We start from the raw sequence: 71324 nt of genomic DNA, 5'->3' as shown, positions 1-71324 counted from the left end.
GCTTTACCTTGATGTTCGTCTTGCTAGTAGTTGCTCCTTTTATTTATTTATCTATTCCTGCAAGAGATGCACCACTGACAACTCCTAGAAGCTGAGAGGCAGCTCAGTGTGAGGTTTTATTTCCCACAGCTCTCTGGTATTAGTCCGAGGGGTGCTTCAAAGCTGCCGAGGCTCAGTTGCTCACTTCGCTGAGCCAGTCGCTCTCAAAATTGGAGGAAATGTAAATTACTTACATAATCAGCCCCCTCCTTTCACTCACACACACGCCATATAGGTGAAGTCAGCATTTAATAACGCTGTTGATAACTGTGTAAAAATGTCAGAATAAAATCACTCGTGTTCACCGAGTCCATTTACAGAGCAGGACAAAGCTGACATTTTATGTCACTTCTTCGTGCAGCAGTGTTAAGGATCCCTGACCCAGAGTCATAATCGTGATGAGGGTGAAGTAGAATCTGTTGGTCACCATAAATAAGTGTTTATCTTCTTTGTGAATACTGTGGACTTCCATCCATCCATCTTCTATACCCGCCTAATCATAGTTAGGCTATGGGGGGGGGCACTGAAGCCTATCCCTGCCGTCATTGGTCGAGAGGCATATTGTGGACTTTATAAGCTAATATTATTTTGCATGTCTTAAAATATCTTCATGGCTTGACTAAGTAAAGACTTGGCCTGTACAGGTATATAAGCACAGTTTGCTTAGTAAAGTGAATTTTTTTTTGTTTTTTTTCTCTGTGCCAGAAATTTCCAATTAATTTGAATTTAAGTTGGCAGCCATTGACAGGCATGACAAAAGACTTTTTTTTCCATTTTATTGAGACAGATTGGCCAAGAGTGTTGCTGCCATCTACAGACTCAAGATTACAATTTGTTACCCAAACACACACACACACACACACACACACACACTTGACATAAACAACCAAAGCCTTGAATGAAAATGAAATGACCAGAGATGCCTGCAGCAGATGTTCGGGATACAGAGCATGCATGCAGCCAAACGAGAGCAGATTACCGGCATGTTCAGAGCTGCTTCACTCTCCTGCACGAACAGCTAGGAATTAGCAAGCTGAAAGTCACAATCACAGCCTTGTTGTGCCAGCTCTGCTTCCATGACATCATGCTCTTTTTATGTTATGGTCATACACAGAGTAGTTCCTCACTTTTTAACATGTGACCTCTTCAAACAATGCAGCGTCTATTTGCAGCCATGTTAAGGGTTGCATTGCAACTGTTTTTTTTTTTTTTTAACTGATTTATTTATTTGAATTCCAACGGTAAGTTATTAACAGTAAATTATCAGACCTGTAGGAAAAAATGAATAGTATCTATTACAGACAGCATTGTTATCTTTCTCCTGTTCCGTAGGATGTGTTATCCCTAACATAAGAGTTCACATTCATTTCCTTGTAAGTAACCTTAAACGTAAGCTATAACTCAACCCGGGTGTCGACAGGAACCGTTTTAGCTCATGACAAATCTACCTGCTGTGAAGCCAAATGAGAAACAAATAATTAACCTCGGCTACGTTTAAATCATGCAAATTACACCCAAAATTAGACAAGTTTCTGTACTCTTGGGGTTCCCAGCTCAAGGGTGACCCTGGGAGCAAATGCCTGCATGTTCCTCCTTCTGTCACCAGCTGCAGACAAACTGCAGCACAGCTCCCTGCGGTCGCTTTGCCCGCGTAGGCTCGGAAATCACATCACCTCCCAGGAAAAAGGTGGAAGGTGAAGGGTGTGCAAGCCTCCCCTCTGGACTGAAAATAGCATACGTCTCTGCTGAGATGCAGCAGGTGACATGCGCACCGTGTGGACAACTGTTTAGAGAGTGAATTGGAAGAGATATTTTGGAAATGTCACGCATTGGCATTATTAGCATACCCCTTTGTGTTAGCCTGCATGTGGGTATGCAAGCTTAACAGGCAGGGATGCCTGCATGGCTGGCGAAGAGAAGGATTTATGATAGTTTTCATCAGCAGGGAGCATTCACTCGGGACTCAGTGGCTGTTTGAGGGGTCATCGTTATTTCTGTCTATTTTAAGTCAAACTCAGGCAACAAGCAAAGGCGGCGACTGCGTCAAGAGCAAGGCAGACGACTTGCAATCCAGTTGTTTGCTCCTTGGAAAACTGCCCTGGAAAAATGGCCACGTGTTCAACTACTTTCACTCAAAAGGAACCAGTAAATGCTGAATGAATCCCCTCCTATGAAAGAAAAGAAACGCCAGCCGCATATTTTGCCAGGAATGACTCAGCTTTTACAAGGTGTACTGTGAGAGCACCTTCAGGGGTGGTATGAGCACCGATTTCTGCCGTTTCGCTCCACCACCTGTGCCTGCTACACAAGAGGGGAAATGCTGTAACACTGCCAGTGTCACTAACAGGGAAATGGCTGGATTTGCATTGTTAGCAGTCTCAGTGGAAATCATTTAGAAGTCTGGAGCAGTGAGCTGGCTGGTTGCTATTGGATTTCCACTTCTGCACATTAAATAGAGCATTAAGAAACATATTTCTGAATGAATAAATGGTTTGTTTCATGAAGCCGTTATAGCTCACTGCCAAAATGACTTCTGCAACTGTGTGCGCCCCCCCCCCCCCATTTTTACTTAGAATAAGGAGAAAGTAAATGAGTTGGGGAGGGGTTAATTCTCAACAACCTCTGGGTGTTTTTCAGACATAAGCAGCTGTTTTCATCACCATGATGTTGTGGTAGTGAAAGCCTGGAGAGTGCTGCCCCCCTGTGTTTGCACACAGTAACTGCTACTGTTCACGGCAACGACCCCAACGCACCGTCACCCTTAGCAATACCGCGGCTTAAACGACCCGGCCATGTACCCGACAACAGAGTAACTGTCATTACAGGCCATAATACACTTCCACAGCAGCTGTCAGAAATATGGCTCACATCCCACCTCCACGTCACCACAACACAATGCTGTAAACATTATGGAATTGCCTTTTGGTTAATACACTAATGCACCTGTAAGCTGGTGCCAATTGTGTAAGGGTCACTTGTTACAGTCACATGCTTTTGTCTTTATTCATCAATTAGGTTTTTTTGGCAGTTTTTGGGATGACATGGCCTGATAACTACGATGTGAAGGAGTCTGTACTGTACTAAACTTTAAAGTTAATCAATATTTGGCCATCCTTTGGTATTCTAACTGCCACCTGGCTTTTGCTGAGAGAACAAACACAGCAGAAGCGATGAGTGATGTGGATCTATGTTTATTCAACTAAAATATCATCACAAAGACAGAAATACAGCAGATTTAGTGCTTTCCTTTAGGCACACAGGAAAAGATGATTAGTAAAAGTGTGGAAATATAATTTCCCACTACAGTAGGTGTGTGTTTAATACATTATTATATTCAAGGTCAAGAAAACCGAACAAAATCATAACTCAAGAAAACATTCTTAAAAGAGAACGTCGGTACAGTAGATGGTGAATAAGGCTGGAGGAGATACAGTAGGTACAATCTTACAATCTATGACTTTGGCATAAATGTATAAAAAAAAAAAAAACATGAGGCACTTTCTTATGAGCGATATTATTGGCGTTGCTTGTATGCGTCATGAGCATAACCATAAAATCCCTTCATTAGAGTCAGCCTCGTCAGAGCAGTAAAACAGTGTCCAGATGCTGGCAGTATATGGCTACGATCAGGTGATTAAACTGGCAGAGTTGATTAAAAACATGATGTCACTATGCAGACACACTGGGCAATTAAGGCAAAAATACTACCCCTTAAGAAAGCACCTCGGGTGTCCCAGAAAATGATCGTTTACAAAATATAAAATGTTAAAAAAAGGCCACTATTAAATAAAAACTTAAAATGTATGACTGACTGCTTATACGTGGATACAAAATGCTGTTGAAGAGTGCTCCAGAGATGAGCTTATTAAAGCTCGTGCTGCTGATAAGAGAAGCTGCTGTGATCAGGATTACCACTCCACAAAGTGCCAGCTTTACTCTACTGATCTTCACGCCACTCATCGGTGTAAATTCCGGTCGACGTATATCGAAACTACATCGTGGGAATCAGAGTGATAAGGAAACTCCAGTGTTTTAGTCTTGAGGTCTCGCAAATTTTACACAATTAGTAAAATTCCCATCAGTCCCCCTTTAAGAGGCTTTTTCTCGCCACTCTGTGATCTTAAAGATGGCGCGGAGGCTGCCAAATTCTTGCGTTTTTCCACACTTTTCTTCCCTAAATGAGATCATCAAATGTGCAATTAGATATCTTGCCAAATTATTCTTATTAAATGTGCAGGGAAAAGGAACGTATGGGCTTTTTGAGTATGGCACATGGTGATGAAGTTACCTCCTAACCCACACACTTTTCTTCTTTCGCTTCACTTAATACGGCTCTATCTTTAATTTTTGATACAGGCAGCATGTAAACACCATTCCAATGATCTGGGGTTTGGACGGAGAGGAGGAAAACACAAGTTATTACGTTTTATTTAATTTCTTTACGTACAGCACATCGCAGAAGAGTTCTGTGCTCACCTGTACGCAAGCGATCCCGACACCCACCGCTCCAATAATCTTCAAATGGTCCAGGATGTATTTTTCCAGCTTAGAGATGCAGCCACCCTACAGGAAAAACAGAGATTGTCTTCATGTTGCATCAGCTGACGTGGGAGCGCTGCCGGAGTCTCGCTGCAGACTGATATGTATACAGTTGTGCAGCACTCGCATACATACGGAGACGTAGCAAATGCTCCCATCAGGCTCTCACCTCCACCTTGTAGATGTTGGAGGGGTGGTCCCTTAAACCGCACAAATCAGTGAGCGTCTTACAGCAGCTGTCAGGTACCGTCCTGTGATCTGAATCGGTGGAGCGAATCCAGATGCTCTCCGCCCAGTCCGATGAACTGTTGCTCCCACAGCACTTGAACTGATGGACGAGTTGCAGGAAAACATGTGTTGGTATCAAATATCAAAGAAAAGTATAAAAAGAAATGAAACATTCTGTTTTACATGGACGGATGAAATAAATAAGTACGGCGCCTCACAAAAGCAAATCACAGTGCAACTTAGGGAAAGAATAGGTGAACGTTTCAGGAAATAGGCCGTTTTGCCTTTTTACAGCTGATTCAGATCAACACGACTCTGGCATCTGTTCGGCGAACATGAAGGCAGCCAGCTCGTTTAGCTCGGCCAAGTACCATTTCTTGGGTTGTGCAAATTATCCTGGAGTTTAATATGAACAGGCAAAGCTTTGGTGTAGGGCTCAGTATGATACAACTATCACATACATAAGTTCAAGACAACGGGTTTATGTAAAATGATCACAGAAGCTGAATATACAAATGGCAAAAAAAACAACAAGAAAAAACTAATGTCTTCCTTCAGAGTAGTGTGCGTCTCCAGATCTCTCGTTAATTCACCGACAGTTAGCTTTTCATTGTAATATGCAGTTCCACGGTTGTTGGCTGCTCCATCAGCCCTCCCACCAGAGATGCGAGCGGAGGAGTCGAGGACCGATATGAGGCGCGGTGAAAGGCATTTAAGAGAATTCTTGCTTCAGTCATTTTAAACATCATCCAACGGTTGTTTAGCTGTAGCTTAATACATTAATTATTTCTCCCATATGAGTATTAAATCTGTTCATGAATTCAAGGTGAACGGTTAACAATGGACGTCCTCTTTAGATGTTGCAGGTACCCAAAAATCTTCAGCTAAGGACGCAGTGCTGTCTCCTTGCTATTTGCTCCCGCAACAATTCTCCTCGGTCCCATCTACTCTGGGTGTATTTTAGGACTTTAGAATATTTGGCTGTGAAGGTATTTACAAGTTTACAAGTCAAGTATTTACGAATTTACAAGTCACAAGCAGAAGGACAGAGGAGTGAGGAGACGAGGAAGCTGAAATTAGAAAAATTAAATGAGCCTTCAGTGATGAGCACAAAATCAGAACCAAACTTGACAATTTCCTCTGTCACAGCAACCAAACCTGATAGTAAAAAGGAGGATTTTATGCTCAGTCTAAAATCTCGTTGGCTCATCTCAGTTTTGGATGTCGTGATTCATTCAGATGCATAATGTTGACAACTTCCTGTTAGCTTCTATCAGGACTTATAACAGATGCCTCCAGGAGTGCCTGTCCAACCTATTCCCAGAGAAGATGACAACAACTGTCATCAGCAGGAGAAAACAAACCTACATCAGCTGATGAAATGTATCTTGATGCGTAGATGTGTGTGGATGCAGCACAGTGCTCATTTGAATGAACTTATAAGTGATGTAGTTTGACCTAATGGAGCAGGACAGTGTTTAAAAATCAATATCGACCCACAGAATTGTGGGTTCTGTAGCAGTTTGTTGCTTTAGTGTTGCCACTGTGAAAGACACAAGCGCATAAATGTTTATACGTCTGCATCCTCAAGATGCCACCGTGAATGATGCCGCACATGGACGGGGTTATGCAGCCCAAAAGAAAAAAATGTTGGAATACCTGCACTTCATCTCAAAACTGAACAGAAACCAAACAATAGAGTGACTGTAAAAGCTGTGGCATCTTGAATAATATTAGAAACTAATCAAGGCTGGCGTTGGCATCCTTGCTGCAGGCTTTTGTGTTGTGTTATATGGAAGAGGTAGACCCAATGGATCATTTGTAACATTATTTCAATGTTTTGAGCTTTATGGTGGGTTGCAGCACATACTTTTCCTCTCAGGGGAGAGTGAACAATATTTAGCAGAGACATATGCTATTGATATATGCCGACCCAAAATTCCCTTAAGGCTGCTAAGAATCTAGGAGTAATATCTGGTTCTAACCCCAGTTTTGATGCTCAGATCAAACATATTGTTCAGTCTTGTTTTTTTCCCCAGCTTAAATAAATAAAAAATAAATGAATTAATAAAATCAGGTAATTTATTTTTTATTCTCGCCTTGACTACTGTAATTCACTGTATTCAGGTATCCATCGGGGATATCATCTCCAGTTAATTAGTGGGAGAAAAAAGGCATTAACACATCACCCCTGTGCTTGCCTCACTACTCAATCTCCCTGTTAGACTTCATACTGATTTCAAAATCTTACCTTCTGAACCTTAAATGACCCTTGTGCTACCAAAACTCCTCAGAGCATGGACACAAGACCTCTTATAGTCTCCAGCGACCTGCACTGCCCATAGCATCCATGCCGTGGATGCTAGGTCGCTGAGTGGCGCCGAGATGGATAAAAAGCTACACATAAAAGCTCAATCAGATTAGGATCATTGGTTTTTGGAGGCTGCTTCAACGCCGTGGCTTTTTGACATGCTTCTCAATCTGATCTTGCTGGTTGGAGTGTGACTGGTCTACAGCAATGTTGAGATGAGAGTGACCTCACAGATTAGCATCCACACAAACCCAAACTTTTCCAGCAGATCCCTGCATTGTAACAAGATGATCAATGTACTCCCTTGGTAGTTTTAAAGTTGTGGTCGGTGGGTGTATTTTCTTATGAGTGGCACCATTCCCATTGTATTTAAAAAAAATAATTAATCATTTCTATAACGGGGCAAAAGCACCATGTGCCAAAAAATGTTGGAAAATGGTACAAAGTAAAATTTATGGAAGAAAATAAAATAAAATAATCCATGCGGACATCAAAGGCCTGAAAAACCAACAGCAGTCTCATCTGCTTCTCAGATTTATCCATTCCTGCTGTCAACTGGTTTAAGAATAGACGGGTGTGGACAAGTTCATCATGCTAAGCTGAAGTCAGAGGGACTAGAATCGGATTTGTTTCGACTCGCTCCCATCATCAAAATCTCTAATCTGATTGGAAAAAAAAAAAAAAAAAGCTGTCCAATCAACAAACCACCTGCAGATCCATGTGACTTGTGTTTAAAAGCTCAGGTTGATTTTTAACATGACGGTGTGGAGGCCAACAGCTCCCTAAATACATACATCTTTTTCTGATTTTAAGAAATACCATGACAGGACGAACTATAATGAGGCCAACTTTGATCATGTGAAATATGTAGTTGTGCTACATATCTTTCCAGCTCATCCATCTATATATCGATTCAATCATCCATCCACTTACCTCCTGCTGCAGTTTGTCCACAGCCTCGGTGATATGCTCATGCCCGGCTTGTCCATACTTCTTAATCAGAGTCTCCCTCAGGTTCTGCTTCAGCTCCTCATTCAACTGTTCACACACACACAAACACACATAAATGCAGCAGCAGCCCACTACAATCACCACTAAACTATCAGGCAATCACTGGGCATGGCCATAAGTGACGAATAAGCTGCAGTTGTTGACTTAGCTAAAGATAGCACATTTATAGCACAGAGGACAAAAGCTCTCTCTTGATGATACATGTCATGGACGGCAGTTCAAACAGTGAAGCAGATGACGCCAGGGCAAACGCAGAGGAAGTCTGTGTTTTTTTGTTTTTTTTTTGTTCTCTCGACCGGTGGCAGCTTAACGGAGGAGCAGGAGGTCTGGGGGGCTCAGTTTCTATGGCAACAAGCCAGCTGGGGAACCGCTGTAAATCAAAGCGTGAAGGAGATATCAAGGGAATGAATGATGAAGAGAGGAATGGGGGACAGAGAGAGATGAGGGACGAGAGGCGAAGACAAAGGAAGGAGATAAGGGAGGGTGGAGGTGCTCGGCTTAACATTTTACCTGTTGACAGTCTGGGAAACACTGCGGCAGTGACGGGGGAAACGCTAGAAACAGCGGGTGTGATGGTGAACGGGATCATGGCAGTGCAGTCGCCACATACAAGTAGAGGAATTAAAGTCTGTGTGCAGGTGAGGATCAGACATCAGTCTTACTCATCTGCAAAGTCGCACACATGAAACATGTGCTTCCAGGTACATTTTAGTGTCCTTTGTTTACATTTGAGTTTAATAAACATGAGAATGTTTTCTGTGGAATATTGATAGGAAAACTGAGCTTGCTGCGTTTTTATATGAGTGCATAAAATTAAAAAAAAAAAATGTAGGGATAGGAAACAAAGACCAGCATGAGCAATATATCATGAATAGTAGCAAAGTATCTGCACTAAAATTGGGAGTCTAATTAAAATGATTCAAATTCCTCACGTTAAATAGCAGAAGTCCTTCGGTTTGGACAGATGCCCATCAGATATATTAAATTAGCCATTAAATCTAAGCAGAGACGTTTACCCTGGACAGGTCGCCAAATCATCACAGGGCCAAAAAGGGACAAACAAGGCTAACGACCATACACGCTTAAGTACCAAGAGAAGAGCCATTAAATCTGTAGCATTGAACTATCAAGAGCCACTTGTCAAGTAATCTCACATATGAAACAAACTTATTGTCTCAGGTCACAGAAATATAGATAATACAGCAAATAAAGACCATATTTACAAGATCTGTAATGCAGATTTGAAATTTGAAAGTACTTGTTTAAATCAAAAGTAATTATTTTATTTCAGAATGTGTATATTTACATCTTGTGTGCGTGACTGTATGTGCTGATAACAAAGGAGCATGATCATGTATAAAGCATCAACTTAGGATCAATATAAATTATCATAGGTACAAAATCTGAGGTTTTATTTTGGTGGCAATGCCAAAAATAAATAAAATAAATAATCAGTGCAATACTGAAAAAAAACAAAAACAAAACTAAGAACCAACTAAATGAAGAAGAAAAGTTAATCATCAACAGAGTATGAGCAGCATGTGAGAAATCCATTGAAAGTATATTTCAGGCAACAGAATGAGAAGAATTCTCATGAGAAATATGAAACAGATTGCTTCATTTCTGTAGCTAAATACAGGCATGTTTACAAGGCAGTCTGACAATGCAGAGTACATTTTGTGTTGGTGGATAAAGCTGTTTGAATCAGCCCTGTGCTTTGCTTTCCCTGTGATGAGTATTCATGTGGATCTATGCATTTATGCAAAAGCATGCTAGTCTAGTAAAACCTTGATGTGATTTCTGTAAGTGAGTTGGCAGCAGATTCTTGCATCTTGAACTAAAACGCAAATGTAGCTGTCATGACTTGTTACCAGAGAGCGGCGTGAATAATAATAATACTAATAAACGAAGAGGAAGCGTGAATATTTTGAGGGGAGTAAAGGGGGCAGAGCTTAAGGAAGTGAGACAGAGCTGTGGACCTCTGTGGCTGCTCATGAGTTGTGTAATATCAATGAATGAGGCAGTTATACTGACAGCAGTACACCTCACGACTGAAAAATGCTCCAATCCCCTAAGCTTTAGCCATGAGGGAATGATGCTGATGCAGAGTAATGTCATGTTAATGTCACATAAATAGAAAACTCCTCAATTGCTCCCGTTACCAGTGTACTCCGTTTTGTGTGGATTCAGAGTAAATGTAGCAGTGCCAAACATTGTTTTTACTATCTTTAGACATAAGCTTGCCACTGATATACAAAAAAAAAGCTCAGTTTGAGTGCATTTTAGTTCAAAATCACAACAAATGCTTTTAAATGACAATGACAAAGCACTCAGCCTTGTTGCATGGACCACTTGAGGCATTTTTCATTCCATTTGAACTAAATGTACCACAAGTAATGCGGGTAGTCAGATATTTGGATTTTTAATGGGCTGTCTTGTGTTTCCTCGCAGCGGTCTCATTCATCACGCTGGTTTTGTCGTGGTTTCAAATTATAGCCATGTGGGAACTAAAACAAATGTGTACGTTCTGTTACAACACTTTTGACTACGTGTTCGGACTAAAAATCACAAAACACTTGTCCAACATGCTCAATCGATCATGCCGTAGGATACAATAAAGCTGCTACACACCTTAACATCATGTTTTAATAGTAGAAGAGGACTTTCAGTAATATAGTAGACTTAGGTCCACCCACTGCTATAAGTTAGATTTCCTGACTTTTGTAATCAGTTAAGACTACCTAAAAGTCCTAACCTCTGTGTCTGTTTCTAAATTCATTTTTCTGTCATCTGGAATCAATTCCTGGTCTTTCGATATACGTCACCCACTCCTTGACCACTTCATAAGTACAACTGAACATACGAATCCCAGAATAGATGGAAGGATTACCTGCTGGTAGTAGATATAAGCCAGGACGCCGGCCAAGATCTCCAACAAGAAGATACATAGCAGCAGGACAAAGTACTGAGGAGAAGAAGATACAGTTAGTGCACTGTAATGTGAGGGGGATTCAGAATCAGATGTGGCACCTCATCGGCTGTGTCTGACACTGCCTGAAAAGTGCTTTTCTTTCTCTTGTAGAAAACTATGTGCTATGCTTGAACTGCAGCACTGCTACTGCTAACAGTTTGGATCCAAACGGAAACAATTACAGTGTATAAGGCACGTAGCATTCAAGTCAGCTGTTAATTAGAAATACAAATATTGGAAATTCTGGTCCACTCATTGAAAACTAGTAGCTTTCTGGTGGGAGGACAAAGTCTTTCATCTACATTCCTACTTATAAAAATTCCTTCTGGGCTGAAGTACTCCAATCAACAAGCATACAAGTAGCTGCTTTAAGGATGTAGATTTTTTTGTTTACCTGCAACAAAGACAGTATATTATGAAGTATGCTCAAGACTATGCAGTTTGTATCGATGGTAAATATGCAAATGTAAAGGTTAGCATGTGACAGGACAGTTAAACATTACAAGAATTCAAATATGATACATATGAGAGCGTGAAAACTATGAAAAAAAAAACATTCTTTTTAAGTACATCACATTGTACGTGTCCTGAACAACCCTGTAATAGTAGCGTATAATAACTTCCCTGACACAAAAAAAAGCTTCGCAGCAGATGATGAAACCAAAAGTTAAGTAAATAAGGGTCATACTGTACGAATTACAGCCTGTTACTACAAAAAAGTGAGTCACTGCACCATGTCACTCTGCTTTTAGAGAAATTCGCTGTTCAGTTTATCGTCTGCATCTGATTCATGACGAGGCTGATGGGAGTGGGAGGGACGGTCTGTTTTTCATGCCAAGCTGAGAGCAGACCGTCCCTCTCCAGAATTAAAGACAAGAGGAGATGTTATCAGAGTCAGACCATCCTCTCGCCTGCGGCTATCACAGGGAGAAATTCAGCCTGTTGAAGCAGTCTTTGATTTGATGACTTGAACTGATTAGATCTCTGAGGAGCTCTGAGCCAGAATGCTGAGCAGACTCCAACTTGAATTTTAGAGCTGTGTGTGGGTCCAAAATGGAAAAGAAGAGAGTTTTAGTTAATACAGCTGCTGACATGGATGCTGTGTGGAAATACTTTTAAATGGAGAGCAGTCCAACAGCCACTTGTAAGATCTGCAATTGGAGTATTTTGAAAGACAATATGGTCAGAAATGAATTTGATACAACCGATTCGATCAGTTTAAAGACTTGGCTGAATACAGTGACTTATCTCATCTGGTTTGGGCTTTGGCTCAGTTGAAGAACAACACTGAAGCTGGCTTACAGTTCACAGCTAAAAAGGGTAATTTATTTATAAGTGTTGATTTCAAACCAACGTCGGTGCCGTGGACAAAACACTGGAAGACTTTGAGGAGAATAAAAGTTTCCTGGATACAGCGACACGGCAAAAATTATTCTTATTTATTATTTTCTCCGCTGTGGATCATACCCACTTTACACAACATGCCCTTCTGGCAATATTCTAGCTACACAAAACAAACTTCACCATCACCTACAAGTTCTTCCATCTGATGTAACCACAACTGGAGTTACTGTATTAAGAGTTCTAGTGTTTTCCCAATGGCATTCCTAAGCCTCACTGGGCACTGGGTCGATTCCTCATTTAACTAAAAGCGTGCAAGGCCGCATGTCCGGAAGTTTCTTAAAATCTCAGACAGTGTGAAAAGCAAACAATGCACGGAAATAGATCAGCAGCGCCCCCACTTCCTCCTGAGTGATAATCCAAGTACAAAGGACTTACATGGCAAGATGTTTTATGCTATCAACATGGTAAAAATATATTAAGGAACAGCATGAACAAATATTTTCTAACTGCTTTTCAGAGCTTTTGAGTCTCCGTAACTTTAATGTAGCTATGGTTTGTATTTTGCAAAGTATTTTCTGTAGGAAAATGCACATTTCAGTCTGAGACAGTCTTAGATGACTTGGACTTTAGGGACTCTGTATCGAGGGCAAAATATCTTAATTGGGTCATCCCTAACTACCACCTTTTGCAGCTTTTTGTCATGTATAGATTTTAACAATATTACATTCCTGGAGAGAGTTTTGATCAATCAAACATTTTTCACAACATATTCCCAAATAAGGAATTATCACTACTAATAAAGCCGATTGCAGCTGTTGAAAATAAAGACAACAGAGGTGGAATTTTTGCCATAATCATACCGTGTGACTCCGTCTACTCTTTCCTCCACAGCCTCTGCAGACTGATCCCACATGAAGAGCGATGAACAGAGTGCAACAGAGAACCTGTTGTCGCTGGTTGAGACTCTGCTGAATCACTGACTGCAGCGACTCCAGAGAATTCCTCATGATCTCAGGCACATTTTCTCTCATGGACGCTCGCTTTACATCCGAGCTGGCGTTCTTCTCCGGGGCAACCTTAGCGCACAAAGTAATTCCAGCCGTAAGGACTGTCAGCAGGTTCAGATGCATTGCATAAAACCTTTTTCAAAGTACTGCACTGGCGTTAGACTCCACGGTGTGTGGGCTGCCTGGCTGAAGTACACATATTCTTTGCAGAGAACTAACATCTCATGGTAAACTCAGATTCATTTTGATTAGCGCAAATATATACATACATACATACATACATACATACATACAAACAAACATATAGATTTGTATGCAGGTAAAAATAAGACTGCTAAACTATAACTATAAGTGTACGGTTGCTTCTACAATTATTGAGCAAGAGGGAGTGAGGTCACATTAAAAGGGGACTTTTATCAGATGGAAAAGTTGAAAAAGCATTTTTTTTTTTTTTTTTTTCAAGGAACTCAACCTGCAACCTTTTAGCAGCACACAGAGCTCACCTAGCTGTCATTTCACCAAGCTAATAAAAAGAAGTGGAATAATCAGACTTCTTAAATGCACTGCAGTTGTTCTGCTGGGGTACAAGTATTGATTTCCTGAGACATTAACAGAGTTCCTTTTTACATAAGGATATACATTGCTAGTTTCATTGATACGCTTTTACTTCCTTAGATAATAGCCATCGCATGTGCAAAATGTCCATAATTTTGTTGCTATTTCCTCCATGTGACATCTCCAAGATAGTTGCTCTGTTTTACAGCGACAGCAAGTAATTAATACCTGATATTCTCACATAGGAGCAGCTTGAATGAAAAGTGTTTGGCATGTTTGTTACTGCTTTTGTAACGGTCCATTTGATATAATTTAGTTACCAATCTATTGGTGTTTAACCTCTACATTTGATCTTTGATCCCAAGAACAAAAGCTCAGCATTATGGCTGAGATTTAGATAGGGGCTTATCCATGTGTCCTAAAAGACTGCAAATATGTCAAAACAAGTCCAAAATAGTGGAAATTATTCATGATGATCACTCAGGCATTGAACTATCTTCTACCTTGAATAAAAATGGGAGATGTCAGCGGCAGTGTTATGGAATATGACATTCATAAATAAAAGATTTTGGACGAGGACACCCCAACAACTTGAAAATGCTAATACACGAAAGATTTAAAGGACAAGACGTCATTCCATATATCTGCTGCTTTTGATGCACAACATAAAATCAGTGTGGCACACACAAACACATCATGTACTTCATCTCTGGCCGTCGCTAGTGATCCCAAAACTACCTGACAAGTTCATTCCTTCTCTGTGATTTATAGCTGTAATCTCCCCTCTTCGTGTACATAAAAAAAACAGACACACACAAAACAAGACAAAACTTGTCAAGCTTTTAAACCACACTATTCAATATGTCCATGTCGAACTTTACAGCTACCACTTTTCTTCTAGCTCCAACTGAAGGTTAGAGACTGTCCTAAGAGCCTCTGTGACTCAATAAATGCCTGGGCATCAGGAGCAATGATCATAACCAAGTCATGAAAGCTTCATCGGGTTTCATGCAGCCTTCACTGCAGTGAAAGCGGTAATCAGTTGCCGTGCAGTATACACATGATACACACAGTGGTGTGTGTCTCTTTGTGAATTTATTAAGGCTATGTTTACCCACCTTCCCACATTACAGCTGGAAAAATGTATCAAAAGAAAATGACAAAAAACATTTGGGCTTCTGTTCTTTAAATTCTAAATTGAGAATTTCTTGGTTTAGGGCAGAAAGGTTGACAAAAATAAACAGCAGAAGAAGCCACATTGAGCTTGGGGAAACAGTGATATAAGAGAGAAAGTCAGGGAATGGCTTCTGCTGCGTGAAGACAAAGTGCATGAACTCCAGCCTCCTTAAGGACTGCTTCCTATTTGGCTCTGTCACCTGCAAGGAAACGTTTCTCCCTCTTCTCCCCGAGTCATTTTTCTGTTCTGTTGCTTTTCTACCAGAATAAAAAAAAAAAAGCATATTTAATGGAGGTGTGTGTTTGCAGACACACACCACACCTCACTTCCCATCAGACAGTTTTCCTCTTTATCTCTTTGTTCTTCTGACCTCTCTCATTGCGGACATCTGCAGTAACCTCCCTGAAAATCTGACAAGGCCTTCCCTTTAATTGAAAGGCAAATGCAGTAGGTTAAATTAAGGCTTACGGCAGTAAATTTGTGCCGTGACGCTGTGGTGGGACCAGCTTTTTTGTTGTTAGAAGGTTGCAGTAAGGTGATGCCAATCACTGCAACTCTAGTGTAATCTCAGCAGGTAGCAGAGACTCATTACATAATGAAAAACAAATCAAAGCACACAATTATCCCACCCCCCTTAGATCCCCTTCCTTTAACATTTTCGATAGCATCTCTCCTTGCTGACAAGTGCATTCTTTCACAGTGATTCATCACCCTAATTCACAACTCTTCAGAATGCACTGAGCGTTTGAAAACGTCTCAACACAGAGGAGAAGAGGTGGTGCACAACACAAAGCCGTGAACACTGAGCTGTAAATCAACAATGTTTGTTTTTGTTTTTTTAATTTATCGTACACAAATCCATTACACAGGAATAAAGTTAGACATAAGTCTGTTGCCTCCAACAGATAAAATTCAGTCGAGCGTGAAACAATAAATGCAGTTCGATAATAAAAAGATATAAAACTTTACGATGAGCCAGAAAGTGTTGAAAAGTTACTGAGGAACAAGACAAAAACAAATCTAACTCTTAAATTGACTCGCTCCCAATCTGAATCCTAAAAAATGGCCGATGATTAGTTAATAACTAACAGGTTGTAAACATTATCCAAAAGTAATGTCTCTCAATACTGAGCAATGAATAAATAATCTATCTTTATGTCAGGATTAATTAACCTTTTTTTCAACTAAAGTGGAGCATCAAACTGGGTGGTTCCGGCTTACTAAACTGTTCACCCAGTTATTTCTACGCGATTTCCTTTTCATTAGCGACAGTACCCTCTTAAACTACACAGTATTATTTATTCATTATTATAAAAACAGTAATGCTGCAGTTCATTGATTCATTTAGGTTTAATAGGAATGGCTGGTCAACATGATCAACCTATTATCCATCATTTAGTCTTCCTTTAGCAATTATTAAGTAGTTATTAACAAATATTAGCTGCTAAAACAAATTCCATATGGAGTGAGGTACTCGTTTACTAATAGTTAACAAACACTTAGTTTCTCATTTGATTCTCATGTGTTCCACTAAAGCAAAACAGAAATTCAAGTGATACAAAGCTTCTACGACACAAACATTTGAGTTTCACAGAGGTGCAAACTGGAAGTGACCATGTTAAGATGTGTGGAGGAAAAATGTTTTAGTGCCACACAGGTGTTTCTGTTGGAAAAGCCTGTCCTATATCTTTGCACAGAGTGCATACCAAGTCAAATATGAACAAATTCTCTACTTGAGCTTTTGCTTTTTTGTCTAAAGTGGATGACACTTTGGCTTGGCTCTTATATAAGGCCCCACAGTGTCCTTACAGAGTCCCTGGTCTTGCTTGTTGTTTTCAGTGTTCTACATTTAGTTTTCTTGCTCAACTCCTGTTGAAAAACAAAAAATCCTTCCACATGCCAAGAATAACCGCAGACTCAGGCTGCCATGTGGATCAACAGAGGCTGGAGGGCTTCTTCACAGCTGGTTTGAGTCCTGGCTTAAGGCTGTTTGCTGCATCTCATTCGCACCCCCCTCTCTTTGCCCACCTTCCTGTCCAGTTACTGTCAAATAAAGGCCACTAGTGCCGGAAAAAAAAGTGTTCATAAAAATAATGATCACAGAGTCTACAAGTTAACCGAACTGTTTCCAAAAAATGTTATGACACTCAGATGACGTCCAGCTACTGTTACAGCTCGCCTGTGCTGTTGACGTGGACCTGCGTCCTTCTAACAGGTGACATGTGCAGAATCCGGTTACAGACTGAAGTAAGTCTGACGCTGCGATGCTGGGGACTGCAGGAGACCTACCTTTCATCATCGTACATGTAAGTATAGCCACAGTTTTTAATCAGAGCAGAGCATGAAAATGATTTCAGCGGCAGCAAATTAACCGGCTGATTTTCAGCCACAATTCCTGTCAGGTAAAACAACAATAATTCGGGCCTCCCTCCCTTTTCTAAACTTTATTATTTATTAAGAGCCAAGAGTTGAAATGTGACTGATGACAAAAAGGTTTCAGAAAACACAAGTGTGTGTATGTATATATATATATACATACATCTGTGTGTGTGTGTGTGTGTGTGTGTGTGTGTGTGTGTGTGTGTGTATGCATTAAATTCCTTTTGTACAAGCGACTTCTGTCTCACCCATTGCTGTGAGCAGCCTCTTTTATCTTTCTACCTTGATGTGATCTCTTACCACTCGCAGTAGGCTTCTCTGCTCCTTGAAAGTGGCACAGCAGCCCAGCACGCCTGTTACCATGACGATGGCTCCAGCCAGGACTAGTATGTAGGCGGAGACAGCGTAGGTCTTAGAGGAGAGAAGGCTGATGTAGTCGCTCTTCTCCATCAAGGTCCAAACACCCACCGCCATCACAACACCCCCTGCCAGCTGGGAGAAAGACATTTGATAAGGGTCCGGTTTGGGCTGGTGGCCGGGCTGGAAAGAACACAGCGCAGTACAGAGGAGACACAACATGAAGGTGACAAAGAGAGTTTGAATAATTAACCATGAGCTTCAAAGTGCCAAAGGAGGGGCCTGAAATGAAAGTCTGTCGGTGGCTGAATGAGAACTGATAAATAACACCTACTGCCGCCACTCAAGATCCAGTCCTGCAACAGCATAACTGAAGAGCCGATTGGAGGGACTCGGGTCAGTTATCCTGGGGCTGTCAGACCTACTGCGACAGGTTAAAATACCTAAACTTTGCTGCAGCTCATTCGATTAGCTAATGAGTTGACTGACAGTTAAACATTAGCATCGTGATTCGCAGACTTAGTGATGAAAAAGGCTGCTTCTCTTCATCAAACGTGAGATTTAACTGAACATCTTTGGCTTTTGGACATCCCAACACAGGCTCTGAAAAATGTGAATGACATTTCTTCCTCCGTTATCAAAACATTTTATAGACTAATGAAGAAAATATTTGTCATGTTTAACAGATAAATAATTATAAGTTGTAGCCTTATCAATTTTATTTGATCTAATAAGCATCTTTATGCGTCAAAGTCTGAGGAATAATGAACATTTATCACAAACCTGCATAAAAAAAATAAATAAATAAAATCGAACACATAACTGTCATTGCTAAAGAGAAAATAAGGACGATCACATCAGCATAACATGAGTCAGCAGATCTCTGTCATCATGGAAAAGCACCTACTGAGTTTAAATCTAATTAATAAGAGAAGATGATCATTAGATTGATAACTGACTGAGACTGCAACGTGCCCAGAGACGGTGAGGCAGTAAAACACAGAAAAACTGCCTGTGGTAGGATTCTTAGTGGATTACAAAATGTGTTTTACAAAGTACTCAACAGCTGCAGCAATTCTCAGCTCACATAAGAACATGATAATAGCAGTCGACACACTAATTTACCACCACACACACAAACTACACAGCTGTCTACTGACTTAAAGAGGCCTGCATGCTTCTGCTTTCCCCAAAGTTATTTTCTAAACTTCTGATGACCACTGAAATGAACATCAGCAAACCATTCAAGCACGTCCCTTTTATGTGGTGTTCAGCTTTTCTTAGTAACAGATAGATTCAAGAGACATAATAATCATAATTTGACACAGCACATTAAAAAGTTATGGCTCCAAATAAAGAGATGCAGCAGAATCTGATTGTAGTACTAACTGCATGGGCTGAATGAAAAGGCTGCTGTAACTGTGCCGTTTAAGCTCAATGAGCCACAGTAATTTGTGAATCCTGTCCAAAAACTAGTTCAAGTCATGCAAAGAAAAATCTCGAACTTTGGCGACATCTAGTGGCTTAAAGTGGTAAGAACTGCAGCATCTGAGTGTGATGTTTATTGTGTCAGAGCATTCAGCACACAGCAACTCAACACAATCACTTTTGCCTACATGAAATCATTGAATAAAGAAAATTGTGTCCTTTTGCACAGCTGTATATATTGATAATTGACTGGCTACTGGTTCAGGTTATCAGAATGCCTGTCACCCAATGGTAGCTGGAATAGACTCCAGCACCCTCTGGTTCATAAATGAATGGATAATTCTAACATTTATTGCAGTTTCAGATCAAGATACCACTGCTTCTACAATATCCATATTGAAAACCATTTTAAAACCAGGTGTTTCTTGCCTTTAGTCGTTTTTAAACTCAATGTTCAGTCAGAGACATCTTCCTGACCTTTAATGGCTGCAGGGTTTATGTTCACAGTGTGTAAAGGCTGATTCATACTCGGCGCAACCTCGCTCATACTAGCTGGTCGCAAATGGCGCAAACGGTCACGTGTCCCAAAATTCCGCCACGCCCCCCGTCGTAAGCTAGAAAATCCTCGCGCGGCGCAAGGTCGCGCACACAACTTTTTTTTTCTGACTTCGCGCGCGCTCAACCGGAAACAGCAAATTCATTCCGCATCAGATGTGCCAGCCTCTGCTGACGTGACACCACAGGTGGCATTGTGTATGCTTTCTTCGTGTGCTTTTCAGCTTGTTTCCTCAACAGTGATGCTCGCTGGTCTGGAGAGAACTGCAAATGTGACGCATTCTCGGCGCAAACTGCGCTTATGAGCTGAAGGAACTGTGAAGGGGCTGGCGCTTTCGATGACGTCATTAATGGTTCTCGAGCCAGAACAGTTGCGCGTTTGTGCCGAGTATGAATCAGCCTTTAGGTCTGCAATGCAACAAACTGTATGATTTGGTCTGAAATATTCACTCTGACGTTTGGCACCGAGGAGGCTCCGTGATGTTTTCCCACCAATGTGAGAAAGATCCAATTCTTTTACAGACGGATGATTGTCACATATGTGAAGAGGTTTAAGTGTGATTTCACGCTGAGAATGAGAGAGAATCAGACGGACAGATTTCTTTTGCCAACTGTGAGGGTGTTACACTTGTGTCCGACTCTTCTTTTACACTTAAATACATCAGTTATATTCAGCACAACACTGACACTGGAATGTTTTGGGAGGAATTAGGTTTGAATGCGTCCTTTTTATCCTCTTTTTAAGCAGAAAACTTAGATGTTATTCAGTGGAGAGGGAAAGCAGAGGGCTAATATTACCACAAATAATAAGGCTTTGTTAATGTGTTAAGAAGGATGTTTTTTTCCAATTTATGCCATGCAAAAAGATTCATGTCAATACAAGGGCATACTGTGTGCACGCATATTGCCATCCTTGTTGTGACAGGAAATATGGGTTTGGCTTGTTGAACCTTGAAATATACCGTTCTCAGTTTCATAAGGAGTTGAGAATGCTTCTCCTGAAGACCTCTATTAAATACATTTGTTTCCATTTGTTTGGATTTGAGCAGCAGCTCCAAACACACACACATCAAAGTAGTCTAAAATAAAGAGCCAAAACATCTAAATTTAACTTGACCAGATCTAAAATAAAACCATGCTTCTTCCTTGAACCTGTTCACAGATAAAATTCAGTTTATTGTAATTTGGGGCACACTTTTGTACTGTGACTGTTGAGATATGGGAACAAGGCAAACATGGTCAAATCATAAAAATTTGACAGTAAACTTAAATGGTGGTAAATGTCCCTAACTGCAGCCAAACTGTGATATTGTTTTACTGTAACTGAGTAACTAATGTAATTTCTTGTCCCATCTGACTTCTCTCTAACCTCGCTGCAATTCCAGATAACAGAAGATTCGATATATCATCAAAACCAATGAATAAAACGGCCAAGTCAAGATACAAAAGACCCGAGTTGCATTAAAAGCTGTTTCACACCACACCTACAATTCTGAGAGCCTGACCAAACCGCACATTTGCCAGAAGAAAAACCTTGAAACAATTAAATCTTCAATTTAAGCTCCAAGCCGACTGAATTAAAAACTTACCCAGAAGAGAAAGTTGAAAGTAAACAGGAGGTATTTCAGGCAGACTGTCCCACACGTTTCCCTTTTCTCCTCGTGAACTCCCATGCTGAAAAAGACAGATGATGGTCAGTTATTTTATCACGATTTGGTAGAAACATTTTTAGTTTATAGGAGATTGAATATAATCTACTTACACCTGAGATCAAGGACCACAGCTTCAAACTTCCCCATAAACAATAGAAATGTGCGGGTGAAGACAAACGTGACAAGTATGATACCTTTCAGAAACTTGTACAGCACACAGACATTTCTTTGATACTAATACCAACATAACTGTGTTTTGACCACAGGAACTGTCCTCAAGGACTGTGTGGAAACCTTTTCCCGGCAGGGACAAGGCAAAACTTTTAAGAGTGCCAGTACTCTCCGGGTGGGGTTAGCATTGTGAAACATATCGGTCTTTCTTACAATCAATCTCCACCTTGACTCATACTACCGATTAAACTTTTACCAAAAGAAAAAGTAGCTTTTTGAAACAGGCACGAATGGCTGAGTTGGAGTCATGAGGGTAGGATGCAGTGCAGGCTGCAGTGGTCACAAGGATTAGAAAATTAAAACAGGGATTTGCCACCGTCTTAATACATTGTGCAACAGTAAAAAAAAAAAATTCAGTTGATACCAAAAAAAGTTAAGGATGCTTGCAACAAACTATTATATCAGTGCATGAGTTTAGAGGCAATCAAAGCACTTAGCATTTAAGAGCAATGTGTTATAACTAAGTATTTTATAAGTATAAATAAGTATTTAGCATAAATAAGCAGACCGGACCATCTCTGACACTTCTGTTTTTAAAAGGAAATGTAAAAATGTGGAAGAGACATAAGAGCCCTAGCTCTGTTAGTTTATTCTATCTTTATGCTGACTATAAAGGCTGAAAGCGGAGACCGAGTATTAACAATCAATCTGCAGTTAGTTTTATTTATCCAATAAACATAGCATGTTACATAGAAAAGCAGGAAAAACCCTTCAAATCTGAAACCTGAGCATATTTAAAATGATTGCTTATAAAAAAAATACCAAAAAAACATTAAAATAGTTAAAAGAAATACATGCACTTTAATTTAATCAACTAATGAACCAGCCGTTGCAGCTCTCTGAATTATACAGAAGTAGTTAGCAAAGGACAATAAAGAAACAGTGTAAAAATGAGCTCTTGTGAGGCTTTTAACAAATGAGTCGTTACAGAGCTACAGTGAACTGTGTGTGTTGGGGTGTGAGCCTAAGATCAGCAGTGTAGACAGAGTCAGCGAGCTGAGTTATTACATGTGTATGCAAAGATCCATGACTAAGCACTGAGTAAGAGCTAAGACTCGGCCAAAGGCTAGAAATCTTAATCGCCTGCTTCTTCAAAATTCAACCATAGTCTCGCCACAATCATGAGTCTCAAGTTTGATGTTTTTAAGATTTATGGATCCCATCATATAACGTTTTTTTTTTGCCTTCGTGTTAACTCCGATTCAAACATCCTTTTTTTCCCCCCAAAGCCAACCACTTTCTTGGATAACTTGCCAGTCAAGTCCATACATGCATTCCTCTGACTGCCTCCTTCCGACACTCCTTCTCTCATCCCAACTCTTGGGTCTCCTTCCCTACCCCCACATACTCACTGCTATTCAGTTTGGGTGTGGGCATGGCATGAGTGTATGTCTGCTGGCCATCTGTTTAGGTGGGGCCTCTTTATGTGCTCCTGTTAATTAAATTCAAACATGGGGTAATTGCCAACTCTGTCTTTTCCTGTAGGAGCTGGACAGGACAGTGCTGAGTCAAGAAAGGCAGTTTTCTTTTTTTAAATGTTTACCAGCTTGCTTTTTAAACTGAAAAGCAGTAGAAAAGTTGCTTCTGTCCAGAGAGTTTACCATTGGAGAATAACTGATTTCCACAATAATGGATCCTCTTATAATTAGTTTTTTTCTTAAGGATGGGATTAATTTTATCAGGGATATATTAAGCAAGACTGTTTCCTGACAAAGATAGTTAATATATGTCATCTATCTGATATACTCTGAAAACTGCCTTTGGTAGGCTCATAGTGGTGTTTTCTATCCCACTAGATTACAGTAGCCCCTTTCACACTGCTGAATAACCCGCGTTTAATCCGCGAATTTAGCGTGTCCGCTGTTGCGTTCACACTGCCGACCCGGGCTGCCGCGTCAACTCGACTCGCCTTTCGACCCGTGTCGGACCCTAGTCTTTTTGCCGAGCCGAGTTTGGTGTGAACGCAATCGACGCGGGTCGGACGTGGGCGTGGCGTGACGTGAAGAGTTTAAAAGACAGAATGGACAGCTGATTCAGAACAACAGCGACAGGTGAGGACAAGTTTTACTCTGTTTTAGCCTACATCAAGTTTGAGACATTTTTTAATATGGCCAACTGGGGAGACAAGGAGGTCCGCGAGCAGAACACGTTATTTACCGCCACATTTCGGGGACTATAGTGCTCTTGTATTCTCCGCATGTTCTTCGGCGGCATCCCACGTTGTACCCATCCACACCCCTTACAATAACATCTCCATGAACTGCATATACAATTGCAAAAACGAGTCCTCAAGGTGTATTTAACCCTACCTCCGGCGCATGGCTTGTGCCTACGTCATTGTACACGCCCAGCGTTTTATGTGTTTTGTGTGACGCTCTGCCACTAGGCAACGCCCCCTGAACTCGGCTTCAGGCGACACGGGTCACCTAACACGCCAAGCGTTCACATTGCTCGACGCGGGTCGAAGGTGCAATTTGGACCCGCTAAGGTAGCGGGTCGCAGTGTGAAAGGGGCTTGTGATTAAATAATTTAAACAAGTTTGAATGTTTGTTTTTTTTAATGCACAAAGACTGCACTGTTTCGAGCAGCTAAGCTTGGTCAACCAATGTGCTGAACTATAGAAATCTTGATTTCTGTCATTTTAAAATGAAAAATTTCAAAACTATCTGGTTGTGGTTTTGGAGATGTGGTCATCTGCTAAACTTATTGTTCTCCTTCAACTGTAAACTGATCATATTGTTGGACAAAACATCTAAAGATATGAGCCCGGGTTTGGAGGGAAAGCTGAAATGGAAGTTTTATCATCTTCTTGTTGAACAAAAATAACCTGCAAAGTTATCAATAATAAATAAAAGCCAAGTCAACAAGATTATAGAGATATTGTGCCTTAAGTTTGTGTTGCTAGTGTGGGCATCATCTTGTGTTTTGATTAATGTAACTTGTGTTTGAACATGACAAAAAAGTAAAGTTTAATTTTAATGAGACTAAAACTGTGTATACATGGCAGGTATATCTGTATTATCTGAACTATCGTTTTGTTTTGAGTGTCATACTTAATCTATATTATTGCATGTCTTAAATCAAGACTTTAAATCCCATCATGAGCACATGAACATTTCTATTAGAGGTGCAGTATTTGGCATCTTTCGGTTCGATAATAGACGATTGGTATTATTTCCAAGCGATGCTTAACAGAGATGGGTGAGAAATGTGTCATTCCAGCCCACATATTTGGTGGTAATTAAAATATAAATGTGAATGCTGTTTTATTCACATCGTAAATGATTACATCATTTAGTTAAGACATATTTTATATAAAACCTGATATAAAACCAGTGTATCATCGAACGGAAAACTTAGGTTTTCCTAGGAAATCTGTGTCCAAACATAGGCTAATGTGGGAAAAAAAAGTCTTCTTGTAGTTACAGTAAAAGGTTTGACCTCTTGATAAGTACATTAAATCCTCGTTTATTTCCTTACAGATGAATAAGCCCATTTAGTTTTTTCACTAACATGAAAACACCCTGTTAAAAAAAACTGTTTTGTACGTTTGCTTTTCAGCCGTTACGCGCACCAACGGTTCCGGTGGAAGCTAGCGCTGAAGTTACAACAAAGCCTCCGCTGTGACCGCATCAGAACGGCCCGTTTTTAATCAGCACGACCCACTTTTTAAAACCTGATGAAAACCTATTTCGACACTGGGCTGAAGTCCCAGCTGACATTAAGCTGGGAAACGTTTTGACCGCTTCGCTGAAGATGATTGCGGCACATTGTCTAAGCACTGCGACACAGCAGTTTCAGCTAGTACAAGACACCGAGCACTTCCTGTTTTCACTCACCTGCCGTTTCTTCTGTCTTCTACTGACGTACAGAGGTGAAAAGTGTGAAAAAATATTCCTATATGTCGCCTGTTTTCATTCCACTCTCCTTTGGCAAAAGCTTCCCTGAAGAGCGAGTGAGGACAGAAGGCAGAATATCAAAACGCTGAGCTCATAAACGGAGGCTGGAGCTGCGGTTGACTCCACCCCGGGCCACCTTGCATGTTCCCTGGTTTTCATGTCCCGGGGCGATGCTTTGGCTTCAGTGGAATTCAAGCAGCTACTGAGAGAAAAGGGGGCAAGTTAACGTGTATTTATGTTTTTTATAAAAAGTAAGGTTATGAAAACAGACAGATGGGCAAAAAAAAAAAAAATTGGGTAAAACTAATAAAACAGGCAAAAAAATCCTAATAAAAATAAAACCTACAGGCATAAAGACGAGACATTTTGATGGCAGCCAGGGGAAGCAAAGGAACGAAAACACAATGTTAACCTTAATATTTCGAGATAGAAAGGCAGATAAGTGACCAGGAAAAGCCTGAGACAGGCTATTCCTCTCCTTCGTTTTCAACGGAATGGGGGCGTGGCCTTTTACATGACGTATGTTGCGGTCGAGTTCTACAGAGTTGCGACATGCTTTGATGTCGCCGACGTCACAGTCCTTTGCGTCATTATTGACGCAATCCTGAAGATTTAATTTCCAGTTTGTTCCCAGTGCACGCAAACTACAGCGAGTAGACCGTTTGGAACACCAGAAAACAATTTTCACAAAAGTAACAGTTTTTAATATTTTCCAAAATGTCTTGTGTCAATCGAAAGCAGGCCCGGTCCAAGGAGTCGCCTAAGGGCATTGAGGTGCGCATGGCAGAAATAAATGTGGAACAGGAGCTAGCGCGCCTCAATCAAATAATTTTGACAAACAACCGTGAGATTAAAACTCTCAGGGAGGAAAGGGAAAATTTTACTTACTGGAAAGACCATTACACAGAAGAGAATATAAATGTTATAGGAAACACAGAGCTTCAAAAGGAAGAACAAGAGCTCCAGCAAATACACGTCGTCGATAAAGCCTTGCCGAAGGAAAAGGAGAAGGATCTGACTCAATATAAGACGAACAAAGAGGTAAACAAAAAGAAGGACGAGGTCATGTCTGAACTGCAGCAAAAACTAGACAAGATGACGACAATGAACAAGAAAATGGAAATGAAATTACAGGAAACGATGAACCTGTTAAAGACTGAGCGTGGGAATCACGCTGAAACACAGAAGAAGTTGGATCTGAAGAGGCATAGATATAATATTTTGTCTGACAAACTGAAAAACATTCAGAAACAACACGACCTGATACAGGGGGAACACAGCAAGCTAAAGAAAGAACTACAGATGGAGAAAGTCCAAAACGAGCAGATGAGAGTCACGCTCGAGGTGAAAACCACGATGATCGAAAAGCTGCAGAGAGAGGTTCAATACAAGGAAGCGCAAACAAAAACTAAGGCAGAGGAGGCCGATCAGATGCTGAAGGCCAACACCGAGCTCCAGAGATCGATCAACAGGCTCAATGATGAACACAAGAATATCACAATGAAGTTCAATTACCTGCTGAGCAGAGAACTAAAAACCAGAGAGGACATCAAAAGACAGCGCATGGTGCAGATTGAAGACCTCAAGAAGCAAGTCTTCTTAAAGGAAGAAAAAATGTCCCAAGTCCAAAACCAGCTCAGTGAGTCGTTAAAAGAAAACGACTCACTGAAGGACATTAACGCGAGGCTGCACAAAGAGAACAGTCAAAACTCTGAGGAGCTGGACAAGAGAAGACTCGAGATTGTCGCTCTTCAGCTCCAGTTGGACCAAATCAAGGTACACAAGAAAGAAATACAGAACAAAGCCAAACAAAGGGCAACGTTGCTTGATAAGGACCGAACCATGAGCAAGGCAATTCTGTCCAAGGCAGAAGCTGACGTGGAACAGTCAGCCAAAGAGCTGAGGCAGAGCAAAGAGGTGATCAAAAAGATGGAGGCCAGGTTGAAGCAGCAGGAGAAAGGAAAGCACCAGCTGGAAAAGATTGTCAGTTCCCTGACAACTGAGAAGGTGAACCTGGAGAAAAAGATCAAAGGTCTGCAGGAGTATAAAACAAAGTACAATTATATCACCAAGTACAACGTAGAAAAAGTAAAGGCAAAACAGACACCGATGGAAAATCCCACAAAAAGGATTTTGCGTCTCACTGACTTATTGGAAGAAAAAACGAAGCACCTGAAGGAGAAAGACAAAGAGGTCGAGGAGCTGAAGCAGATGCTAGCCCGACGGCCAGATGATTTACTGGAAAAGCTCCAAAACAGTCAGTGGGAAAACAGGAGCCTGAAAGAGAAGCTTAAAGGACAAGAAGAGATGCTTCGCGTGTCCAACATTGCCTTTGAGAGAATAATCCCCTCCATCTCAACGTCAGTAAGCCGCAAAAACCTCACCTCGCACCCTCGCAACTGAGCAGCCTTGCTTTGTTGTCTACAGTAGTAGATCAACCCTCATCTTACTTTGAAGCTCCCAGCTCCCTGAAGTGACGTCGACGCAGCTTTAGCAGCAGAGAAGCTATCAGGCTTGTGTTGATAATAATAAACTCCTGGACTATTTTCAAACTTCCAAATGCATCGTTTGGTGAGTACAGACCATATTTGTACTATTGTAGAAGTTTGGTGTCATGGCATGTGATTTTAGTGTGGTAATTTTGGAGATACTGCCTAGGTACCATTAGCGCTTGTACTAAGCTATTCGGAATAACTCAGTAACTCGGCTGATGCTCAGCCAAGATCGCAAAAACTTCGGGTGGGCTACTTGGCTGGATATCACGGTTCAAATGACCCCAGGTTGAATCTACTCCGAACTATCACTTTAACAAAACCTACCACTTAATCAATAATCAAACTAAATAGACAAAGAACTTCACAAGCAAAACTAAAGTAGAGCAAAACAAACAAAACTGCATAACAGAACTGTACAAACTAACAAAACAGCATTTACTCATTTACTTATTTTCTGGGAATTTGAACATAAAATACAATGAAAATCCTACCTTGGGCTTTTCCGGTGCATATAGTACAAGGATTCCTGTTGTTAGGGGTGCAGTTTGAGAAACAATACTCGCAGCTGGTCAAACATTGGTGGGACTATCAGGAGTCTGTCAGGGCTGGTTATTAAAAACTTTGAAGAAAAAAACAAATGTTGATCATGAAGTAGTTTCAGATAGTCCTACAAGCATGAGTGACTTTCGTAAAATACACATTAAACATGATCATGATAATTTTCAGAAGAAAAAAACAATTGGTTGTTGGCTGGTTGAACCACTTAGCACAAACTTAGGTATCATTCATGCACAAAATTGCACCGAGCTGAAATCGTGAACCAGTGTTGTGTCGACTCATAACAGAACATAGCAAAGAACCTATCCAAAATTGTATATTTAGGCACTTTGTTATTGGCAGCCTGTCACAAAGACACTTGAACTGTTCCCAACTCTTTAGCTGCATTGATGAAAAATACAAAAATAGTGGTGGACAAAAAGCAGGCCTAAAAAAAATATCTACAGCAGAAGAACAATATCTGAAAGTGACGTCCTTAACTCATTGGCTGCCATCCATTTTCAGTGCAGAGAGACCCATACTGCCAAGTGTTTTACAGTATTTGGACTGATTTTCCAAGACCCACAGAAAAGTGTGTCTTATGACTATGTACACACCGAAATTACCAAACGAAAGAGTAGACTCTCTTCTTTCATCAGGAAAAAAAAGTTTGTTTCTACCATTTTCAGTCCTTTAGTAATAAACAGTAGAACATAGGTTGGTTTCACCAAAAACAGCTGTTTGACCAAAAAAACAAGTTTTTACAAGCCTAACATTTAGTGACAAACTCCGCTAGATTGTCCCCCAGCCCGCTCCGTTAAAAGGAACCCCGGCTATGATGACATATATAGCCTGATAGACCACAAATATTGTTTTATACTAAAATATGTTGTTAGAAACACATAAAATAATATTTAATAATTGGCATTATTTTAAAAAGCTACAATATTTCGTACAATTTTGACCAACGTAAGACGCCATGTTTTCTGCGCGCAATGCACTCTGGGGGCTGTGACGTAACGTAGTTGTAGGACTCAAAATCTTTGTTTTTAGAACTGCACTTGGTATTAGTATCTGACGTAGGTTTTTGGTAAAATGCCACACTGTGCTGCTTTTGGTTGTCATTTTCAATCAAAAGGCAACAAGGGGACTGATGTCAGCATACACTCATTTCCAAAGGACAAGAGGAGGAGAAAAAAGTGGGAAGATGCTTGTGGACGGACACAGCTTCCCAAAAACTCCGTGGCTGTGTTCCCGTCACTTTTCTCCTGAGGCGTTCGAGGATTTTTGTCGCCCGCAATTGATGAAAGAGCTCATCGGAACGACTGGCTATAAGCGTAAGCTAAAACCCGATGCTTTCCCTAAAGTTCCAGGGAAGCGAGTGAACTGCGCGCTAAAAAACGAAACCGAAAGGAGATGGTGGGTGCTATCCTGAGCAGGGGCCGGATTCACAAAACTATTCTTAAGATAAATCTTAGGAAGATTCTTAAGAAAAAAATCAGGAAGTTCCTAAGATTTATCTTAAGTGAAATTCCTCAATATTTTCGTAAGAACAATGGCATTTCTTAGGAACTTCGTATTTTTATGACTTAAGAACTTCTTAGAATGTTGGGAAAAAAACTTGCGCGAGACCAACGGCAATAACGATATTTGTGAAGATGGAGGCAAAGCGGTCGAGAAATTTCTCCAAGCAGGAATTGGAGGTTTTGGTGGAGGAGGTTGCGGGGAGGAAGATACTTCTTCTAGGGAAGTTTGACAACATGGGGGTGACTGCCGAAAATAAGAAGAGGGGGTGGGCGAGGGTCGCCCAGTCTGTGTCATCTGTGGGAGGGTTTAGCAGAGACGCCGAAGCTGTAAAAAAAAAGTGGGCGGATATTAAGTCGCTGGCCAAAAAAAAGGGAGCCGAAAGGGCTAGGGAACAGGGGAAGACGGGTGGGGGGGTGTGTACTATTCACCTTGATCCCATCGAAGAGAAAATAGTGTCAATAATCGGGGAGAGGTCCGTGACGGGAGAGGAGGGAGGACTGGACACTGGAGCAGCAACAGACAACAACGAAGGTAACTCAGCTAGCCATATCGATGACTTGTTACAATGTATAAAGACGTTGTTTCTATAGGCAATATGCCTAGATAGTACTATTGCCGAGTTTAACACAGTACAACACAGTTGTTATCACACAGATGTACCTGTCATATTTAATAGTGTCCTTGATTCTGTTACAGATTCTGTTGTATTTCTGTACGATGTACCAGCAGACCCCATCCAGTCCTTTGCAACGCAAGTCCCCAACTCCGAGGAACAAGAAGTAAGTTAACTTAAAGCGGTTATGCACCACCTGATTTCACACACTGACCAGTGTTAAATCAATCCAATGTAACTATTTTACCCTAAGAAATAGGGTTAGGGTTAGCGATTTTACCTTACAAAAACGGCTATAAAAAAATGAGCCGCGACATTTACGTTTAGTGTAGAGAATGACCTCATTTCTGCACTTTGGAGTTTTTCTCAGACCTTAACTTATTTGCTGTCTTATGTGTCATCTTGCCATGTCTTGTGTTGCACTTGCTTGATGTTTGACTGTGCTAGGGCAGTTGTTGGCTAACTAGTTTGTCATATTTTGTAAGTAAGCTAATTTCAACCGGTTTTGCTAGTTTTAGTCGCTAGTATATCGTTCGCGAATCATCACGATTAGCTATTGCTACATTGTGTTGCTTTAAATGTTTTCTTTTCTTCAACACCTAACCATTTAGGAATTTGTTTTGTATATTGTTACAGAACCCCGATGATGTCCTGTCCTTCTCAGGCGTATTGCCTGACATCACAGTAAACAACAAGACAGAGGAGATGTTGTCACTGCAGGCCGAAATCCTGCAAGAACTCTCTGCACTACGCCGAGTACAGGAGCAGCTTTTGGAGGTGGAGAAACAGAAATTAGCAATTGCCAAAGAAAAACTTGAACTAAAAAAAAAGAGAATATTAAAATAAAAATTTCAATGATGCACATATTGAATGTTTATTGGATTTATTGTATGCCAAAACAAAGAGTTATGTACATTAGGCCTATGTAAATCGTTGTCGGATGAGATCCTGCCTTACTTTCATTCCTGATTGGCGATTAAGGCCGTCTTCTTCCTCTTCCTCTTCCTCATGGTCATCATTGGGGGGGATGTTGGGTAGGGGAACATGATATGCTAAGCAGATATTATGCAATATGAATGCACATGCTATAATTTTGAATGCCTTTCCAGGGCAGTATTGCAGCACTCCTCCGGAGCGGTCTATACAGCGAAATCGGGATTTAACCACACCGATGCATCTTTCAACAACACTCCTTGTTTTACATTGTTTCTGCCACAGAGGCCGGGTGCAGAATTGGTGTCATGAGCCACGGCCTCAGGGGGTAGCCACTGTCACCTATACCGGTATGACATGAAGGTCTATTATGATAATGCTGTAAATAACAACACATAAAGTACATTTAGAAATATGTGGTATAATTCCATACCTAGTAGCCACCCATCTGGCATTTCTCCTTCATTAAATTTTATGCCGGTCCCGGAATTGCTCAGCATGAAGGAGTCATGGGTGCTCCCTGGCCACTTTGCCACAAGGTCAATCACTTTGAGTGTTGCATCACAGATGACTTGGACGTTGATGGAATGATAGTTCTTTCTGTTCACATACAACTCCTCATTCTCATGTGGTGCCTATAAAACAGAAGCATTTTGTAAATAAAACAAATAATCTTTAACTCTCAATACAATTAAGGAGTATGCACATTTTACAAAACAACCCTGACTTACTTTAATTGCAACGTGGGTCCCATCAACTGCCCCCAACACATTTGGGAAACCCGCAATATCTGAAAAGTGCTGCTTGATGCATTGTGCTGCAGTTGTGGGGAACTTAATAAACATCCCTGCTCTCCTACACAAAGCAGTTGTCACATCCCTCACAGCACGGCACACCGAGGACTGGCTGGCCCCTAAAGTGCCCCCTAGCACCATCTGGAAAGTCCCCGATGCAAAAAACCTTAAGGCCAGCATAACCTGTAAGGCTACAGGGAGGGGTGATGAGCGTCTTGTCGGCCTCTGTAGATCATTTGCCAGTAAACGTATGACAAATAAAATTGCAGGCCTGGGGAGCCTGTACTGCCTCATTAACATATGGTCAGGCAGTCTAAGGGGTCCATCCTGTCTCTTAGAGGCCTTCGTGGATTTTCCTCCCTAGCTGCAAGCCATAACATCTCCATCTAGAAATTGGAAGAGACAACAAGGTCAGTAATCAATTAATGAGTAGGCCTCTACATAGTCATTAAAAGTCAGTCAGTGTGTACATTATAGTCATTAATAAATAATCCACACTATACGACTGTAGCGTAATGAAATGACTGTGATCCAAATGTCATGAAATGACTGATTAAATTATTAACTTAAATAGGCCTTGGCCTCATGATCTATGGTCAACATATCTCAGTGCTGTGGGCTACATTCAATAGCCTATATACTAAACATGCTAAGGCTAAGGCCCATTGTAAATAATAGCTAACAGTAAGTTGGAGCCTAATGTATATAACCTACCCAATATAATTAATAAAACATACACAAAAAACATTGGTAACAAACTTACATAACACAAGTTTAAACAAAGGTTCTCTCTTTTTTGTAGAAATGTGCTCAAATAAATAATATTAAAGGCTTACCTTTCTTCTGTTGCTGTGTTAAGATGTGGTGAAGGGTTGTCTTAAAGTTAAGAGGAAAACTAAGAAGAATCTTAAGAACTAAGCTTTCAAGAATATCAATTATTCTTAACATCGTTCTTAAGACAAAAGATAACATGAAAGTTAAGAAAAAACTTAAGAATTTTATTTGAGAATATGGAATGTTCTTAGCCTTTTTCTTATGACAAAAGTTAAGATAAAAGTACCAGTTAAGAACTTTTTGTTTCTTAAGAATGCTTTGTGAATCCGGCCCCAGACAAGCTGTTGCTACGGCAACGTCAGGCGAAACATCGACCCGCCACTCATCACAGACAACGACCTCACCTCACGTCTTCACACTGCAGTAAGTGTTGGCACTATGTGCTTACTTAAAAAAATCCGGGTTATTGTAATTTTGATTTTTTTGTCGTAAAGTGGGTGTTACTGACGTCCTCGTCGTGCTACTGCCACAGACAGCCCACAGACCTGCTGCCTATTTATTCATTCGGCTAAAATTCAAAATTAGTAACCCGGATTTTTTTAAGTAAGCGACGCACCTCCACGTTATCAGTGCTAGTGTAGAGTAATTAATAAATTATAAACAGCATAGTTTGTGCCTGTATAAGCTTGCCCATAGGAAACCGTTTCATGGCCGAATATCTCAAGAGAGCAGGCAGACGCCTCGCGAATATCTTCGGAACAGCTCCAAATGTTCAACAACAAGCAGGGGTGAGTAGAACATCATGTTATATTGTGAAATCAAGGGCCCAATGTCAAAAAACCGATCTTATCCTTTAAGAATAATTGAAGTTTCTCCAAGATGCATCTACTTTTGTGTCTTCATTATCTGTGTCTCTAAACCCTGTGTAAATCCCACTTGGCTCTGGGAAGACGCTTCTTATTTTGTTCACTGCACACGCAGGAACGACTCTTCGGATTCTTCTTCCAAGTCTTCCATGCATCCACCAGGTGAATTGCCGATATGCGGCATATCTGTAAGACCTGCAACCAGAGTATTCTTTTTTTTTTTAAATCATGTTACTATTAATTCTTGAAATAATGCTACAAGCAGTTTACCTAAACTATATATAAAAAAATGTGATTGTGGTTTCCCTATCGTCAAGTAATAGTCCAAAATCAAGCCAATTCAAAGCCAGGTGAGTGTTACAGAGGTGTATGCTACCAAAGTAAAGTAGCCTGATCAAGCCATTACAGGTCGCTAGAATTATTATGGGGAATATGTGGTATATGCAATGTGTTACATTCACCCCCTCCACTAGGTGGAGCCTGTTAGTAGTACAACATGCGTGGTGTACAGTAGGAGAACCAGAGTAGAAGTACCATACTTGAGATGAAGGCACGTTATGTTTATGCTCTCGTGCATGCGTTTCATTTTGGTTAAATAAAAGTAGTTATTTGACTATGTGTGTTTATTTACGACACAAAAAATAGCCTATTTAGTTGTCAAGGTATTTAAGTCCTTGCATTCGGTTTCTGTCTTTTTAGCTATAGATGTTGGATATTTTGAAAACCTATTGGAGACTTCGTTCCGACCGCGAAGAGCAGCACTCTCTCGGTCGTGGAGGCTCACGAGGGCAGCCCACAACACATCTAGGTTGAGACAGACCGCTCCGAAGTTTTCATGTGCTGTAATGCACTAGCCTGGCTGACGCGTCCACAATCTTGATGAGATGGTGGTCTGGGAACTAGGTGTGCGTTTTCTCGTATTTGAGGCGTGGTTTACGAATGCCTAGAGCCGTTTATTGGGCGCTACGAATGTCTATCAAATGACGTCAGGTTCTTCCCATGCTGCTTTGCGCGCAATTCATAGCCAATTGTATCACTTATACCAGATGACGACAGAAATTTGACGAGGAAGAAGAAAAAAATGGAAAATAAAAGTAAACTTGCGCTCTAAGCTACTTAAATTGACAACAAAGTAGGCCTATATGCTATATTCTACATGAATTTTTATGTTGTAGAGTTGTGAATTTATTTTAATAATGGAGAAATTGAGCAGCCTTGCTTTGTTGTCTACAGTAGTAGATCAACCCTCATCTTACTTTGAAGCTCCCAGCTCCCAGAAGTGACGTCGACGCAGCTTTAGCAGCAGAAAAGCTATCAGGCTTGTGTTGATGATAATAATAAACTCCTGGACTATGTACAAACTTCCAAATGCATCGTTTTGTGAGTACAGACCATATTTGTACTCCTGTAGAAGTTTGGTGTCATGGCATGTGATTTTAGTGTGGTAATTTTGGAGATACTGCCAGGGTCCGTTGGCGCTTGTACTAAGCTATTCGGGATAACTCAGTAACTCAGCTGATGTTCAGCCAATATCAAAAAAACTGCGGGTGGGCTACTTGGCTGGATGTCACGGTTCAAATGACCCCAGGTTGAATCTACTCCAAAACACTTTCTAATCAGTGGTCAAGATCTTGCGCTGTAGTTTAACCAGCAAAAAACAAACTAACCTTAAAGCTGCAGTCTGCAACTCTTTTTCAAGCATAATGCCTGGAACTGTCAGCGGATTCTGAAAGTAGTACATTAAATACCCCAATACAAAAAAAATGAGTTCTCTAGGTCCCCTATTTGTCCCGCTAGGTCCCTCCAAAGCCAGCAGGTTTGTTTACAAAATTGCAGACCGGACCAGTAAAACGTAACCAATCAGGTGACGAGCTGGGCTCTGCTGCCTGTCAATCACCGATTGTGCACGCGCGATACAAGGTAGGCTCGTCCCCACGCTTATTTATCTGGACTATTGAACTTCATTACGGGCTAGTCTACTTACTGTGTCTTCCATGATCGCAAATGACAGGTGAGTTGATGAATGAGGAGTCGTGTAAGCGCATCTGGCCTGCACGTAGACGTGCACGAGTTCTCATGTATTTTGAAGGGGCGGGACAAGAAGTTGAATAACCTTTTATTTTTCGGTTAAAAAATAAGCATTTCTTGCATTTTGCAACTACGGAGGTCACCGTTTTCAACTTCAAGCGTTCTGATAGATCATGTAAACTCTTAAAATGCCAAAAAGTAGGACTTTACGTATGACAACAACAAATCTTGCAGACTGCAGCTTTAAAGCTGCCGTCGGCAGGCTTTCAAAATTACGAGTCTAAAGTCGGAAAATTCGAACTGATACAACTTTCAGGTCCCTCCCCCTCTGTGGACGAGGTTGTGCACGTGAGTTCACACCAGTGTGCGCGCACACAAGCTGGGGGCAGACTCACACTCAGCATGGAAGATGTGGTTGGTGACTGTTCTGCTCAGATAATAGATAAATTATAAACCTAACGTGATTGGTTAAAAACACCCGGGAGCGCGAGCACGATTACAGGGAGCTACAGAATTCGTTATTTTTCCTAAACAGCCTATCTAATATTCTACTTCCAGAATCCCATGACCGTTCAAGCTAATACGATTAAAAAAAAGTTGCCGACGGCAGCTTTAACCAACGACTAGTATCGATGCTGTGAAGACGGGATAGAAATTGGGGGCGCACATGCTCAACGCACGTCAAAGGGAATAATATTCGGACAATTACACGAATAAAGTTAATTACCAAGAAAGCCTCCCATCGCGCACAGTGCCAGCTTGTAATCTGTCCCCAACAATGCTGTTACTCAGAATGTATGAGTCGTGAATTGAACCAGGCCTCCTCGCCACAATGTTAGTTAATTGCATTTGTGCATCACATAATCTGTACATTTATGGAATGAAGTTGCTTCCTGTTGATGTACAAAAATTCATCATGTGATGGTGCTTTTATAGCAACGTGTGCGCAGTTGATAGCTCCGATTACATTTGGAAAACCGTCTCTCACTACAAATTGCACTTTAATGTTGGCCTGTTCAACTGCATTGTATGGGAATTGAATATACCTGGCTGAGATGCGGATAATTCCGTCCCACAAGGCTGGCATGGGTCGGCTCAGGGTCGACTGGCACAGTCCCGATCGGTCAGCCAGCTCCCTCTGGAATCCCCCAGTTGCCAGGAACCCCAACGTGGTCATCACCTGTACAGGCACAGACAGTGCATGGCTCCTTGTGTTGCGCTCCAACTTCGGCTGGAGCTTTGCGCATAGTTCGAGGATGATTGCCCTCGGGAACCTAAAGCTGCTGATGAGCCAGTTGTCCTCATGTGCCAGCAGGTCCTCTCTGTTTTTAAACACACGCTCTCTCCTTATTGCGCCATTTGCAATGTCTTCCAGTATTGCTAAAGCAGCCATTGTTTTTTTTATGGTATGCATTGCAGCACTTTGCACATGCTTTTATATCCACTCGTGTAATTGCAGACACGTGTGTTAATTGTTCATGTGTTTCAGATGTGCACCATTGTCTGAGGACTAATTGTGTTCACATTCATTTATTAAAACAGTTTCCCAACATCACCTCTAAGTGTCGCCAAAGAATCAACAGCTGCAGAAAAGTGCGTACGCCAGCCATGAAGTTGGCGTGAGGCACCGCACATTTCCACGAACATTTCGCTCTTGATACATCTGATCGTTGATGTGAAAACGTGCGTACCCCACTTTTTGTGCGTACGCACCCTTTGTACATGAGGCCCCTGGTCCATGGCTACCATGATCTGGCTGATTCTGATTCCAGCTGCCCCTCCCTTTTTTTTGAAAACCTTTGGTCCCATCCACACGTAGCCGGGTATCTGCTAAAACGAATATATTTTTCTACGTTTGGATCTGTCGTCCACATGAAAACGCATAAAAACGCATCATAAACGAATATTTTTAAAAACTCCGGGCAAAGTGAAGATTTTTGAAAACTCCGTTTTTGCAACTGCGTGTAGACAGAGATAACCGGAGTTTGGCATTTTTGAACACAATATGTCACAACATGCGCCAAAACAACAACAAATCTGCTCTGAAGTCAAATGTGCGACCTTTGTTTACTGAAGAAGCATGGATGCCTTGAGAACTGTGGTGGTTGTTATTGTGCAGGCGCTGTTTACTGCCTTGATTTTACGCGCCCAAGTCGTACTCCCAGAGGAATGGCGTGACAATTTCCACATGTCCCGGTCCTCACTCCTGTCGCTGTCAGAATTATTACGTCCTCATATCGAGTGGCAGTCCACTGTCATGCGATCACCTGTCAGTGTCTTCAAAAAGTTGCGTGCACACTTTATTATTTAGCTGACGAGGGCAGATTGTGCAAAACAGCATGCATTTGGGTTGTCAAGACAGGTGAAAACGCAGATGTTCCGTTATGTGTGGAAGTTTTTTTTTTTCGAAAGTAATGTGAATACAAATTATTTTATAAACGGAGGGGGGGAAATATACCCAGTTTTAAAAATACCCGGCTACGTGTGTACATAGCCTTTATCAGTTGGCTGGAGTAATGATCCAGTTGAGCCAGAAATGTTGATAGCAGGGGGATTGTGGTACTGCGAGTGAACTCTGCATTTACCTGAAGACAGAATTTCACATGAAACTTAAAATGATCTCACATCACTTTCAACTGGTCACACTTTGTGGAAATGTAACCATAAGTCTACTATTGGCTCCAACTTTTGAAGTGGTGCGTTGATGGTTTGCATTTATTCTAATATACTGTGCATTGTGATGCAGACAGATTGACCACATACATGAAATTGTCTCCATGGCTCCATGGTTTTCACCTGGTTCAAAAGAATTACACCAACACAGACATAGTTGAGTCTTTTTTTTTCTCAAAATTGAGAGCATTTTGTTCAATAAATGTACAACTATCAAAAAAACAAACATGATTCTCAGAAAACAGGGCTGGCCATCTGTTTGTGAACTCGGCTATGAAGGGTATACCTTCAATAACTTCTCGTCTCCTATGGGCGAAGGTTTTCTCCATTTTACAGTTGATTAGCTGATGGTTGTTCCTATTCTTCACCTCTTCACGATTTCAGTGTTTCCATTACCACGAAACCGTACCGATCCGTACCGTAACCATTTTCGTAACCCTGCTGCTTGGGGTACCTAGCACACAGGACCGGTTCCAGGCTCTGCTCTCTGTTGTTGGTGAGGAGGCTGTGCAGCAGGAGCTCGATGGCGCTGTGCAAAACGAAAAAGTTTTCCAGCTGATTGCCGCAAAAATGGAGTGGTTTCAACCGGACCGAGAGCCAGTGTCGCATTAAGCTGAAGAAGCTTGGAGGTGGTTCGAAATTATGGATGTGTGATGGACGCTTTGGCACGCACTCCGCCCACCCCTGAGGGTCCCCTTTGTACAGTGGGAACGCAAGCCGACCCCAACGCAACCCGACCCGTACTGCATAGTGGAAACGAGGCTTAATGTAAGTGCTTCCCTTTCCTTTTTAAGGCTCTCTTTGGTCTCGCCTGCTGGGTAATCGGGACAGAAGTTCTGTCTATGCACTATTTTGCCACACTTTACAGTAAATGCAGTGCATTATATTATCGGCTTTACTGTATTTTAGCCAGGGAAGCTGGTCAAGCCACTCTCTTGGAAATGTATACACTTTACCCCTTTTAATTTCCGTTGGTTCTGGCTCGGAGTCGATCGTATGTGGCTGATTATCTGATGTTAGCTCTGGACCAGGGCATGACATAACGTGGGAGGTTGATGGCTCCGTGTCAGAGCATTGGTTGTGTCAAGGTATCAGTAATGTAAATGGTGCATTACGTAGTCACTTACTATATACAGGAAGTAACGCGAGAGTTCGCGAGTTAGACTAACGAGACCTGAGACATGTATGTTCATGTGCGAGTTGTGAATAAAGCACACAAGTCGAGTTCAATAAGCTGTGTCGGCCAACAGTTTATTTGACATGGTTTCAGAAGTGCTGTAGGATAGAACACACTACAATGGCGAAGTTCAAGCCTCCGTAAAACTTTAACTTCGAAAAGCCGGGAGACTGGCCGTCGTGGAGACAGAGATTCACGCGATTCAGGTCAGCTTCCAAGCTAAGCTATGAGGATGCAGACGTCCAGGTTAGCATGCTAATTTATGCAATGGGCAACGAAGCCGAAAATATTTTCAAGACATTCACCTTCACTGAGGAAGAGGATGAGGATGATTATGAGACTGTGTTAGAGAAATTTGATGTGTACTTCATACCAAAACGAAACACAATTCATGAAAGAGCGTGCTTTTACCAAAGGCAACAGAAACAGGGGAAATGGTGGAGACATTTATCCAAGCCCTACACAAACTGAGTGAGAACTGTGACTTTGAAGATAAGAAAAACGAACACATAAGAGACAAATTGGACGTGGGAATAAGGGATAAAGAACTGTCCAGAAAACTGCAGTTAACTTCGGACTTAACCCTCGAAAAGGCAGCGCTTATGGTGAGGCAAGCTGAAGAGGTAGCACAGCAGATAACGCAGCAAGAGCAACAGGCGCCGCTGGCAGTGTAAGCAGTGAAACAAAGGAGATTCGTGAAGAAAGGAGGGAAACCGCAGGGAGAGTGGACAGAAGGACAGCAGCACAGCTATCAAGGGGAGAGCAAGTGCAGTCGGTGCGGTAAAGAAAAACACAAATATGCAGCCAAATGCCCAGCCATGGATTCTGAATGCGAGAAGTGCGGGAAGAAGGGGCATTGGGAAAGAAAATGCTTCACAAAGATTGTGAGGGAAGTTAACCAGGGCAATGAAGAGGATGAAGGTTTCTACCTTGGTGCTGTGGGTAAACAGAAACAAAGCAGTGCAGAGCAGTGGACAGAGCAGATCCACATAGGGTACACGCCAACGTTCAAGGCACTCAACCCAGAAAGAAAGGTAGAGCCACACCAGGACCCATTAGAGAGTCCAGGAGGAATATTGGACATTATGGGACAATTTACAGCTAGTACATTACACAAGCAAAGAAAGCACATTTTTAACATAGCTAGAGGGTAGCCTAACAAGCCAGACCCGTACAGCAAAAAGTTGTACAGGGGTCTAGTGACGCTGGATAGCAGTGTGGGCGGGATAAACGGTTGTCTGTCAAGTTGCCTCTGCACTCAACGCCACGCAATAGGATGGCGCAACAACCAATCAGAGCGATGAAGAAGGATTACGTAGTCAGCGCGACGAACCAACGGAGCAAGCTGGTAAATTAAACTTTTACCATACCCGGTGGGCAAAACTCCGAAAACGTCCTTTTTTAAAAAATAAAAAAAATTAAGTGCAGTTTTCTGTTCGTCTTGCAAAGAAAACTGTATATCTACATTTTCTAGAGTCGCTGCCAAAGCCAAATCGAAAGACTGTTTGCTGGGCGCAGCCATTGTTTACCTCTCTCTGGAACTACACAATGAAACGTCGCACCTCTGTCGTCACTAGGTAGCCCGGCTTCCGACCACGCTCCTCACGATTTGATTGGCCCGATTAAGTTTCGATTTGCAGCCTCGCAAAACGATCACAAGTGACTAGAATAGCCCGGGAGCAAATTCAATTTGCGGTCGCTAGGGGCGTCTAGATTTCTAGGCTAGCTAGAGGGCATACAGTCAATAACTTACTGGGCAGAGATACAGCAGTGGAGATGGGGCTAGTGAAGCGAGTACAGCAAGTGAAGGCAGCAGCTGTTCACCAGGGCACGATGAAGACCAACCCGGTGAAGATACACCTACGAGACGACGCTGTGCCGCACGCCGTACACACAGCCAGGAGAGTTCCACTGCCACTCCTACCCAAAGTCCAAGCTGAGCTACAGCGCATGGAAGAACAGGGCATAATCGTGAAAGTGACACAACCGACAGAATTGTGCGCGCCAATGGTGCTAGTCATGAAGCCGTCAGGCGCAGTCAAAATCTGTGTAGGGATCCAGAGGCTGAATGAAAACCTAAAGAGAGAAACTTACCAGCTACCTACCACAGACGAGACGCTGGCCAAGCTGGCTGGCTCCACCATGTTCACCTCCCTCGACGCTGCCTCAGGCTTTTGGTAGATTCTGCTGCATGAAGAAAGCAGAATCCTAACCACATTCATCACACCTTTCGGGAGGTACTGCTTCACTCGCCTTCCGTTTGGGATAAACATAGCCCCAGAGATATTCCAGCGCAAGATGCATGAACTGCTAGGTGGTCTGGAAGGAGTTGCAGCATACATGGATGACGTGATTGTGCATGGAAAAGACAAGGCCACACATGACAGACGCCTGCAAAGCACACTCGAAAGGATGAAGCAAGTAGGCCTTAAGCTGAACGAAGAAAAATGTGTTTATGCACAACCACAGCTACGCTTCCTGGGCCACATCGTTGACGCCAACGGGGTAAGAGCAGACCCAGAGAAGGTGAGCGCCATCAGAAAGTTGGAAGTGCCCACCAACGTACACAAACTTAAACATGCATTAGGCATGATTAACTACATGAGCAAATACATTCCAGACATGGCAACTGTTGCAGCCCCACTGTATGATCTTCTAAAGGGGAAGATGGCCTGGACCTGGGACCAGCGACAGCAGCGAGCGTTTCAGAGCTTGAAAGAAGCCCTCGTCACCTCGCCTGTACTGGCCCACTACGATCCACAGGGACCGCCCACAGTGTCAGCTGATGCGAGTAGCTATGGGATGGGAGGAGTCCTGTTCCAGCTGCATGGAGAGAGCTGAAAGCCAGTAGCGTACTGCTCCAGGAGACTATCAGACGCGGAAACCAGGTACGCGCAAATAGAGAAGGAGTGTTTGGCGGGAGTATGGGCCTGTGAAAGGTTCCAGAAGTACTTGGTAGGGATGGACAAATTCCAACTCATAACAGATCACAAGCCACTGGTTCCACTGATAAACAGCAAAGACCCAGACACAGTGCCTGTTAGGTGTCAAAGACTCTTGATGCGGCTCATGCGCTTCAATGCAAAGGCAGAGTATGCACCAGGAAAAACGCTGGTCATAGCCGACACACTGTCACGCAGCCCGCTGAAGGAGAGAGACAGCACCACAGAAGCAGTCATTGCATGCCACGTGAACGCAGTGACTCACAGCTGGCCTGTCTCACAAAGTAAGCTGGAGAGGGTCAGGACAGCCACACAGGAGGACCCACAGGTCCAGCGCGTGAGAAAGCTGATCAGGGATGGATGGTCCAAACGAGTGAATAGCACTTCAGAGAGTGTTAAAGACTACTACATGATGAGAGACGATGAAACGATGCAGTACACACGAAACACCTCTAGGTGCGCTGTAAGCCACCCCCACCGGTTACACCAGAACAGTAGAAGAAGCAATGCGCATGCGTGTACGCCCCTACTTCTACCAGCGCGAAGCTCACGTTGTTCCTTCCACAGCCGCTGTAGTTAGCAGTGTCGGCAGCAGTGCTGCTATCAATGTTGTGGGGTCCATGATGATCGCTGTCTGTCCTTGTTGTGTTGTCTTCTTCTTCCGGATTTTGTTCTGGTCACTCACGTATGTGTATACGTCACTGCGTTAGCCATGTGGCTGACGCAGATATAAACAAATCCGTTTTCGCTGTAACAATGGAAACGAAACAACGCCGTTTTCAAATCTTCCCACTCTGGAACCCGTTCTCAAAAACTATCGTTTTGGGGTAGTGGGAACGCCGGCTCCGTGTGGCCACGACAGCCAAACGATAAGAAAAAGTATCGTTTACAGTGAAAAACGTTTTCGTGTAGTCGTAGCCTGAGTGTGAAGGCCTGATGACGCTGGGCTATCGCATTGTAATTCCAAAGGCCTTGAGACAGGAGGTGCTAAACCGCGTACACGAGGGACATCAGAGCCTGTCCAAGTGTAGGGAAATGCACAAGAGACTGTGTGTGGCCTAACATGTCAGGGGACATTAAAAGAAAAATTGAGACATGCCACTTTTGTCAGACAAACAGATGCACTCAGCGCAGAGAACAGTTACAGTCAACACCCCTACCTGAGAGACCTTGGCAAAAGATAGCCACAGACATTTGTGAATACAAAGGAAAGCAATACCTTGTGATATCAGACTATTACTCGTGATATCTAGAAATACTACACTTATCTACCACAACAACAGAACAGGTAGTGAGGTCAATGAAGGCAACATTCGCCAGGCCTCAGTATCAATGCGTCAAGCCACCTGCCGATAGCCGCACCTGTTACGGTGTTTGCTGCTTGGAAGCAGGGGAGTGCTCGGTCTGCACTTCGGTCTGCACCGTTTACATTGGACGCATTGATATCAAGGGAGGCAAAAATAGCGCCAAGCGATGTGAGGTCTGACTTTTTCATCAAGAACGATTTTGTGATGCAAATGTATTACTCTTTTGAACGCAAATTGTTTTGAGAAGCAAAACGCTTTATTTTTCTAGCCCCAGCCAACTAGCCGGACTACCTTCGTCAACGCCAAAACGAGGCTGGAACTCGGCTCACAGGACGCAGCAGGGGGTAAGAAAATGTTCATAAATGATATTGCTAATATGGGATGTCATACAGCTTCATGTCAAAAGAGGCGAACTATCCCTTTAAATCACTGATTTAAGCTAGCAATGACCGTTTTCCAAACTCTTTCAAAATGTACGACAGAGGGCAATAAAATAAAAACTGAAAAGACTTATCGTCGGTTGACACAACGTACAGTTTCACTCTATTATTAAGGAAACGTTTACTTACCATTTTTTTCGAGGACGACGGCTTCCAACTGAGCAAATGGCGCGCGAGCGGCAACAGTTGCTAATTTAGGGATTTACACAGCAACCCTGATAAAGAATAGGAGGTCCCTGGCAGCTCAGACAATGGCTGACAATATGTTGCAGTTTTTCGTACTGGTGTCACTATTAACACCGAAAGGAGAGAAAAATATCAAAGAGATGCAAATGAACCACAAAATTTCAAAACACCATAAACACAAAATTTCTCAAGGGACAGAAAATTACCGCAAGGAGAGAAAAACAATTACATAAAAGAAACTCAACTATAACTCTATAACTACTTAGAACTGATAAAAAAAATAGTAAAGGAGAATTAAAACTTACAACAAAAACATTTTATAATTACTACAAAGAGACAAAAAAATCATCAAAGAAGGATACAAGATGACCACAAACAAGGAAGTGGGACAAACTAAAACTATATGAAAATGGAGTCAGTTAATCATTGCAAAGATATTCCCACAGAGACAGAAAACAAGTCTGTATTGTTGGTCATATATTTTAATTTTATATTTCATAATAAATATCAGATGTCCTAAATATTTTGAAATCTGGGAAGTGGATTATGGATAAAGTAGAACCTGTGGTTAGTATTTGTGTCCAGATGTTTACGAGCAAGATAAGCAGAAAATATACATAACACCAGTTATTCATAGAGGAAACAAAGAGCTATAAGAGTCCAACCGTCATATAGATACATGACTGTTCTTGAGTTTTATCTCCACCGGTGCCATGTTCCAATAAGGACCATAAATCTCTAATTAGATTAAGTTTATAGATATATTTATGATTCATGCTATTGACTATTGCAGTATGTATCAGCTCTGCCATTCCAAAAACCCAGAGACCAACATTATGCCTCTATGTACTCAAAAACCTACGTACAGCATGCACCACTCAGAAAGAGTAGGTATAAGACGTTTCTATATGTCCAAATATTCAATATCTAAGATTTTTCGCAGCAAATGCAAGTAAAATCAGCAGTTGAAGATGGAATAATACTGTATTGGTTAATGTGTTTAAAACTGAAACTTTATCATCATTACGTGTTGATCTTGTGAAAAGAATTACAGGTTTTATAAATTAATTTGATTAAAGACCTTACAATGAGACTTTTTCTACTGTAACTAATGGCCAGACTGACCTGGTGATCAACTAAAAGACTAAATATGTTACCAACTTTCATCAGCTATCATGGGACAAGGCCTATAAACCACTGAGAGTTGCTTATTCCTTTAACATTTCATATCTACACATTTTAGATTTAACCCATCTGGGACAACCGATCTTCAGTTTTCCATAACTGATACATAACAGTTTCTCACTTTTATGTGCAGTAATGCACGGCAAACAAAATGAGTCATTTCACCCTGTGTAGGTAAACCATACAGCATTGTGTTGTGCTTGCAGTTAGACAGATTCACCACTAGATGACAACAGCTTCTCTCCAGATTCATTCCAGTTATCTTCCCGAGAAGCATTACTGTAATCTCGAATGGAAGTGTGACTGAAAAAGCCATGGAAAAAACAGGCCTACAGGAGCTGTATGGCAAGGTCTGGTGTGGGAAATAAAAGAGTAGCTCATAGATATATAAGAAGGAAGTAAGAAATTCCAGAAGCGTAGGAGTTCCTGGCACAACTTCACCTACTTGCAAGCTGCTTGATGAGGGGGAAAGTCAGGGTCGGACCTGCAGTGACGCTTGTAGCATATTTAGTGAATAGGCCTAACTTTATTGCTTGACCGACCCATTTTGGCTTGTGGCAAAAATGATTTGGTTTATGACTCGGGTGAAGGCCTCAAATAGAAACGTGTTGGTCAAACAATAAAGTAGTTTTCTATATATACACAGGTGTTGCTGACGTACTGACCTTTCTATTAACTTCAGATTCAGAAGAAATTTAATCCACCAGTCCATGAAAAAAAAAGGAAACCTGGCAGGGTTACAGGGAAATTTGGGGTAATACTGAAATCTAAATGGACTTTTTTTAGGTCCAATTCTCCACTTAATCTCCTAAACACAAGATAATTATTCAGAATCTCTGCCACTGCTACTATCCAATCAATTCAATTCAAACTGGGAGTGCACGCACTGCTACCAAACTGTATGTCAACAAACACAGTTTGTAGCACATCACGACACAGATCTCTTGCCTTACTATAAGAGGGGCGGAGGGATAAAAGCTGCTACAAGGACACAAGCTGTCAGCCCGCTGCGCACTATGTTGTCCGTGACTACATGCATCCCCTGGAGAGACATTCGATACTTCAGCCTTTGAAAACAACTCTCGTTCACAGGTTTGTGCTTTTTTTTGTAGCAGTTTGACTGTGGTTGTCTGTTATTGGGGAACACGGTAGAATATTAGGTGTTGTTTCTTTGTGAAGCAACAAGCTGTTTAGATGTTTCTAAGAAGATTAAGCAGTGGGGTACTAAGAACTGCAAGCTGGCAGCACAGTAACAACAAAGGATTTTTAAGTTGCACCGTTTTTCTTATCGGAGGAAAACTCAATGTCAGAAAAACTGATTGATTTTTGTTGAACCTTTTAAATGAAATTATTGAAGTGAAACTTGATACATGTGTATCTCTGGTGTGTAACCATGGCAGTGGAAAACCCTAACCAGGTTTGTTACACCTTCAACATATTTCTCTGCTACTCCATTCTGTCTGTTTACACACATTGATTGTTGAATTTTCTTTCTTTTTTTTTGGCAAGAACAAAGTAAGCCTGCTAACGCAGAGACTCAGTGGGACAGCTTTAGAGAATAAGCAGTCTCCTGGTCGATGGTTGGGTGTTTAGAGTAGCCATAATCTTCCTCACACCTGCCATGGTCGTGCCAAGCTATAAATACAGGGATCATGAGAGGATCCAGCAGGTGTCAGTGTAAGGGAACCTGCTTGATAGTGATCCTGGCTCAAAAGAGGATCAAAGATTTACTCTACAACTTCAACAAATTCTCTAAGCGGCGGTAACAGTAGTGAAAGGTGGAACTGTCTCCTCTTCAGTCTTTAAAAAACAAGTGAACGTATAGACATATTTAGTTTAGAGTAGTGGACCGTCTTTTATTCATCAGGAAATGACACTGTACTTGGATCTTTGTTTTTGGAGGTTTGAAATCCCCTGCATTAAATAGCTTAATGTAAGTATTACTGATTTATATTGTGGCTGAGAATAATCTCATCTTGTTTCAGTGCATCTGAATCTTTAGGAGAATGAGAGTTGCTCTACTTTCCTACATTAAGCGCTGCAGCAGAATACTAATGTGTCTCCCATCTCCTTATTCAGGATCTCTGCTGCATTCACTTGAGTGCTGATGTGTCACCAGTTTTTAATATGAACGCTCAAGACAACCTTTGCTGTTGCACCCATGCCACAGACTGCTCTGCGCTGTCACATCTGTTGCTGCTGAGACTATAAATATCAACAGTAACATGTTGACATCTCTGACTTTTTGGCAGCTCATCCCCAGGCCAGACTCTGTTTTCCCTTTTAAGAGGACTTCCGTTTTTCCCAAGTAAACAGAATTCATTTGCACGAGACATGGACCCTTAATGTTGTATCAGCCACACTTTACCAGGGAAATCAAGGACATTTGAATGCCTAGCTAAGCCTCGTCAAACCTGTTGCGTGCAGGTTGATGATTCTGCGTAGAGTTTGTGAGAGTGCAGTGCAGCCTTGGATAATCAGTGGAACCACAATCCGCCCGGGCACCCAGCCTTCGGGCCGGAGACGCTCCAAACCAGCAACTACTCCCTGGTGTTACTGATCCAGCTCAGCCTGCTCTCCTTTGACCTGTTTGTCAACTCCTTCAGCGAGCTGCTGAGGACCGAACCAACCGTCCAGCTGGTGCTTTTCATGTAAGTCAAACTTTCACATTGTTTCAGACATAAAACAGACATGAAACACTGTATAATGAAACATCTAAGAGCCGGCAATAATTTGACACCAAGACCAAGTTGACCAAGTCCTTCTGTTCTTGTCATCCTTGTTTCCACTGCTTTTACATTTATTCTTCAACATTGTTCAACAGCATCCAGGACATTTCCATCCTGTTCAACCTGATCATCATTCTGCTGATGCTGTTCAACACCTTCGTGTTCCAGGTTGGCCTGGTTGCCATACTGCTGGAGCGATTTAGATCTCTGCTATTGCTCTCTGCTCTCTACCTGACCTTCAGTATCATACTCCATTCCTGGCTCATGGTATGTAGGTTTTTATGCACAGCCCTTTTTTCCCCCCTTTAGCATAAAAAAAGATAGACACTTCTCTAAAGTTTTTTTTGTGTATTCATAAACTTCTTAGAGGAAAATGTTGAAATAATAATTTAAAAAAAAAGGTATTTTAGGAGGCAAATAAATAAAGTCTGAGAGAATGTGCAAGCTTCCAAACTTTGCAATAGGTAGACAGAAAATACCATATATGGCACAAATGTTTCATAAGTCTGGGCCCAATATATCAAGCTTTATATTTGTAGTTAAAATCAAGATGTTCATTGTGTTTTCCTCACATTCTTTCCAGAATCTGCGCTGGCTAAACACTAACAGATATATCTGGACAGATGGTCTTCAAGTGCTGTTTGTGTTCCAAAGATCTGGTAAGATGGCATTTTCATTCAATCTTATGACGACCAAATGTACAAGTATTCATTCTGAATGTTTATTTAAACATGAATCCCACGTCATTCCTCAATTAGACATAGTTCAAAGATAGAACTGAGTTCACTCCGATTTAAATTCATTGAGACTGTATTCACAAATGAATCTGACTGTACTGTATCAAACTTAAATAATCAGTGAACATTATATTCTATGTCTAATACATGTTTAGTTTACACAGAACAATTAGGCAGAAGTGACTTATTACCTCGTTTTCTCGTATCTTTGTAAAAGCAGCATAAAATGCATGAATGGAAAAAAGATTATTCCCATTTGAAGGCCTAAGTGATCTGTGTAACCATTTTGTCCACCTTTCAAAGTTCATTGTACCTCATACTTGTAAGGACAAATGTGCACACAGTAACCGGTGTGCAGAGTTTACAGTAAACAGTATGTTGGTAAAGAATAAAATATTTTTGTGTTTATCAGCCTGCTATTTCTGCTCTGCAGAAGGTCACTGAAAGAAAGCCTTTAGTGCTTTTTTGTAAGTGAGTGGGTTCGTCCCTTCTCTGCAATAGCTCCAGGCCATGCTATCACATTGTGGGTGTGATTTTCATACTTATGTAAGCTCATTAGGGGATTAAAGGATTTATTGTCCAGTTAGTGTTGTTCTTGGAAGGTGATCCCTACTAAGTATGAGAACGTACTGTAGCCATTTTTTGTTCGTCCCCATGTTTGTCTGCTACTTAAGACTTGTCCAGACATTAGTGCATGACTCACTGTTCTAAATCGTCTTTTCACTGGTAGGGATTTTCCTTTTCTCTGACTCTGTATGTTCTGTTACTGTTGTTGTTTGTTTGCTTGTCTCTCTGTTTGTGGGGTTGTGTGAGATGCTTATGAGTAATCAGTGTCTCACCTGCCGTACACAGGACGCTCTCAGTTGGAGAAACAGGGAGCTGAGCTAACAGCTGCTCAGTGGGGTCCACAGAAAAGTACATTTTATCACATGAAACAACTCAAACCTCAGAGGTTTCATCGAGGTTTGAGTAAATACTAAATTGAAGTAACTTTCACTGTTATTTTTACACTCTTACACAGATCACATACCGTATGGCAACACAGATATTCTGCGGTTAAGGAAATTTAGTGACCAAACAGAATCAATGTCAGTGTGAAAATAACACTGTGGGAAAATCCGCACCACTGCATTCGCTTGAACCGGATGGATTTTTTTAAGGTTCCAGTTGTTTTGGATGGCGAAAAAAATAAAAAATGCTCTTCTGTCAGCTGGTTTGGAGTTGCTGTTAGCTTAGCTCCGCCATCAGAATTCAGATTCTCCAAACTGAGAAACTCTGACCTTTGTCTCCTGAAGGTGGGAAACTGAGTGTATTTCACACAAACCCACTTCATAAGAGATGGTGCTGTTAATTGTTAATTCAAAGCACTGAAAATTGCACCTGTGATGTAATTTGAAGACTACACGTAAGTGTACCAGTCTCTGACAGGTGGATATTTTGAAGGTAGTAGCTGTATTTTAGCTGATATACTCAGACAGCCCAGTCTCATGGTAAGCATTAAATAGTCACGTAGCTGAGAACTTTGTATTTTGTATACTTTAAAAGTAATGCATCTTAATAGTCTGGTTCATGTGTCGGCACATTTTGTGTGTTTAGCTGAGGGGGCGGGACTCAGCAGCCAGTCATCCAGGAAAAGCATATTTTGATCCAATTTGTTTTCACAGGATCAGTTTTAATGCCAGCCATGATGCTTCCTAACCATAACCATCTCGTTTTTAATACCTCACCTTTGTGATGAGAAAACAAAACAGCGAGTGAAAGTGCAAGGAATCAGCGATTGAATGCAAAAATGACATTTAAAGTAAAGTTACTGGAAGACACTGGTGATCTCGACTCTCCCCACCTGTCAGTCGGGTGTGTGGCGCCGCCCTATTTAATGTGCAACAGTCAATGTGGGACTTTTTTAAAGAAATTCTGTGACACTGTGTTGCTCGATGGAGTTATTTTAGTTTTTCTGTAGCTCGAATAAACAGTGAAAATGTGTCTGAGGACAAAAATCAATAGATTAAATTGACCTCATTATTTCACGTTTTGCAGTGAGACTGGGTTGACTTGGAGCCCCTTGAAATTGATGTACATGTAAAAGATGAAAAGTGCTATTTACGTTTTGATTTTGTGACGTGGGTATTAAAACCTTCCTATATATTTTCTTCTTTGTAGCTTCTGTGTTGTACTACTACTTCTACAAGAGGACCTCAGAGTATCTGGGTGACCCTCGTCTCTATGAGGATTCACCGTGGCTGCGAGATGTCTTTGCTCGGGTCAGACAGTGATCTCGCCACAGTAGAATACGTGATACCACAACTGCCCATATAAGTTAAAGAATGACAATCCTGTCCTGCAGGGGTCAAATTCAGCTTGTTTTCAAGATAAAGGATAATGGTTTTAAAGGCATTTGAGTTTTGATTAAAAACTAATTACCACACAGAAATGTTGAAATATGCTGATATGCATTTATTGCCACACATCCATAAAAGATTTACTGGACAGGCCAGAAAATATATTCCTTATAACATTTCCTTTGAAGGTAGGGAAGATTGTGCCAAAATCTGGGAGGGGGTTTCAGAAAAAACACGACAAGAACGTTTCAAAAGGCTTGAGTTAATGATAGTTAGGTCACACTTTCTGAAAAAGTCCCAATGCATTACAAGCACATTCACAAGACATTATAATGCACTCATAAGACTTTTTAAAAGTCTTTACAACCATGTATGATAACACCGAGGCTTATAAATCACTTTGAGTGGCGGTGTATGTTGTATCGAAAGCATTATGAATGCTTAACTTACAACACACTAAGTTTAGCATTCATAATGCTTCAAGCCTCCATGCCACAACAAACATGTCTATAGATGAGTTGTCAGGCAAGAAGACAAATACCAAATGTTTTATAAAATGTTCTACCAGCATTGCAATGCCTTATTAATGTGCTTATAGTGGACTTTAGTAATTATTTCATGCAGTGTTATCTGTTTTGTTTTTTATCACCCTCTCACCTGCTCTTTTCTTTTGTTGTCGCAGTACATTTTACAGAATAAATGTGGCAGTTGTTTGATATGTATTTGATACTATTTGTGTTGTTTGTAATATTTGTACTGAACAGATTTTAATTTCCAGCAGTTTCTGATCTCGGCTGTCTGTAAAATATGACTCATTGTCTGCCACTGAACTGATACGTTTAACACACAATACACATGCTTAAAGTACAATAAAATGTATTAATATCTTGTGTTGTATGTGTAAAATGAACTTGATCATTCGAGTTAAACCTCTGCTTCAGCACTTGTTGTTGAAGCATGACGTCAGATGACTGAAACGAAGCTGATCCTTCAGGTCTGTGATCTCCTTGAGGAGTGACTCTTCCTGCAGGTTGAACTGTAAACGAAAATGTCAGATAGGAGTTTATGTGAAATTAAAACCGTTATCAGTTATGGCTTTCAGAAAGGTATTTGATGATACAGAATTATGTTGTCAAATTTATACTTTAAGTAGAAAATCATTTCATTTCTGTTTATAGTGCCAAAAAAGTCTTCTCAAGGCACTTTAAAGAAAAAGAAACCAAGGTCAATACAACTTCAGTTAAATGCAGTCCAATTCAATTAAATTTATAATAATCCAGCTACTTCCAAGTCAGTCCAATTCCTCATAGTTGTATCAATACAATGTTAATTCAGAAAAAAGGGGTCGCCATGCCAGTTGCTCTTATTCTTCTGGTCCTTGTGCAGCCTGTATTAGAGTTTATTGGGGAAAAGTTGTTATGCAGAATGCATAAATAATGTTTAATTGACCAAGTTTCCGTTCATATCGTACTTTTACCCTAAATCTACAAAAGTACTGTCTTTGCAAACACAATGTGTCATGCATTTAATGGGTCCTTGCTCCAGTATAGCCTCAGTTTTCTTTTAGCAATCTCATTTGTGCTTACTGCTGGAAACTGGTCTCTGAAGCTAGGCTTGTGGGCATGCTCTCATGTAATTGATTTGGTGTTGTGTGCCTTGTGTTCGGACGATGATGAACCTGAGTGTACGTGCAGCCCACAGCTTGTGTGCTGGTGTGACTACTAATCATGAGAGTTTGTAGTTTCACTGTATTGTTGCACAATGTTTGTTATCAGACAACAGCACCAGAGGGCAGTAGCTAAGGTTTTTTTTTTTTCCTCTGAAAAGGGAGCATGTGTGATAAGGCCAAGATTTTGGGAGTCACGATTCAGCACTGTTGCCATTTATGATGTGCTGCAAATTAAACACAGCCTTTTTCCCAGTGGATGCATCATGTCCTGCGCCCTCTAGCCAGATGCCCCTCGGTGATATATTCAGCAGAGTCTCTCACTGTAAACAACTGATAAATGACCAAATTCTCTGCACAATCTCCAGAAATTCCTGTGTTCATGTGGGAAAATGACATCTGAGAACTGTTTAATAGTTAGGACTGGGCTTGTGGGCAAGAACAGAGAAACGGGAAAGAACACAGAGCCCACAAAAAAGAGGTTTGTTTGGGTAAAACAGTAACTTAAGTAAAAATCCAGGGGCTTTTACACAAACATTAACATGTGCGCCTCAGCAGGCATGTCTTTTATCTACACCTTCACAGATGCAGCCAGTTAAGACAATTAGGACAATAGCCGCTTTCAGACAGAGCCGTTCTAAGAACGCAGTTATCAGAACTGTCCTACTCGAATTTCGTTCTGATAACTATCCTTCCCCAGCGGAACTGTTTCAGTCTGCATTCGCACATGAGTCGGGACAAGGTCGGGACTGATGCGCCGCGCGCAGCCGTCTGCGTCAATGACGTGTTACGTTAGCCGTTTAGCGCCACATTCAACAAAACAAAACAAAACCGGTAAAAGTAAGGAAAGAAGAAAAAACACCACAAAGAAGCTAATATGGAGAGCGGGGAGGCCATTGTGTTTATGGTCTGCATGATGGTGATATTAATCATGGACTATCACATCAGGCGTCTAATATCGAGGCTGGAAGAGCTCACAGAGTCAGGAGACGATACTTTTTCATTTCATGAAGGAATAAAGGAGAGCAGAGCGCTGCAGACAAATGAGACCAGTGTAAGTTTAACTTATTAAACATCCGCAGGTTGTGTCTGTGTCTATGAGGAAACATTTCAGCCGTGATTGCATGACATGGGGCGTAGCTACCGACCACCACACACCTCCGTCAGATGTGTTCTATAGAACCCCGAAAAGACCCGACCTCGGAGAAGGAGCTGAATGGTTATAGGAACTAAGGGAGAAAGCCCAGAGTTCCTGTATGTCCGAACACGAGAGAAAACGGCCCCGCGGATTAAAAGGTTATTAGAACTGCCAAAGGTTCCTACAGTCCGAAAGCGGCTATTGAGGCCCATGCGGCCAAAAATGACTACACTGCCACTGTGAGGTCAGTTCGGAGGCACAACAAACTGTTCAATCATCAGATGTTTCTTTTCCTCTTTTCCATGGAAAATAAATTGTGATTGTTAAATGTAGACCACTAAATACTCATTTTATGGCATTTTCTGTAATGAACAATAACTTAAAGACTGTCTCATCTTTACCATAAAATATCCATGACTGAAAAAAACATCAGACTAACTCACCCTTTTTGCATATTTACAGAACTGCTCAGATTCCTCCTGTCGGCCAGACTGAAAACAAAAGGTTTATCAGACGGTTATTTCAGTTTCAGACAAAGTAAAAGTAAATATGTGTTTAACTGTGTTCAGGTTCATGGGCTGTATCATGAAGGGATACACTGTTGGCCTAACATGTGTCCTTACATGACACCTCAGGACTTGGCTAAAGTAGTTTTCTGTCCAAACTGAACTGATGGAAAGTGATCAGGTTTCAGTGAAGAACACAATGAGGCTTTGTGATCAATGAGCAAGCATTGTATGACACTAAGCACGAGGGGATACATGTTGCTGCCTGATTACAAGGCTAAAAAGACTCAAACCTAAGCTTTTCCTTCTCCCTAACAAGTCACTTCTTGTGACGCTTAAACTTTCTACCATAACCCTTATCAGTTATCTCTGCTTACCCTTCTTGCTTTGAGTTTAATGTTTACGAAAGATACACTAGCTGTGCCCTCGTGTTTGGCTTTGGAAAGGCTACATTTTTTTTGTTTTGTTTATAAGGGGTAAAGTATCCTAACATATTCTGTCCTGAATGAAAACCTGAACTGGGGAGGCAGAACCTGAACTGGGGCAGACTGTCAGTGTGTTTTCAGAGCACTGTGATCACTCACCCGAAGGCAGATTAGAGACAGATAAGCCCACACCTCTGCATTCTCTGTGTTCAAATGGTTTGCCTCGGTCAAAGCTTCCTCGGCTACACACAGCTCCTCCGACTATACAAAAAAACCCACACAAGGTTAAAGTCCTTCCACTGCTAGAAAAACATCCGATTCTCAACAACCCCTGTTTGGTAGCGAGATGAAAGTCTGCTGAAGCTCCATGAGTAACTTGGACTGTGTTCACAAATGCATTCAAGCAGAATTTAACCTCACACTCTCAACATAAAGAGTCCTTAAAGAACTACACTGAAGGATTCCAGTGTTGGACTTTTACTCTGTAGTAGGCTTTGCCCAGACCCAGCCAGGTCAGACATGACGGAGACTTCTCACAGGCCTGCAGGTACACAACTTTGGCCCGTTCAAACTGATGGTAAAAGTAAAAAAATGGACAGGTTAGTGGCATCAAATGATACTCTAAATGATTAAAAATGCTTTAAATTAAATAAGAATGACTGTTTCCCACATCACAATGTTCTTTATGAGATACTCACAAAGTCAATAGCAATGTTATCAGAAATACAATGTAAATGTAAAAATACCTCGGACAACTATGAACAGACAAGGTGTATATGGGAGTGTCAGCTGTGGCACTGATAAATAGTGTAAAGTTTATGTTAATGTTTATGCATTTGGCAGATCCTGACCTTTTTCTGCGTTAGGTAGATGGATCCCAGGCGAAGGAAGACAATGTGAGAGTCTGAGGGCTGCCCCAGGAGGTTGAGGCTCCACTCGTAGCTCTCCTGGGCTTCAGGTAGTGCACCTTGCAGGAAGTGGCAGTGACCATTCAGAGACCAGGAGTCCGCGTCCTGCTCGTAGCATGAACGTGTTAATGGGCAGAAGAGGTGCTTGTTTAAGCAGGCTTAAGGATAACTCAGCCATATGGTCACATTTACAATAAACAACACACAAAAAAGCTGATCCAAATATCCAATAAAGGAACTGATTTGGAAAGAAATCATGAAGATGTTTTTTTCTGTTTCAAAAAGAGGCAGAATAAGAATTAGACTAGCACAAACCCATTTTGTTAATAGTACAAGTGGTTTCAACACATTCTGTTCAACCCTGCTTTTAACTAAGATTTAGCACTACTCTGAACCAGTTTAGTCCTTGCATGAAAAGCTATGCACATGTCTTTAGTTTGATTTATTGCCACAGAACTATAGCATTGTGTTCTTACTTCTCATTTTTAACAATAATGTATGTAGGAACACTAGCTAATTAATTTGGTTGGGAAACTTTAACCGACACGAGGCATAGGATTGCTATTGAATTTATTGCCTGTCCAGAAACAAAACGGCAGTGCAAAGAGGATTTGTCAGGAAGGAAATTTGTAAAATTACTATGCATGGGCCATAACATTACTCTGTTACACAGCTGAATTACCCTGAAAACTTCAGGGTGTTTGCAGAAGACATTTTAAAGCTGGGGAGGGTACGCTTTAAGGAGCAGTTTCACCAGCTTTCTTCTTAAATATTTTAAATATAATTGAATCTACCAAAGGAGAATCCCCCTTTAATACTGATAAAGTGGAGACAGGCAATTAAGAATGTTTGTTGTTTGTTGTGTATTTAATTATAACTAATTCCAGAAACTTGGAATATCCTTTCCAATCGTAAAAAAATGTAGCATCCTTATATTAATTAGCTGCACCTCCTTTACTCTGCCAAGAGTTGAAGTGGCTGGACAGTTGGACAAGAGCCAGGATGCACATCCCATCCCGTCAAAACCAAGATAATGCCTTTTTTACTGCAGTTTAAATGAGTTAAATCACACACTGTGGAAATGAAAAAGACAAACTACATGTTATTCTCTATCCAAACCATAGACGGCAGAGTACCTGATATTTGTGAAGCAGTACTTCTTTGAGGCTGGCAGCAGCACTGGGGTAGTCACCTTTGAGCAGCTGCAACTGGGCCAGATGAAGGAGGTAGGAGACACTGCGACCACCTTCAGAGCACAGCAGCTCCTGGGACAAAGCGTGCTCTGCCATCTGACAAGAGAACACAGTGACCTCTGAAACTGTTTCGTAATACTGTTCTTTTTAAGAATATTTATGTTATAATTCTCTGCTGAGAGTTTGAAATTTTAGTTGTAGACACTGAATGTAACCGTTGCACTGGAAAAAATAAGTAAGAAAAACAACAAATACAAGACGTGCTTGCTTGAAATAAGCAAAAAAATCTGCCAATGGAACTAGTGAAAATCGGCTTGTCATGATTTCTTGAAATAAGATGTGATATTTAGGACTTTTGAGATAAAAGTGATCTTGAAATTAGCTTAAAAACCTCTTCAAATGTAAAAAAAAACCTTGTTTCATATGATATGTGACTCAAAACAATTTGTTTTTTAAGACTTTTTCATTTAACAAGATATTCAAGATGTATTGTCTTCAAAAAAGTCCCTATATCTTGCTGAAATAGTACTTGTTCGGCAGTTGTGTCTTATATTAAGTGTAATGAGATATTTTGACTAGAAATGAGACAAATATACTTGGTAAGACTTTGATTTTTTTTCCAGTGTGTTGATTTTGTTTTCACACTATCAAACCATCAGGGATTAATCACAACCGATCCGATAGTCACAAAATGACACAACAGTCCTGTACACTGTGAGTATTTTTGACTGATACTTGACGAGTATCTGGCTATCTGCTTGATAAACCACCAGTACTCCATGTGTATACCTGCAGGGCATTGTTCTGCAGCAGGAACTGGACCGTCTGTGTGTAAATGGTAGAGGTGACTTTGCTTGGAGCTGATATAGAGCTGTCATCCTGCGCTGGAGGCTCTTTGTGTTCCTCTGTGTCCTGGTCAAGAAACTTTTGGTCTGGAAGAGACATATGTCAACACTGTCATGTAACACAGACTCCAGGCTAGATGCACTACAGCATAGAGTAAGAAAAGATCAAGTTTAATTGTCAGGTGGTTCTCGTCAACAACATATACCAAAACCATGACATTAACTTCTGATATCATGTAAGACTGTGTTGTATGTAAACACTCGTTAGTGCACCTAACCTTGCTCAACAGTGGCAGACGGTGGAGGTGAGGCTGTCTTTTCCTTTTCCTGGTGGACTTGCTCCTCATTTTCTACCTCCATGTCTTTCTCCTCCACTTCTGTGTGTGTTTTCTCCTTTGCTTCATATTCCCTCAGCAGCTTTCTAGCCTCCAGAAAAGCCCTCTCAGCCAGGATGGATTCATTCTGGCTCTCGTGGAGCAAACCTTGACAGCCCACCCAGAAATGTAAAATTAAACTATGTTGTACATCACCCTGCTTTACTGCTCTGGGCATGTTGATATTACTGATTTATAATGTTGGCAGTAGAAAATTCTAATGAGTATTGCTTCTGTTTGTACAATATAAAGTATTTCCTTTTCATTTTTCAGCAACATTCTTAAAGACTTACACAATGTGCTGAAATAAAACAAATACATTTAAAGATTTGCACCTTTAAAGATGGATTTTCGCAAACAAGTGGAACAAACTGCCAGTGGAGATTAAACTTTCACCAAACGTAGACATTTTTAAATCCGGGTTAAAAACATTTCTTTTCTCATGCACGATATCTTTTAATTTATCTGGACTTTTGCTTGTTTTTAAATTCATTTAAATTATTTTATTTGTTTCTCTTTATATTCTTTTATGTATTTTTAATGCTTCTTCCCTGCTGCAATGCTTTTATTTTATGTAAAGCACTTTGAATTGTTTTGTACATGAAATGTGCTATACAAATAAATTTGATTTGATTTTTGATTTGCTTTACTCACTAATGTCTTTGAATTTAGCTCACAAAAATAAATCTTTTTATAGAACAATCATACAACATACTGATTAAACAAAATGTCTTCTGTTGCTGTAGCTGTAACATCCATCCAACTGGAGTTAACAACAACGACTGCCTAATATGTAGTCTTTACATGAGTTTTGGTACAGCAGCAGCGGACGTCAGGGTAAACAGCACAGAGAAGAAATCCTGATTTTCATCTCACCCAGCAGCGTCCAGGTCACCACACTTGACGGGTTAATGCTGGTGGCTCGCTCCAGGAAGGTCAGTGCTTCTGTGTACTGCTCAAATATCACTGCCAAGACCCCACACATCATCAGACTGGAGAAAAGAGAACACACAGTCCCTTTACAGTAAGAAACGGTTGGAGGATGTGTTAATTATGATGCAAATGTTTAGAGTCTCACAGAGTCATTTGACATAATCAAATACAGAAGTATTGGATAAGTTGAAGGTAAATATCACTGCAAAGGAAGTAAAGTGAAAGAGTTCTGGTGTGTTGGGGAAGTAACAAGGAAACAAATTTGGAACACACAAAGATGAATAAATTATGATATTTTAGTGATACACTGGCGTTGAGCTCATAGCTCCCCTTTACGACACTGGCTCTCAAAACAGGAGTCACTTGTTTTTCTCATGTGTAGATCAATGATTTGAGGTAAACTGTGACGTTGTTTTGATGTTTTCTGTTTGTAGTGTAGGTAGAGCATTTCTCACCTGGGCTGATGCACTTGCTGGCTGGACACAGCATCAAGGAAACACTCTTTTGCCTTCATGTAATCCTTGGTCAACATGTGCAGGGTCCCCCACTCAAACTTATGGGAGGGCTCATCGGGATGCCTCACCGTCAGCTGCAAGCAAACAAATACACATTTCAGTAGCCACTTCAGTTATTTGATCAGCCACGGTGATCATCTGCAGAAAGAATTTCATTTATCACTGCTGCTACCTCACTTGTGTCCAAGTCACATACACATTGCTTATATGCTCATCATACATACATTCATTATAAAATTCAACTGATATAAATATTCATCATAACTGTGGCAAAAAAATATTTTCAAGACGATATTTTCCTGTTTTTATACCTCTTGATAGTACTGAGAAGCTTGCTGATAATTCCCAGTGAGCTTTGCTTCTCTGGCAAAATGCCTGAGCTGGGAGGAACATAAGTGGATTTCATTTGTGGGGTCCTCATCAATATCATTGGAGTAAATCTAGTAAAGAGGGGAGGATCAAAATCAATAAAAAAAACTTAAGGAAACAGATGATCTGAAAAGTGTCTGGGATTGTTACCTTGTCTAGGGAAATGTGCATCTCATCCACCAGGTAGACATAAAGCTTGCTGACAAATTCCTTTAATTCTTCAGGGTCACTCAATGGTTCAGTCCTCTGCATCTTATCACGTACAATCCTCACCACTGCATGCTACATGCGAAAAATACACACGCAAAAGCAAGTGGTGAGTTTGGGAAAAGAGTCACAATTGCAGGAAAAACCCTTAATTGGCTACTGATTTACAGGAACAGATCATTTCAGGTATTTTTGCTCCGACCTTTAGCTGCTCCTTAAAAGTAAAATATCTCCCAGAGACATTGAGGGCTCCCATCAGCTGACTCAACATTTGCTCTCGGCTGTGGTCTTGTGGCATGTTGGAACTTGCTCCAAACAGTTCCTCATACTGTTCCGAAACAACAGCCACGGTGTTGCCTACCTGGCTATGGAAGTTCAGCACTGCCTGCAGAAGCACACACCAGTCAGTATAATTTATTGAGTAAGCAGCTCACCTCATCTGTGCAATTAATCCTTGGTTTGTATTTGTTTTTACTCTTTCTGCTCTGCTGGGGCCCGCTCGATGTGGAGGTCTTGGGGGGATCAGTGCCTTCACCCTGCAGAAAATAAAATCTGCATCTCAACACACACAGTCAGTCTGAAACCCAAAAGGCAACTGATAAATGTAACAGACAAGAGTAGCAACTTCATGTAAATCTGTCATGACTAGACTGCCACAAATGAGCAAGAGTTCATGTTAATGACTTGAGAGGACAACTTGTGCTCAAACCCACACGTTTTGGTAACTCAGAACCACAGTCTAAACCAACAGTAAACCAAGCAAATTTTGCTTTTAAAGTCAATTTTTACCATTGATATTGTATTTTTGTTGTAAAAAAATTTAGAATCTTTGATGCATTCAAACTGTTTCGATCCTGCTCTTTAGAAAGTAACTGCAATGCTCATGACTGGTGTCAAATTATGGAGCTATGTTAGAATGCATGTGAAATATTCACATTATTTTTGACTTGACTTGGTTGAATACAACATGAACATCAGCACAGTGAAATGTAAATGATGCCTGGATAATAATGTGAAAATAACTAAGCTAAGCACAGGTCTATAACACTCATGGTGAGACTCACTGATTAGGGGGTGCTGGTGCTAAAGCTGCCACTCAAAGAGAAAATAAAGAGCTTATTGCTAGTTATGTGGTGGCAAAAATGCTACATTCAAAGGTAAATGTACAGTCAGCTGCAAAGCTGTGGACAATGTCACAAAGAACTCCAAGGGGGCGCTCATTCTAAGTAACAGAAGAGTACTCCAAAGAGTCAGTTTTCTCAGTAGGCAACACTTTAATGGAAACCTTTTTATATAAACCCTAATCATGGAATGTAAGAAGTCATTTATAAACGTAACAAACAGTGGTCACCACATGATTTATGTAACACATTACCTTCTGGCCAGCTCCTCTGGAGATGTTTCAGGTACTAATGGTTTCTCCAAGGCTATCTCAATAATAACGTAGCTCCTGGCCTCCACGTACATCTGCCATTAACAGAAGTGAGCTGTCAAAATAATTTCCTAACAGAAAACCTTTAACTGGTTATAGGTTTATAGCATATCTAAAGTCTTTATCGAATGGTAAGTACAACAGCAGTTCACAGTAAATTATACTTATTATGTTCATGTCTGCAACACTAAAGGTGTACAGCAATGTGTTGCTGTTTAGTGGGAGCTTACATTTCCTTCTGCATTGACTTTTGGCTCAGTTTCAGACAGGCTTTCGGCAGTGGCGTCCGCTGCAGCTGTTCTGCTCTGATCGACCGCTTGCTGGCATTTAAAAAAAAAAAGGTAATTTTAGGGTCCAACATTTATAACAAAATATTTTTCATTGCTGAAATCTTGGTTAGTTATGTGTGAAGTAAAAGGCCGTAAACAGATTTAGCTTGTTTTGGAAATTGATTGACTTCATATGAGTTACTGATCTACTGTGATTTTTTTATTTTTTTTAAGTAAATCTTTTCTAACCTTTTTGGCTTGGTCCTTAGCTCCCTTGTTGTTTCCGTCAAAGGTCTTCCCTCCTTTTTTGTGAGTTCCAACTGCAGGGCTGGCACGAGCTTTGGCCTGGAAAGCTGCAACCTTCGCCTGCTTCTTTAACACACTAGCATTCCGCTTAGCCTTCGGGAGTAAGAGTAATGACAAACTCACTTCAATAGAAGCTTAACAGCAAAAACACCAGTCACTCTGGATTGGGGATATTTGAAAAACTATCATAAGTGAAGTTTTTATTACAGCCTATTAAGCCTATTATATCTTTCTACTGAACACACTGAGACAAAAGGTTTTTGATTTTAAAAAAAGCAGGTAAAATTATTTTTTTGTAGAAGCAATTCTTTGTCAGGATTACAGTTCAATAACTAAAAGCTATAGAAAAAACAAAAACAAATTCGCCCTGTCTGTCATTGTGTGACCTTATTCTGCATCTCAGCCTCGCAGAAAGGTTGAATGGTGTATGCTCCTCTGATGCGACTGACTCCAGGATACAACAGCCGCGCCATGTCCACAAAGGCCACGCCGTGGAAGGGGATCTCATGGTTCTCTTCACCTAGCTACACACACAAATACAAGCACAAACACACAGAATCATTTCTGCCACTGACAAGATGAATGTGTGGTTTAGTCATTTGTCATGGCTTCAGGTTTTTAGAGCATTAAGCACGGTACATGTTCTTAAAATGTTTACCCATTAGATCGTCTAATCAAGCCCTTCATTAGCTTTGGTTTACTTAAATTCAGTCAGTCTGTTTAGGCTATTCAACTAAATCTGCAGGGTCCACAGAGTACTGACAAGAGACCGGAAAATATGACTAGCCTTTTCCAGCGGCACCATCGACCTCGTGATCTCCACTGGCCACAGTCTGCTCTTGATGATCCTCTCCTTCAGCCTTAGATCACAGAATACAATGTGACAAATCGAAATATCTTCTGCTGTATCTCTTTAGATATTTTTTCCTACCAGGGTTCTTTCCACTTAATGTGAAAAATTAGTACTTCCACATTTGCAAATATTTGCTGCTGTAATTATGGTGATTTTTAATATCACATCTTCCCTCATAGCACAAATATACGGAAGCCCAGAGCAGACGTGGTATGTATAAACTTTTTTTTGATGGTTTTCTCGAGATAACGAGACAATTATGTCGTTATCTCGAGAAAACGATAATCGTTTTTAAAATAACGAGTTAATTTACCGATGGTTTTCGAGATCACAAGATGACTATCTTTTCTTGAATGCTCATGATCAGCTTCTCAGTGTTCTTAAAGCCTTTCCAAGAACTCAAGGACTCAAGCTGAAAATGTCAGATTTTGGAGAACCGGACATAGATCGACGCATCAGATTTTACTTCTGTCGAAGTCTAACACAGGCTGAAATTGCAATTTGTTTGTCTTGTAGAGAAAACTTTCATATCAGCCCGCGTCATTTAAGGAGACGGCCGGCTCGACTGCAGGTCAATAGGCGTTTACACCTAAGTGATCCTGCTGATGTAGTCAACTTCATCAGTGACCAGCTGAGGGGACCAGGCCGTCCCCATGGTTACCGAATGATGCACGAGAGGTGCCGTTATTGTTTGGTGTGTGTTAAACCTGACTCCATTCTTCAAATGCTCGTCACACCAGCGGGATTTGCTTTGTGCATTTTCACAGCAGAATTGTTCCACAAACGCTCCACATTCCATGTTTGATTCATTGGCTCCTTTTTTCAGTTTTCAATGAAAGGGGGGTAAATATGGGTACACCTTTGCCAGAAATACATATAAAAACATATAAACAGGGGCGGACTGGGGAGAAAACGTGGCCTCGAAAACCATCTGTAAATTAACTCGTTAACTCGAGAAAACGATCAAAAAAATGTTTATAGGTATCACTCTGGGCTTCCGTACAAATACACCTGAAATAGTTAAAAGTAATAAGTTTTGAAGTTGATATGTTTTGGCGTTGGTACATATCCATTGAAACAATGATCAAGTCAGAATACTAACTTTCCAAATAATGGTACGTGCCGTGTCCTTTAATGTCCTGCATTGTTTTGGTGGAGCACATTTCTCAGTGACTATACTAATTTGTGGAAGTGCACCTGCCTGAGGCATTTCCACCACTTGGTTTAGGTATGCAATGCTAAATGTGAGAATATTTCACGCCGTTACTTTTCAAATGTTCATGCTTTTACCATGACATCTCAACCATTTGTTTAAAAACACTGATTCTTATTATTAACCTATGGAAATAATTTTTCTCAGTGAGGTCATAAAAGGGCTAAAATCCATGGTAAAACAATTGCATGTTGGTTGGAGGAGGAGTGAGTTTTGTGCAACTGACCTGTAAATTCCTCCTGCATGCAGAAAGCAGCGCATCTCGATGTCCCAGCTCACCCTGTTCTTTCTGGTTTCTGCATCATTACGAAACATCCGGTCCTGTAAAAAACGGACGTTTATATAATCCCCCACGTAACTGTTCTAATCTTCTATTGTGGTAGATATATTTCTCATATCATTAAGCTCTAACTGAGCCTGTTTGCTTGATATAATATTGAAAAAAAAGTATTTCAGCTTAAAGGGACACTGTGTAATTTCTTCCCCCATCTAGTGGTGCAATTTTATTTTGCAGAGTCGAATGAATTTGCTCTCTAGCGCCTCGCGTTTTCAAATGTGCGTTGCAACTTGTTGAACTACGGCAGGCGGTATGTGTGAAGATTCTCTTTTTCGCTTTTTTGGCGACGAGGATCCCTTCTCCTGTGGTGTGGCATAACTATGGTCTTCCATTGCGAACAAAAGTGCAGGCCGTTCAGGCTGGTTTATATCAGAGAATGTCTCATGGCGTAGACTGGCTCTGTTTTTACCTGCGTGCAAACGTGACGTCAAAATGACATCATTTCCGCTTGCAGGCCTGGCGTTGGGGAAAACATGATTCGAAGTGCTTTATGTCCCTCTCGGCACTTAGTCGTTTTTCATAGACCGGAAGGACATGGCAGCCTCCATAGAGCTTGCCCGCTCTATGTAGATACAGACAAGTAATTCTTCACTCAGGAGGATAAGTGAGATTGTTGAAAGAGATAATTTTACACCAATGAGGACTAATTTATGAATGAATATGTTGATTTGAGCTAATAAATGACTTAATATATTACACAGTGTCCCTTTAAAGTTTAGCCATTTTTGGGAAATGAAAATCATTTATTTCAAGCTAACTCATTTGGCTGCATTTGTAAGCTGCAGTAGTGGTTACCTCTAAGCCAGTGAGCTCCCCGTTCTCTTGTTCAAAGGACTCAGCCTGGAACAAGGTTCCTGGCAGGAAGTGGTTCCCAGGCGCCAATGTGGCCTGATGCGGCCTCTTCCTTTGACGGCCCTTGACTTCCCTCTGCCCCCCGGCTGTCAGGTGTCCTTCGCTGAATACCAGCACCTGATCTTGCTGAGAGACAGATGAATAGTACATTCCTAATGTTAAATGACTCACCCCAAAGAGCTTTGGATTTAGGTAATCTTAACGTTTTCTTTGAGGGCTACATGAGAAACATTTTGTGACTATCATTTGATAGATTTGATTTATCATAAAAAAAATCACCTCCGCAGTAAGAGGGACCTCCAGGGCAGCAGCGTATGTGAAGGGACTGGGGGCAGGGCCCGACGGCGGGGTCCACGGTTCAGGGACAGAGTAAGCTGTCTCCAAAGTTACCATCAGGAGGTTGGAGGCGGAACGCTCAGCCTCAGACAGCAGTAAATCAGAGACACTGACACAGACATCCAGGGTGGGCTGCTAAATGGGTCAAATGGTGAGACACATTCAAATCCAATTCATATTCAAACTGTTTCATTAAATAGGATGCTGGTGATACAAGTTGGAGGCTGTAAAATATTAACGACTGACGTTGTCAATACTTTTCACAGAGCTGGCATACTGTGTACATACCCCGATCAGCCATAACATTATGACCACTGACAGATAAAGCGAGGAACACTTCTAATCTTGATCCAATGCAATGTTCTGCTGGGAAAGCCTGCATACAGGGACTCACATGCATTTCACTTTGACATGTACCTAAACAATGGACTGGCGGCCAGTCCAGGGTGTACCCCACCTCTCGCCCATTGACCGCTGGGATAGGCTCCAGCATTTTAACATTGTAAACATTTTTCTTTTGTCTTTCCCTTTCATTATGACAGTGTTTCTGTTTTTTTTTTAATTAACTTTCTGTAAAAAGTGTTAAATATCCTGGAGTCTTGATAGCATTCAAATAATCATAAGTGTGTGTCTGACTTTAACTTAATCACACGATATGTGAAATGGTTTAAAAAAAAAAAGTCTGCGTTAATCAAGAATATTGATATGCTGCCCAGCATTTATGTTGAATTACGGAAAATTATTATTTCATTGATTCAATTTATATGATTTAATATTGAAATTCAAAAGAGAACAACTTCCAAGATTGGAATTTCACTCCTTGAAAGTGATATAAAAGCTGGTAAAATCTCATCAGTAAAATACTTTTAAGTTTGAACATGAATGGAAATGTGAGGCATGAAATGTGTGCCTTTTGCAAACTGCCGATTGCGATTGGAACCTCTGTTCCTGCTCCTCAAAGTAATTGAATAATATTATTATGGATTGATTAACTGCAGAGTCATTGATTAACCAACCTTACGGCTGGAGCCTTGGCGGGACTCTTTGCCTGAGGAACTGATCACTGGATTGACTGGAACTGTGGACGAGAAACTGCGCTGACCTGAAGACAAACAGAAAATTATTCCTATATTAAAAGACCTGCTTGGCTAAGAAATCTCTTTCAAATCAGCTTCTGCTCTTCTTTTCACCACAGAGAGCCACTGTTATTTGAGGAGGTACACGGCAGTGATGCGCGGGCTGACCCGAAGCCAGCGGGCGCCTGCAGGCATCTGCGGTCACCCGCAGTTGCGGGTCATAAAAAAATATTTTTAATGATATTCGGGTTGCAATCGGTCGGGTCGTTTTGTCGTTTGAGATAAACATTAAAAAATAACGTGGTAAACGTTTGTAATTCAAACAGTAGACACAATGTTCTATTAAATAAATACACTTTATTGGCTGAATAACTTCCGCAGAGATGACGTACGTAGGTCAGAAGTACAGTAGGTATGGAGACGGCAAGAGAGAAGGTCAAGTTGGGAGAGTGGAAGCTCCGCAAACACACAAGCAGAAAAAGTAAGGTTTGGGACTCGTTCGCCGAGATCATCAAAGATGATGAGCAAAGTGCAAGCTTTGTCATGTGCACCTCCTGTGAAGCAATGTATGCATTTGATAGCCACAAAACTGGAACGACCAACATGTCCCGTCACAAGTGTGGCACCGGGAAGCCTATATGAGGTCCGTTGTGCGTTGCCAATGACGCTAGGATGTTCATTAAGACCATTGGCTCCTTTTTTTAAAAGCGGGTCGGGTCAACATTTTTTCATAAATATTTCTTGCGGTCTGAGTTAACGGGCGGGTTAGTGGAAAAAGCAGTCGGCATGCGGGATGTTTTTTCGTCGACCCGCACATCACTGGTACACGGGTCTGTCTTACAAAAAACACATTAAAAAAATGATCATTTCCAATAGATGCAGTTGTACCTTGCAGAAGTGGCAGCAAGTCGACCACAGCTTGGCCCAGCACTGCCATTTTTTCATCAGCCCTCTTCATTACAGGCAGGAACTGCATCACTGTGACTGACCAGAAAAGACATTTACATTAAACAGCGATCTGGAAAATGAAGAATACAGACATGCATCAAAACGTTATGCCTTAATGTTATTATAGTAATTACAGATACGTTGTACAGTTTAGAACAGATACAACTGTTTACAACAAATAAAACTCAATTGAAAAAAAAAAATTAAGTTGAAGGGATAAAACATTCTAAGTAAGACTTGTTTGAATTTACAGAAAAACTCCTTTGCAACTTTGCAGAGTTGCAAAAATAGAACAATTTCGAATTTGAAATTACAAACCGATGGTTGAAGCAAGCTAACAATCCAATACCTTTTATGCAATAAAATATTTCATTATTAAATCAAACACTTTATATGTTAAGACCACAAGATGACAATCGTGTAAATTCTTCAGCAATAGCATGTGAACGTGTGGGAGGGAGCAGAGCCTTGACACTGCTCACACCACATATTATTCATAAGAAGTATAAGAGGCTCTCACAAACTGTTGCCGTTGTTTTTACCTAAGAGGCTGCATATGAGGTGAGTCCAACTACTCTTTTCTCCACAACAAACGCAACAATAAAGCTCCCAGTTCACCAAGCCACCTTGCCGTTCACAAGCCTGTTCACTGTTGTTTTAGGATGTCCGCCTCACAAAAAACAGCTGACTGTGACAATCAAGGAGAGCTTTGGCTGCCAATGTGTGGGAGATCCCACTCACAACAAGAACTGACAGAAGTTAAAAGAAGAAATCAAATTAAACTAAATGATTGACAACCTCAGCGTCAGATGACTCAACAGTTAGATAGACGCACTCAACTCACATATGATTGGTTTTTGAGCTATGTCACTTAAAGCCTGCGCATTATTTGTTGGATGGAAGCTGCAGGTAAAGTCGTAGTCAACTCGCTGCTCCACCGGGTCAACTTGCTTTTTGTCCGACTCTCCCAGGGGCGTTTCATCCACTGCAACCTGCACGAAACTCTGAAAAGTGTCTGCCTTTTTTCCTTGCTGAAAAGAGCCAGAAACATGTTACATTAGAAGTGTCACATCATCCACACACCTTCTCCACTCCAGCTTGATTTACAACAACGAAGAAGAAACCTAAGAAACCACAAAAACTCATAGACTCTGACAGAATGCAGCTTTTATAAAAAGGTGTATGAGGCAAGCATACAACTCATTGTGTTATCTCATTTATCCAAAGACATGGATCATTGATGATAATATTCAATCATTCTAACATGAGACTGGTGCAAAACTTGTGAGTTAGCAAAATCTTTTAGAATTTACTTTTACATTTATTTGAACATGTTTCTTGTTCATACACATCTGGAGCTGAAATCCATTAAGTATTGAAGGGACTAAATGTAATGAGTTTAGAATTGTGTATTTTTATCTGTATGAATTGATCTTTCATTGGATAATAATTAATCACTAATCATGCCTAAAAACGCATACTATCCAGTACAATATGAGTTCATACATAAACTAATAATACTTCCGGGCAACTACATGTCAAACAACATAGCTCAAACGTGGTAGTTTTTATTAATGATGATAATGAACCAAAGCTGGTGGAGCTATTCGTCTGTTGTAAAATCAGTCTTTATGTAATAAACTGCTGCATTATAATTGTTCGACAGGAGTCGGTAATATTGTCCATCTGTTGACGACAACTCCTAATTTGTTTCGTCTGGTTACATTAACCTCAAGTTAAATTAAACACTATGTAAGTACACTTATGTTACTGCCTCTGTTTAGTTATGTAATTTAAGATAATGTTAGCTAACTTTACTGGTTTACTTTTAAACCTAACGTCCCACCAACTTACCAGGTTATATGCGCAGATTACGCAAATTTCAATGTCCAAGTTTGTTTCTGGTTCTTCTGTGTTTTCAGATATCTCCATTGCAGAGCAATATGATGAATAAAAGTTAGCTTTTACTCGAGTTCAGGTAACGCTAGGGCTTTTACTCGAGTTGGTGCTTTTACTTGTTAGGGCTTTTACTCGAGTTCAGTAAACGTCTGAAACGCTGCGGCTTGTTTCCATGGCAATGGTGAACAGGTGTTACACCAAATTCTGCTACCCATCATATTCTGCGACCACAGGGGGCGACAGCGTACATTCCTCTACGCCTTGAGGACCAGCGAGAAAAAGACTATTTACGTAAACTGCGTAGCACTAATAGAAATTGTAAACTTCACCATCGCATTGAATCGCTTTTGTTTAAATATGTAAACCCAAAATAGCCGTTTAATAAATCGGTAAATGATTAATAAATGTTTCCAAGTGCTTTGTTGGGAGGGAGATGGGGTTCAAAACTAGCCAGGTTAGTTCAAAACAGCTTCTGCCACCACTTCACTACAGTCAGCTTTTATTTAAAATAATATGTGACCCCCAAATAGCCAGTAGCACAGAGTATGACACAGAATATGATACCCATCATAATCTGTGACCTTACTGTAATTTCCCCTAAATAATATCACAGCTCAATACAACTATTTTTCGGAGTTCTGCCACCTCCTCACTACAATCTGGAGGCACATAACATGGGACCCTCTATTAGCCCCTATCACAGAGGTCACACAATATGATACCCATCATAAACCTGTCAGAATTTGTAACCTTAATTTC

The 71324-nt window shown here is 41.1% G+C and overlaps 4 protein-coding genes across 4 annotated transcripts; 2 read left to right on the top strand and 2 right to left on the bottom strand.

Annotated features, from left to right (window-relative positions):
- Positions 1-3214: 3214 nt before the first annotated feature.
- On the bottom strand, positions 3215-25833 carry LOC142380458 (CD151 antigen-like). Its single transcript, XM_075466338.1, has 8 exons — positions 25624-25833; positions 21491-21575; positions 17862-18053; positions 11019-11093; positions 8051-8155; positions 4748-4906; positions 4516-4602; positions 3215-4422 (listed from the first exon to the last, which is right to left on the bottom strand). Exons 2-8 carry the CDS (start codon positions 21572-21574, stop codon positions 4363-4365), a joined length of 762 nt encoding a protein of 253 aa, XP_075322453.1. The 5' UTR covers position 21575; positions 25624-25833; the 3' UTR covers positions 3215-4362.
- Positions 25834-30166: 4333 nt separating this feature from the next.
- Positions 30167-31710, top strand: LOC142385493 (nuclear apoptosis-inducing factor 1-like). Its single transcript, XM_075472096.1, has 3 exons — positions 30167-30773; positions 30939-31021; positions 31492-31710. Exons 1-3 carry the CDS (start codon positions 30374-30376, stop codon positions 31699-31701), a joined length of 693 nt encoding a protein of 230 aa, XP_075328211.1. The 5' UTR covers positions 30167-30373; the 3' UTR covers positions 31702-31710.
- A 17019-nt stretch (positions 31711-48729) lies between these two features.
- LOC142380450 (transmembrane protein 138-like) lies at positions 48730-52855 on the top strand. The gene is made up of 4 exons (XM_075466325.1): positions 48730-48811; positions 48985-49156; positions 49473-49548; positions 51787-52855. Exons 2-4 carry the CDS (start codon positions 49031-49033, stop codon positions 51897-51899), a joined length of 315 nt encoding a protein of 104 aa, XP_075322440.1. The 5' UTR covers positions 48730-48811; positions 48985-49030; the 3' UTR covers positions 51900-52855.
- Positions 52072-70598, bottom strand: LOC142383802 (cilia- and flagella-associated protein 70-like). The gene is made up of 26 exons (XM_075469543.1): positions 70521-70598; positions 69511-69697; positions 68607-68702; positions 67659-67744; positions 66586-66777; positions 66250-66432; positions 65344-65438; positions 63811-63911; positions 63438-63571; positions 62993-63144; positions 62707-62803; positions 62420-62511; positions 61520-61580; positions 61247-61429; positions 60988-61119; positions 60780-60908; positions 60409-60542; positions 59897-60012; positions 58925-59128; positions 58591-58733; positions 57745-57897; positions 56552-56713; positions 56182-56271; positions 55860-55961; positions 55213-55260; positions 52072-53001 (listed from the first exon to the last, which is right to left on the bottom strand). Exons 1-26 carry the CDS (start codon positions 70596-70598, stop codon positions 52903-52905), a joined length of 3249 nt encoding a protein of 1082 aa, XP_075325658.1. The 3' UTR covers positions 52072-52902.
- Positions 70599-71324: the final 726 nt, after the last annotated feature.

This window comes from Odontesthes bonariensis, chromosome 1 (genome assembly GCF_027942865.1).
Source record: "Odontesthes bonariensis isolate fOdoBon6 chromosome 1, fOdoBon6.hap1, whole genome shotgun sequence".
Lineage (NCBI taxonomy): Eukaryota > Metazoa > Chordata > Actinopteri > Atheriniformes > Atherinopsidae > Odontesthes > Odontesthes bonariensis.
Note: the sequence above shows the minus strand (reverse complement) of the source record. Positions and strands in the feature narration are given on the sequence as shown.

Excerpts from the sequence above, each read along its gene's own strand:
- LOC142380458 (XM_075466338.1), bottom strand. The coding sequence starts at position 21,574 with ATGGGAGTTCACGAGGAGAAAAGGGAAACGTGTGGGACAGTCTGCCTG. Across the intron at positions 18,054-21,490 it reads CTTTCAACTTTCTCTTCTGG|CTGGCAGGGGGTGTTGTGAT; the intron begins GTAAGTTTTTAA and ends TCTTTCTCCCAG. Across the intron at positions 4,603-4,747 it reads CCAACATCTACAAGGTGGAG|GGTGGCTGCATCTCTAAGCT; the intron begins GTGAGAGCCTGA and ends TTTTTCCTGTAG.
- LOC142385493 (XM_075472096.1), top strand. The coding sequence starts at position 30,374 with ATGGAGGCAAAGCGGTCGAGAAATTTCTCCAAGCAGGAATTGGAGGTT. Across the intron at positions 30,774-30,938 it reads AGCAACAGACAACAACGAAG|ATTCTGTTGTATTTCTGTAC; the intron begins GTAACTCAGCTA and ends ATTCTGTTACAG. Across the intron at positions 31,022-31,491 it reads CCAACTCCGAGGAACAAGAA|AACCCCGATGATGTCCTGTC; the intron begins GTAAGTTAACTT and ends ATATTGTTACAG.
- LOC142380450 (XM_075466325.1), top strand. The coding sequence starts at position 49,031 with ATGCTGTTCAACACCTTCGTGTTCCAGGTTGGCCTGGTTGCCATACTG. Across the intron at positions 49,157-49,472 it reads TACTCCATTCCTGGCTCATG|AATCTGCGCTGGCTAAACAC; the intron begins GTATGTAGGTTT and ends CATTCTTTCCAG. Across the intron at positions 49,549-51,786 it reads GTTTGTGTTCCAAAGATCTG|CTTCTGTGTTGTACTACTAC; the intron begins GTAAGATGGCAT and ends TCTTCTTTGTAG.
- LOC142383802 (XM_075469543.1), bottom strand. The coding sequence starts at position 70,598 with ATGGAGATATCTGAAAACACAGAAGAACCAGAAACAAACTTGGACATT. Across the intron at positions 60,013-60,408 it reads CAGCAAGTGCATCAGCCCAG|TCTGATGATGTGTGGGGTCT; the intron begins GTGAGAAATGCT and ends TCTTTTCTCCAG. Across the intron at positions 59,129-59,896 it reads GGTGACCTGGACGCTGCTGG|GTTTGCTCCACGAGAGCCAG; the intron begins GTGAGATGAAAA and ends TGGGCTGTCAAG.